Here is a 72089-nt window from a genome sequence, read left to right on the forward strand (position 1 = left end):
CCTGTACAATAAACATGTACAATACAATAAACATGTACAATCACCATATTCACATTCACACCTGTACAATCACCATCATTCACATCAAAAGCAAGCTGAAATAGAAAATTTAATCAAACCAAAAGACAATATTTTATATAAATAAAAATAAAGTACTAATTGTCCATTACAATCAAGAGTAATATAAATAAATATAAAAATACAATAAAAATAAAATAACATCAATCTGCAGGCGGATGGTCGTCGTTGTCTCCACGTGACGTGTCGCTATCTCGACGGGTGCCTGATATGCCAGGAGCCTACAAAAAACATATCAAAAGCATGATTTGCATATCTATAAATAAAATATATAAATCATTAAATTAATACAAAAATATATATTTAATATTATGTGTTTACCTGAGATGAACCATACATCTCTAATAAAGATGTAAGGCGATCAATCTGTCCCCTCATTGTGATAACCTGGCCCAATTGGGCCCAAAACCAGTTCAACGCCCACAAGAAAAAAAAAAAAAAAGAGCAGGGAGGAAGACTCCCGATCGGAGTCTTCCTCTTCCCCGATTCCGATCAAGAATCGGAGTCCTAGGGCCATTAAAAGACCCAAGGACAAGCTCTATAAGAATCCTTCCCCTCTCCTCTATGGGTAGACCCTGCAGCCATCGTTGATTGCCGGAGATTTCTCTCCGATTTTTCCGTTGAAGCCGCGGCCTCCTATTCTTGTGCTCGTCGGAAATCAGAGGCCGAAGACGCCGCCGGAGCTCAGGTAAGGCTCCAACCTTTCTTCCTCTCCTTCTTCCGTTTCCCCTCTGGCCCCAAACATCATTGTCAGTCGCCGACTTTGCCGGAAATCGAGAAGAAAATGATGCCCTGTTTTTCCTCTGTTCAGCCGAGCCATCTTCCTCCCTTTTCCGGCCACCAGCGCCGCCGTCCATGGCGCCGCACCCCTAAGTTTGGACCCCCACCCCTCTACCTATCTTCCCCGAAGGTCTTGGCCGCCGGTGATCGGCCAATGACCGGAGAAATCCGTGGAAAGGAGGCAGTCCCTTGTTTTTCATTTTTTTTCTAAATCTCCCGCCGGCCGAGCCTCACCGCCGGCGTTCTGTTGCTCCCTGCTGTCGGCCGCCGCTGTCGGACCACCGATCGTGCCGCTGCAGCCCGCCGGACCACGGGCAATGCCCTCTGATCCCCTCCCGTTCGGCCAAAGAAGAGGAAAGAAGGAAGAAAAGAAGAAGAAGAAGAAAAAGAAAAAGAAAAGAAAAAGGAAAAAGAAAAAGAAAAGAAAAGGAAAAGAAAAAGGAAAAAGAAAAAGAAAAGAAAAGAAAATACAAAATAGAAAAAAAAAATAATAAGAAAAGAGAAAAATTTCCTCTCTCCCCTCTTTCCCTCTCTTCTCTCTCTTTCTCTCTCTATTTTCTCTCTCTAAAAAGAAAAGAAAAAGAAAAAGAAAAAGAAAAAGAAATATATATATATATATATAATAATAATAATAATAATAATAATAATAATAATAATAATAATAATAATAAAATACATGTGAGAGAAAGTTTTTCTCATCTCTCTCTTAAGTCTTTCTCTCTCTAGAATTAGACTTTCTCTCTCTACCTTCTCTCTACATTTTCTCTCTCTAAATTTTCTTCTTATTTTCTCTCTCTAGACCTTTCTCTCTCATTATGGATTTCGTCTCTCTAGGGTCATTCTCTCTCTGATTTCATCACAGACCCTAGGATAAACTTGAGATGAAAATATGATGATCTGAGACTGCTCCGAAATTCGTGCAGTAGATTAGATCCTGATCCGATCCTTCTTCGAAATTGATAATATCAATCATGGTTAATCTATATTAAGTCACTTTGATATGACCTCTGATGATCTCAATCATGATTGCCACTTTTAAAGGATACGAAGATTCTCTCTCCACTTTCTCTCTCTATTTTCTCTCTAATGACCAACTTTCTTTCTCTAAGAAGGTCTATGAATCCTGTATCAAGTCATGCCTTCATCTTTTAGAAGCTTATATTGACTCTAACAAGATGATCTGAAGTTGCTTTGATATCCGTGCTGTATGTCAACCTCATCTGATCGTATCAAAGATCTTTCAAATTTATTATTAAAGAATCCTATTGATTGATCTTGACTTTAATTCGATCTGTGCTTCACGATTTCTTGATCAAGTCACTTAAATCTGACCCTCAGATCAGAGACCCTGAATTGCCCTGGTATCTGGATGGACCGATGATGTATTGCATTTTTATAGTAATTATTATTATTAGTTTTTAATGATTTTGATAAAATTGGTATAATAATTAACTAAATAAATATAAGAACCTGATATGTTTTATGTCAATTGCAGGTAATTGAGCCAGGTCACACCTAATTGGGCTTAACCATGTTTTAAAGGTCAAATTAAGTGAAATTGGTTGAGTCCGATTCAGCAGGGTTTGTCATCCGGAGTCATCAGATCTTGCATCAAAATCAGAGTCCATCTCAAAGCAGAATAACCAAATCAAGATATCAATGGACCCCACACCTTATCTTTTTGGCATCATCATCCAGAAAAGAAACTAGAGGTGCAGGAAATAAATCAAGCAGTTAATCTCTCCCATCTAGTCAACCAATCTAAATTCTAGATATTTTGGTGTGAGGACCCCTAAAAGGTAAGCTACAGGACTCCAAATTGAGCAAGATTAGATCCTACAGAATTTTGAGAGAAGCAAGAAAGGAACATAATTTACAGAATTGAATTTGGATTCCAAATGAGGTGGCTACAATAGGTTGAAGTTGGTAACAATGTTGGACACAACAAGAAATACCCGATACACCCAGATTCTTCTTAGTGTTTCTTGGCACAAAGATCTGATATGGCAACCAATTTTGGGTGGCAAAGAGCTATCTTGGAAATAATTAAATAGAAGAAAATTAGAGTCCAAACTAATTCTGCATGAGGAGCAAACTGAGAAAGAATTGAAACCAATTCTTGAAAAACTTGATTTGGGCAGCCGAAACCTTACTTTATTTTGCAGATTTTGTGGACCCAGAAAGGAAGAAATTTTTCTCCTCTAATTAACCATGCCTCCTTTCCTTCTTTTACTATGGAAATCATAATAAAATCAGAAAATTTGGGCAGCATAAGGAGTAGATGGCTGGTGGTTGCTTAAAGCCTATCCAAAGGAGGAGAGATTCTATACTAAATAAAAAGAATGATATATAGAATAAAATCATGAGAAAAATACCACCTTAACCCTAGCCCTAGCCCTATTTAAGGATCCTAAAACACCAGCAGGAGGGAGGAGAATCATCTTTGAAAGCTAGAAATCAAGCAAGGAGAGTTTGGAGTATCTGGAAGATTTGAAGAGAAGATTCATTCGGCTCTGCAATTCCTTCAGAGTTTTTTCTTTCTCTTGTTTACTTTGAATTTATTTTCTAGAACTCATTGTTAGGATGATTTTGGAGTTTTATTCAAGTAAACTTGAGTTTGATTTTGTTATGATGAAAAGCTAAATTTCTAGCTAGGGTACCTGATGTAGCTTGAATTAAATTTCAATTCCAGAATCTTGTATTAATTTTCTTTGTTAATGCAATTGTTTGTTATTTGCGCTTAATGCTTTTAAGTATTATTATCTTTGGTACTTGATTGATTTCGATTTATAATTGGTACTGGGAAGGAAGATTATAAATTGGAGTTAATAACAAACATCATAGGAATAATAATTGGAGCGGGAGCAGAAGATTTGACCTGTGGGATCTTGAAAATAATCACTGTGCTTGTTGAACTAATTGAAATCTATTTTACTATTGGAAGATAGATTATAGGTTTTAATTAGTATATTTAATAAGACTCGGGAGAGATTATTAAATAATTTAGGATTATTTATCCTTGCATTAATAATTAAATTTAGATTATTAATCGAATAGCTGGAATTGATAATTGGTCCAAGTGAAATCAGATATACCCTAGTGCTTTATCAATCGAATTTTGATTCAGCTTTCATTGAGTTCTTTAGAGTTAATTTTATTTTCATTATCATTCAGTTTCGATCGTTTAGATATTAGTAAAATTAGCGTTCATTTTTGGTAATTAAACTCAGTCCTCGTGGAACGATCTCTTATTTATCATTATATTACTTGAGCGATTTCGTGCACTTGCGAAATAGGCTATCAAGTTTTTGGCGCCGTTGCCGGGGACTGGTGCTTTAATATCAAGAATAGTTGATTTTACTAGTAATCTAGATATTTTATTTCTTAGATATTTAAAAAAAAAAAAATCACTGACATTTCATAACGCTTAACTAATATAGTATAACCAAAAATATAAAAAAAAAAAAATCAAACTTGATTGGACATCTTGTTTCTTTGCATTGCATCTCCATAATTAACTTTAAGGGCACTTAACCCATTAATCAGATAAGGTGGGGATTTGATCACCCTTCCTTAGCCCAAAAACCACATCCTTCATTCTGCATAACCTAGACCTTAATCTAAAATCAATTAAACGTTGGCCCTAGGATATTCGAGCTCAATAGGACAAGAAAGCCCTAAAGTTAGACCGGGTTCGAATTGATTAATTGCTCGGTGTCTAAGGCAAGTGGTTTAAGAAGGTGGTTTTCAATTGGTTCCGTTGTCTGACCTGGCCAACTCAGTTGGTGTCTAAGGAAAGCAACAAGCAGGGGACCTCCCACATCTTACACTTACCTGGCCGAGACAGTTAGTCAGTTTTGGGCTTGGAGTGCTTGAAGGCGATCTTGGAACAGTTAGGAGCTGTCTAGATCTAGGTTAACCTTAGGATAGAAAGTCCATTTTGTGCTAACTTGTTTGCCATTAAAATTTAAACCTAATTAAAACACTCTTCTCTTTCATCTCTAGATTTAGGACTCCTTAGGACTCATTTCTAGCACTCTTTTCTCTCTCTTTCCTCTTCTCTCTTCTTAAAAAAAAAAAAAAAAAAAAAAAAAGATAATAATCTTTCAAAATTATAACTTGGAAAAGAGAATTGGGTCGACTGGTGAGAATTGAATCAAATCCCATTTCAAGTCAAGAAATTGAACGCACTTGTAAACAAAATATTAAAGCAGTCAGAGAAGGGAAGAAATCTGAGGCAAAAGTAGATCCAAAAATGGCTGAAGATCCAAGGAGAGAAGTAATCCTAGTAGGGAATAATGAGGTTGCTAGAGAGGCAAACCCCAGGGCACTGCGGGATTATGCCATGCCTATCGTGAATGGAGCTTCATCTAGCATCACAAGACCACCTGTGCAAGCAAACAACTTTGAGATCAAGCCTGCTTTGATCCAAATGATCCAGACAGCAGTTCAGTTTGGAGGATTGCCCAATGATGACCCTAATGCGCATATTGCAAACTTCTTGGAGATATGTGATACCCTTAAGCATAATGGAGTGTCAGATGATGCAATTCGGTTAAGATTGTTCCCATTTTCACTTAGAGACAAGGCTAAAGCATGGTTACAGTCTCTTCCTGCTGGCTCGATCACCACTTGGAATGACTTAGCACAAAAATTTTTGGCAAAATTCTTTCCACCTGCTAAGACTGCCAAGTTGAGGACTGACATCCAAACTTTTGTGCAATTGATATGGAGACCTTATATGAAGCCTGGGAAAGGTTCAAGGATCTACTTAGGAGGTGTCCACACCACGGACTGCCTAAATGGTTGGTTGTGCAAACCTTCTACAATGGGCTGAACAACCATACCAGAATTAATATTGATGCTGCTGCTGGAGGTTCATTGATGGGGAAGTCGCTTGATGAGGCCTATGATCTTTTGGAGGAAATGGCCAACAACAATTATCAATGGCCCAATGAGAGAAATATGGCGAGGAGACCTGCTGGGGTTCATGAGATAGACGCTATTACTGCACTCAATGCAAAAGTAGACACTCTTTTCAAAAAATTAGATCATTTGTCTATTAATGCTGTCAATACTTGTGTGCAGACCTGTGAGATGTGTACTGGGCAACATGCTACTCGAGATTGCCCGATTGACAGCTCATTCATGCCTCCAGTACAAGAACAAGTGCAATATGTGGCAAACCAAGGAAGGCAACAGAACAATCCATACTCAAACACCTACACGCCTGCCTGGAAGAACCATCCAAATTTTTCCTGGGGAAATCAACAGCAACAACAAAATTATCAGAATAGAGGACCACCTGGTTTTCCACAGCAAGAAAAGAAGTCTAATCTGGAAGAATTGGTTGCAACACTCACTAAGGCCACTACTGATTTCATGGGTGAGACTAAGGCAAACTTTCAAAACCAGCAAGCTGCCATTAAAAACTTGGAAATACAAATGGGACAGTTGGCCAATATGGTAGCTAACAGAACTCAAGGGTCATTGCCTAGCAATACTGAAACGAACCCGAAGGAGCATGTGAAGACAATTACCTTGAGGAGTGGAAAACAACTAGGGGAACAACAAGGGAAAGAGCCTGTTAAAGAACAAGTAAAGGAACAAACTCAAGAAGAGACTATGGTCAAAGAGAAGCTAAAAGAGAAAAAGGAAGAGCCAGTAAAGCCCTACAATCCACCAGTTCCTTTTCCTCAAAGGCTCAAGCAAAGTAAGGATGACAAGAACTTTCTGAAGTTTTTGGAGGTCTTCAAGAAACTACACATAAATATTCCATTTGCAGAGGCATTAGCTCAGATGCCTAGCTATGCCAAATTCTTGAAGGACATCCTTTCCAAAAAGAGAAGGCTAGAGGACCATGAGACAGTCATGCTCACCGAAGAGTGCAGTGCAATCATTCAGAACAAGTTGCCATCAAAATTAAAGGATCCAGGGAGTTTTACAATTCCATGCAATATTGGCAATATCGAATTTACTAAAGCATTGTGCGATTTAGGTGCTAGCATTAACTTAATGCCTTTATCTGTTTTCAGGAAGCTTGGGCTAGGGGATGTGAAACCGACCAGTGTCTCATTACAACTAGCTGATCGATCGGTGACATATCCTAAAGGCATAGTGGAGGATGTATTAGTCAAGGTGGACAAATTTATCTTCCCAGTGGATTTCATTGTCTTGGATATGGAGGAAGATAGAGAGGTTCCTTTGATATTGGGACGTCCATTCCTTGCAACTGGCAAGGCACTTATAGATGTCCATGAGGGTAAGCTTACTTTAAGAGTGGGACAAGAAGAGGTAATTTTTAACGTGCTTAATTCATCTAAATATCCTCTTGAGAATGATGAATGTTTTAGATTAGATGTGATTAATAAATTTGTTAGTGAAATAATTGACAATTCTGAATATGACTTGATTGATGGTGTTAAAAATAAACAGCATGTTGATGTATTAAATGATATTGAGAAAATACAGGATTCAGTAGAGGCTAAGCCAAACCCCAAGCTTGAGCTTAAGCAGCTCCCTTCTCACTTAAGATATGCATTTTGGGAGACTCATCTATTTTTCCTGTCATTATATCTGCTCATTTATCTACTGAACAAGAGAAAAAATTATTGCATGTGTTGAAAAAGCATAAGAGAGCATTAGGCTGGTCTATTGATGATATTAAGGGAATTAGTCCCAGTATATGCATGCATAAAATTTTAATGGAAGAAAACTACAAACCTTCAATTGAGCATCAACGTAGGTTAAATCCTAATATGAAGGAAGTAGTTAGAGCTGAAGTAATGAAGTTACTTGATGCAGGAATTATCTACCCTATTTCTGATAGTAGTTGGATGAGTCCTGTTCAAGTAGTTCCTAAGAAAGGGGGGATGACTATTATTACAAATAATAAAAATGAGCTGATACCCACTAGAACAGTCACTGGTTGGCGTGTGTGTATTGATTATAGGAAGTTAAACAAAGCCACACGAAAGGACCATTTTCCTTTGCCTTTTATTGATCAAATGCTTGAGAGATTGTCCGGATATCCCTTCTACTATTTTTTAGATGGTTATTTAGGATATTTTCAAATTCCTATTGTACCTGAGGATCAAGAAAAAACTACATTTACTTGTCCATATGGAACATTTGCATATAGGAGAATGCCATTTGGGTTATGTAATGCACCTGCAACTTTTCAAAGATGTATGATGTCTATATTCTCTGATATGGTTGAAAAATTCATTGAAATCTTTATGGATGATTTTTTAGTTTTTGGTCCTTCTTTTGATATGTGTTTGACTAACCTCTCCCAAGTTCTACAGCGTTGTAAAGAAACTAATCTTGTGTTGAACTGGGAGAAATGTCATTTTATGGTGCAGGAAGGAGTAGTTTTAGGTCATAAGATTTCATCTAGAGGGATAGAAGTAGACAAAGCAAAGGTGGAGGTCATTGAAAAATTACCACCACCAACATCTGTTAAAGGAGTGAGGAGTTTCTTAGGGCATGCTGGCTTCTATAGAAGATTTATAAAAGACTTCTCTAAAATTACCAAACCTCTTTGTAATTTATTGATCAAGGATGCGCCTTTTAAAATTACTGATGAGTGTTTGATTGCTTTTAACAGATTAAAGAGAGAATTAATCTCAGCTCCTATCATCACTGCACCTGACTGGAATCTACCATTTGAACTCATGTGTGATGCAAGCGACTATGCTATAGGAGCAGTCTTGGGACAAAGAAAGGAGAATAGACTTCATGTGGTGTACTATGCGAGTCGAACACTGAATAATGCATAGTTGAACTATGCCACCACAGAAAAAGAGTTGCTCGCCATTGTTTTTGCTTTTGATAAATTTAGGCCATATCTTATAGGAGCAAAAACAATAGTTTATACTGATCACTCAGAATTAAATATTTACTTGAAAAGAAGGATGCGAAACCGAGACTAATTCGTTGGGTGCTCTTATTGCAGGAATTTGACTTGGAGATTAGGGATAAGAAAGGAGCAGAAAATCTTGTAGCAGATCACTTGTCTCGGTTAGAGTTAAGTAAAGAAATTGAGAACACTGAGGTACCCATTAATGAGTCATTCCCTGATGAACAATTATTTGCATTACTCACATCTAGTACACCCTGGTATGCTGATATTGTTAATTTTAAGGCATGTGATATTATTCCTTCGGAATTTAATTACCAGCAAAAAAAGAAATTTTTACATGATGCAAAATATTATTTTTGGGAGGATCCATATTTATATAAGTATTGTCCAGATCAGCTTATTAGGAAATGTGTGCCTGATGATGAAATTAAAAATATTTTAAAATACTGCCATTCATTAGAGTGTGGAGGCCATTTTGGACCCAACAAAACAGCTGCTAAAGTATTACAGTGTGGTTTTTATTGGCCTAACCTGTTTAAAGATGCTATTGCTTTTGTTTCTTCTTGTGACCGATGTCAAAGAACTGGAAATATTTCTTTTAGACAGGAAATGCCACTAACCAATATCCTTGAAGTAGAACTGTTCGATGTGTGGGGATTAGATTTTATGGGGCCTTTTCCACCTTCTCATTCAAATCAATACATCCTGGTGGCGGTGGATTATGTATCCAAATGGATTGAGGCAGTAGCACTTCCCTCTAATGATGCCAAGAGTGTGCTCAAGTTCTTAAAGAAATACATATTCACACACTTTGGTATTCCAAGAGCTATCATCACGGATGGAGGTAAGCATTTTTGTAATCGTTATTTGGATTCTCTATTGATAAAATATGGTGTTACTCATCGTGTAGGAACACCATATCATCCTCAAACAAGTGGACAAGTAGAGATCTCCAACCGTGAAATTAAAAGAATATTGGAGACTACTGTCAACTCATCAAGAAAGGACTGGTCCCTAAAATTAGATGATGCGTTATGGGCATATAGAACAGCATTCAAAACGCCAATTGGGATGTCCCCGTATCGTCTAGTTTATGGAAAAGCATGCCATTTACCTGTGGAGCTAGAGCATCGAGCTTACTGGGCAACTAGGTTGCTAAATTTCAATATGGAAGCTGCTGGGGAGAAAAGGTTATTACAGCTTAATGAACTTGATGAGTTCCGCCTCCATGCATATGAAAATGCAAGAATTTACAAGGAGAGAACGAAAAGATGGCATGACAAACATATTGTGAGGCGTGAATTCCAACCAAGACAAAAGGTGTTGCTGTATAACTCTCGCCTAAAGCTATTTCCAGGCAAGCTCCGGTCTAGGTGGTCAGGTCCATTTGAGATTATACAAGTTTTTCCACATGGAGCTGTTGAGCTGAAGAGTGGTGATAGGACCTTCAAAGTCAATGGGCAAAGGTTGAAGGAATACATAGATGGAGGATTTGAGCAACCAAAAACCTCCATAGCACTGATATAATGCATTGGGATAGTCAAGCTAACACTATAAACTAGCGCTTCTTGGGAGGCAACCCAAGCAAAAATTTTTTTTTATTTTTTGAGTCAATTTTAATCCTCACTATATTTTCAAGGTTTGAATGGACGTTGTTCACTTTTTGTAGGCACATTGAAGAAGACAAGAGATATGAAATGACTGAGGACGAGTTGCAAACTCACACAAGCGCATAGGCACGCTACAAAGGGGAGTACCCCTAACCTTTAAGAATGTCTTGCTATAATATGTATTGTGATGATGATCTTGTCATTGAGCACAATGTCAAATTCAGATTTGGGGGTGCATTTGCATGAGCATTTCGTGTTAATAATATAGGATTGCCATTATGTTTGCATCTTTATCTTTATTTTTTTAATAAAATTTAAAAAAAAAAAAAATGGAATGTTGATTCATTGATCACTTGTAAGGATATAGAGGGGGACAATTTTACTTTTGTGTTAGTGTTTGGCTATCTTAGCTTTAAATTTGGAAGTCAAATTCAGGGATTGACTGTTTTATACTTGTAAATACTTAAATAAAATCTCGTATAGGAGATAGTTACTTTGCTTCGCCAATCCTATTTGTGAGCTTTGTTGCAATAAAATGTAGACAATTTACTTGGGAGAAATGATATAGGCATTCCTTTGGCATATCCTTTTTGACCCCTTGTATTTTTTTTTCATCCTATCTCATATCTACTGTTCATATTTTTTGAGAATAAATTGATTATAATGGTTAGAGCATACTGAATTTTTAGTTTTCCTTCCCTTCAAAAAAAAAAAAAAAAAAAAAAAAAAAAAAAGAAAAAGAAGAAGAAGAAGAAGAAGAAGAAGAAGAAGAAAAAAAAAAAAGCACAATCTACTCCGCTATTTCAAGTTGCCTAGTAACTAGGAGCATTCATGAGCCCCATGTTTGCTTTTACGTCAAACAGTGATTTGAATTATGAGTATGCAAAGCACTTTGAGTATATGACTTGCTGAGTAACCGGGTGCCTTCATCACCAATGTCGGTATTCGCGTAAAAAGGCAAATGATGACTTAAGGAAGAGTGCCAAAGTGTATAGGCTGTTCTAAAAGTATAAAATAAAACAAATAAAGGAAGGGATGTAAAGCATAAGTAATTGAGTATGCTCTGATTTATTGTGGTTAATTTATTTTCACTTATGTGACCATAACCATCATTCTTGTTGCTTGCTTTCCATTTTTTTTTTTTTTTTACCCGAAAAAGTCCTATTGATCTCTTGAGTACGTTGTTTGCACTATTGGAGATGGGCTGATAGGATTTTGCATTCAGGATTAGATGTTTGAACCGAATTATTTTATTAAAATCTAAAGGAAGCAGAGTAGCTATTGATTGTGCGTAATTTTGTTTGAGTATGAATGAGTTTGGAATAGTTAGCTTGTGGGTTTGCCTTTCGATTTTGGGTTGAGGTGGTTAAGCCATGGCATTTGGGTATTACTCCTTTGTGTCTAGATGGATTTTGAGTATATTAATGTTAAATAAAATTTTTAGCATTAATTTTTTGAGATTCTTCATTTTTGATTTGGACTTTTCTTTTGCTTGGGGACAACCAAAAACTTAAGTTTGGGGGTATTTGATGTATTGCATTTTTATAGTAATTATTATTATTAGTTTTTAATGATTTTGATAAAATTGGTATAATAATTAACTAAATAAATATAAGAACCTGATATGTTTTATGTCAATTGCAGGTAATTGAGCCAGGTCACACCTAATTGGGCTTAACCATGTTTTAAAGGTCAAATTAAGTGAAATTGGTTGAGTCCGATTCAGCAGGGTTTGTCATCCGGAGTCATCAGATCTTGCATCAAAATCAGAGTCCATCTCAAAGTAGAATAACCAAATCAAGATATCAATGGACCCCACACCTTATCATTTTTGGCATCATCATCCAGAAAAGAAACTAGAGGTGCAGGAAATAAATCAAGCAGTTAATCTCTCCCATCTAGTCAACCAATCTAAATTCTAGATATTTTGGTGTGAGGACCCCTAAAAGGTAAGCTACAGGACTCCAAATTGAGCAAGATTAGATCCTACAGAATTTTGAGAGAAGCAAGAAAGGAACATAATTTACAGAATTGAATTTGGATTCCAAATGAGGTGGCTACAATAGGTTGAAGTTGGTAACAATGTTGGACACAACAAGAAATACCCGATACACCCAGATTCTTCTTAGTGTTTCTTGGCACAAAGATCTGATATGGCAACCAATTTTGGGTGGCAAAGAGCTATCTTGGAAATAATTAAATAAAAGAAAATTAGAGTTCAAACTAATTCTGCATGAGGAGCAAACTGAGAAAGAATTGAAACCAATTCTTGAAAAACTTGATTTGGGCAGCCGAAACCTTACTTTATTTTGCAGATTTTGTGGACCCAGAAAGGAAGAAATTTTTCTCCTCTAATTAACCATGCCTCCTTTCCTTATTTTACTATGAAAATCATAATAAAATCAGAAAATTTGGGCAGCATAAGGAGTAGATGGCTGGTGGTTGCTTAAAGCCTATCCAAAGGAGGAGAGATTCTATACTAAATAAAAAGAATGATATATAGAATAAAATCATGAGAAAAATACCACCTTAACCCTAGCCCTAGCCCTATTTAAGGATCCTAAAACACCAGCAGGAGGGGGGAGAATCATCTTTGAAAGCTAGAAATCAAGCAAGGAGAGTTTGGAGTATCTGGAAGATTTGAAGAGAAGATTCATTCGGCTCTGCAATTCCTTCAGAGTTTTTTCTTTCTCTTATTTATTTTGAATTTATTTTCTAGAACTCATTGTTAGGATGATTTTGGAGTTTTATTCAAGTAAACTTGAGTTTGATTTTGTTATGATGAAAAGCTAAATTTCTAGCTAGGGTACCTGATGTAGCTTGAATTTAATTTCAATTCCAGAATCTTGTATTAATTTTCTTTGTTAATGCAATTGTTTGTTATTTGCGCTTAATGCTTTTAAGTATTATTATCTTTGGTACTTGATTGATTTCGATTTATAATTGATACTGGGAAGGAAGATTATAAATTGGAGTTAATAACAAACATCATAGGAATAATAATTGGAGCGGGAGCAGAAGATTTGACCTGTGGGATCTTGGAAATAATCACTGTGCTTGTTGAACTAATTGAAATCTATTTTACTATTGGAAGATAGATTATAGATTTTAATTAGTATATTTAATAAGACTCGGGAGAGATTATTAAATAATTTAGGATTATTTATCCTTGCATTAATAATTAAATTTGGATTATTAATCAGAATAGCTGGAATTGATAATTGGTCCAAGTGAAATCAGATATACCCTAGTGCTTTATCAATCAAATTTTGATTCAGCTTTCATTGAGTTCTTTAGAGTTAATTTTATTTTCCATTATCATTCAGTTTCGATCGTTTAGATATTAGTAAAATTAGCGTTCATTTTTTATAATTAAACTCAGTCCTCGTGGGAACGATCTCTTATTTATCATTATATTACTTGAGCGATTTCGTGCACTTGCGAAATAGGCTATCAACCGACACATCCGGACAACAATTCTCTTTCCTTATGATTTAATCTTATTATATTTATGGAATAGAAATTGATGATAATTTGATATTTTAAATAGGATTAGCGGATTCTTCTAACAAAGTCTGAAGATCTAAGATGAACGAAGTAAGTAGATTTTAAGCTCCTTATTTATTTTGAAATGATCATGCTTTTATGTAAAGAATTGCTATTGATAAAATCATAATTTTTCATAAAATAAGGATCGGCATATGTGATATGAAAAAGCATGTTTTATTATGAGCATTGATTTTATGAATATGTCTTATGAAAATAGCATGATTATGAAGTATGAATTTCATTATTTTTCCATCTATGTATATGTATGTTTTAAGAAAAAGATATAAAGATTTCAAAGGCTCTCAGATGGCTATGAATGAATCCCTTCGGAAAGGTCGACATTCGGAGCTAGCATCCACACGAAACATGGCCCTGCCAGCGGGTATAAAGTTGGCACAAGAATTAAGAACTCTGTCGATTAAGAAACATGGCCCTGTCACGGGTATAATAGTGACCTTAGCACGAATATCTGTGAGCAATATTTTGAAACATGACATGAATACATGATGAAAATGATTTATGATTCATGATTGTGAAATATACATGATTTATGCATGCATGATGAGTTTATAACTTGTTTTGTTATATGCTCTATGAAATACTTTATTTTGTATTATCTGTTATTTTCTAAATATTGCATTATCATGAAAAACTTCTGCTTGATCCAATAAGGAAGTGCAAGTTCTACTTACTGGGCTAGTGTAGCTCATATTCCTTTTGTTTTCTTTTTGAACAGAGAAATAAGGTTAGGATCGGCAAAAAGAATCCAAGCTTGAAGATCGGCATAGCAAGTTAAAAAATTTGGCAACAGAAGTTTAATTTATTTTATAATTATGGATTTGTAATTATTTATGAATGTTGAGATTCAGGTTAGTACTTGCTTTGGATTTAGATGCTCTGAATCAATATTGGTTCGATTATTTGATGAATAATAGAATTGAATCTTTTTATTTGACGGATTTTAGATGATTATGATGAATTGGCTTCGTGTTATCGTGGGTTCCATCCCTCGGTAGCATGGCCGTGTTATGTCCCGGATTTGGGGCGTGACATTTTATGGTATCAGAGCTTAGGTTATAATCATTGGGGATTATGATATAAATGATATAAATGATTAGGATATGATAGAATAATATCAGAGCTTAGGTTTAAGATCATTGAGATTATAAAGTGATATCAAAATTTTATGTATGATCAATAGGATGTGATCGAGTGGAAGTATAATGGATAATATCAGAGCTTAAGATTATGATCATTAAGGACGTGATAGAATGATATAAAGTTTAGGTTATGATCACTAGAGAATATGACTTAAGTGGTATTTGAGCTTAAGATTATCATTATTCGAGATTGTGACTTTAATGATATGTGAACTTGAGGCTAAGATCATGAGGAACATGATAGATATAAAAGAAATGATTCAATAATTTGATTTCGAATCAATAGGTATTATGATGAAATTTATGCATAAGTGGCATATGATGTCTATAATAGAATTGACGAGTTATATCTTAGATTTCAATTAGCAAGGTTGATCTGAGTACGAGAAGTGCTGACCTTAGAATGAAGTGGGAGGTATTGATATATTATGTTAGGTATATTTGATGATATTGGAATGCTAAATCTATATGGATAAAGAACATGATAACTTTGCTGATTTTGATTTCTTTGCAAAGAAAAGTTGGTTTGGAAGTTGTCTAAATGATTGTAAGGTAACTCGAAGGTTAACTCAAATTAATTCTAGACATATTGGATTCTTGAGGAGTGATGAAGCTTATGTAATAAGTTCAAACATAGAAGGTGGATGAAGAGTTAATTTTGATGTGTTATGTCTAAGAGATAGTAATAACAAAGAAACCTTAAATTTTACCCTTAATTGTATATGAAATCTGAAAGTTGAATCTATCTTTGGTTGATTTAATATACGAAGATATCTTTTATTTTTGATAGACTTAGATAATTTGGTAAGTTGAGATCAGAGTGCGCAGCAAAAGCGTGGTGGTCTGAATTGATTAGAAATATTAATCCTTTAAAGCAAAAGATATTATGAAATACGTTAGTTGTAAATAAGAAGGGATTTTACTGATAATAAATGGATGCTAGAAAAAAAAAAATTTTTTTCTTCTTCGAATTATTGATCGAAAAGAGCAAGTTCTAAGACGGCGTATCATTCCGTATGTAAAGATTCATTGGAGTAATCATAAAGAGAAAGAGGCCACATGGGAGCTTGAAGATGATATGAAGACGAGATATCCACACTTATGTGAAAATGAAGGTATGTTAAATTTCGAGGACGAAATTTTTTTTTTTAGGAGGGTAGAATGTGATAACCTGGTCCAATTGGGCCCAAAACCAGTTCAAAGCCCACAAGAAAAAAAAAAAAAAAAAAAAAAAGAGCAGGGAGGAAGACTCCCGATCGGAGTCTTCCTCTTCCCCGATTCCGATCAAGAATCGGAGTCCTAGGGCCATTAAAAGACCCAAGGACAAGCTCTATAAGAATCCTTCCTCTCTCCTCTATGGGTAGACCCTGCAGCCATCGTTGATTGCCAGAGATTTCTCTCCGATTTTCCCGTTGAAGCCGCGGCCTCCTATTCTTGTGCTCGCCGGAAATCAGAGGCCGAAGACGCCGCCGGAGCTCAGGTAAGGCTCCAACCTTTCTTCCTCTCCTTCTTCCGTTTCCCCTCTGGCCCCAAACATCATTGTCGGTCGCCGACTTTGCCAGAAATTGAGAAGAAAATGATGCCCTGTTTTTCCTCTGTTCAGTCGAGCCATCTTCCTCCCTTTTCCGGCCACCAGCGCCGCCGTCCATGGCGCCGCACCCCTAAGTTTGGACCCCCACCCCTCTACCTATCTTCCCCGAAGGTCTTGGCCGCCGGTGATCGGCCAATGACCGGAGAAATCCGTGGAAAGGAGGCAGTCCCTTATTTTTCATTTTTTTTCTAAATCTCCCGCCGGCCGAGCCTCACCGCCGGCGTTCTGTTGCTCCCTGCTGTCGGCCGCCGCTGTCGGACCACCGATCGTGCCGCTGCAGCCCGCCGGACCACGGGCAACGCCCTCTGATCCCCTCCCGTTCGGCCAAAGAAGAGGAAAGAAGGAAGAAAAGAAGAAGAAGAAGAAAAAGAAAAAGAAAAGAAAAAGGAAAAAGAAAAAGAAAAGAAAAGGAAAAGAAAAAGGAAAAAGAAAAAGAAAAGAAAAGAAAATACAAAATAGAAAAAAAAATAATAAGAAAAGAGAAAAATTTCCTCTCTCCCCTCTTTCCCTCTCTTCTCTCTCTTTCTCTCTCTATTTTCTCTCTCTAAAAAGAAAAGAAAAAGAAAAAGAAAAAGAAATATATATATATATATAATAATAATAATAATAATAATAATAATAATAATAATAATAATAATAAAAATACATGTGAGAGAAAGTTTTTCTCATCTCTCTCTTAAGTCTTTCTCTCTCTAGAATTAGACTTTCTCTCTCTACCTTCTCTCTACATTTTCTCTCTCTAGATTTTCTTCTTATTTTCTCTCTCTAGACCTTTCTCTCTCATTATGGATTTCGTCTCTCTAGGGTCATTCTCTCTCTGATTTCATCACAGACCCTAGGATAAACTTGAGATGAAAATATGATGATCTGAGACTGCTCCGAAATTCATGCAGTAGATTAGATCCTGATCCGATCCTTCTTCGAAATTGATAATATCAATCATGGTTAATCTATATTAAGTCACTTTGATATGACCTCTGATGATCTCAATCATGATTGCCACTTTTAAAGGATACGAAGATTCTCTCTCCACTTTCTCTCTCTATTTTCTCTCTAATGACCAACTTTCTTTCTCTAAGAAGGTCTATGAATCCTGTATCAAGTCATGCCTTCATCTTTTAGAAGCTTATATTGACTCTAACAAGATGATCTGAAGTTGCTTTGATATCCGTGCTGTATGTCAACCTCATCTGATCGTATCAAAGATCTTTCAAATTTATTATTAAAGAATCCTATTGATTGATCTTGACTTTAATTCGATCTGTGCTTCACGATTTCTTGATCAAGTCACTTAAATCTGACCCTCAGATCAGAGACCCTGAATTGCCCTGGTATCTGGATGGACCGACACATCCGGACAACAATCCTCTTTCCTTATGATTTAATCTTATTATATTTATGGAATAGAAATTGATGATAATTTGATATTTTAAATAGGATTAGTGGATTCTTCTAACAAAGTCTGAAGATCTAAGATGAACGAGGTAAGTAGATTTTAAGCTCCTTATTTATTTTGAAATGATCATGCTTTTATGTAAAGAATTGCTATTGATAAAATCATAATTTTTCATAAAATAAGGATCGGCATATGTGATATGAAAAAGCATGTTTTATTATGAGCATTGATTTTATGAATATGTCTTATGAAAATAGCATGATTATGAAGTATGAATTTCATTGTTTTTCCATCTATGTATATGTATGTTTTAAGAAAAAGATATAAAGATTTCAAAGGCTCTCAGATGGCTATGAATGAATCCCTTCGGGAAGGTCGACATTCGGAGCTAGCATCCACACGAAACATGGCCCTGCCAGCGGGTATAAAGTTGGCACAAGAATTAAGAACTCTGTCGATTAAGAAACATGGCCCTGTCACGGGTATAATAGTGACCTTAGCACGAATATCTGTGAGCAATGTTTTGAAACATGACATGAATACATGATGAAAATGATTTATGATTCATGATTGTGAAATATACATGATTTATGCATGCATGATGAGTTTATAACTTGTTTTGTTATATGCTCTATGAAATACTTTATTTTGTATTATCTGTTATTTTCTAAATATTGCATTATCATGAAAAACTTCTGCTTGATCCAATAAGGAAGTGCAAGTTCTACTTACTGGGCTAGTGTAGCTCATATTCCTTTTGTTTTCTTTTTGAACAGAGAAATAAGGTTAGGATCGGCAAAAAGAATCCAAGCTTGAAGATCGGCATAGCAAGTTAAAAAATTTGGCAACAGAAGTTTAATTTATTTTATAATTATGGATTTGTAGTTATTTATGAATGTTGAGATTCAGGTTAGTACTTGCTTTGGATTTAGATGCTCTGAATCAATATTGGTTCGATTATTTGATGAATAATAGAATTGAATCTTTTTATTTGACGGATTTTAGATGATTATGATGAATTGGCTTCGTGTTATCGTGGGTTCCATCCCTCGGTAGCATGGCCGTGTTATGTCCCGAATTTGGGGCGTGACACTCATGGCCTGCATCTCGGCACGGCTCTGTCGCATCTCCTCCATCTCAGCGGCACGACTCTGTCTAATCTCCTGTATCTCCGCCTCGAGTCTGCGAACGCGTGAATCCTGAGCATCTGCTGCAGCATGCTGCGTATATCTACTAACCTCAGATAACTGAGTGGGGGTGACTCCTACTCCATAACCCCTCACTCGGCCGTAGCGCTCTGGTCCCATCAACTCTGTGAATACCTCGGCCTCGATACGGCTCTGCTGTGTAGATGCTGCGGACTCGTCGTCACGCTCCGCAATGAGAGATGTAGCCCTCTCCTATATTTTTTTTGAAAACAAGAGTTATACATTAATAGCTAACAAAATTAAATTTAAATCATTGTAAAAAATATAATATTAATAATGCCGTACATATAAATCTCTCGACTCATCTCGAACAAAAGTACCATCCTGATGAGTATGAGTCATCCGGTAAAACTCCACTTGTCCGGGTTCCCTCCTATGCTCATCCTCCTACACAAATAATTTCAATTTTAAGCAAACAGTTATGATAATTTAAAAAAATATATGAGTATCATGATACAGACATGGTCCACGATACATAATGATATTAGTTATATAAATATTTGAACATAAAAATTAAAAGTTAATTATGAAAGTTTAAGGAACATACAAACTCCTGTCGGAGTCGTGCATAACTCTTCGACCCCGATGTATGAGGAACAGACTGAGCTGCTCGTGCAGCTCTACCAATAGCAGAATAAGTCTGTAAAATAAAGTAAAGAACTTGTTATATATATAATATATAATAAAAATCAATATTTTTATAAAATATTTAGGAAAAAAAGATAATAAACAGATAATATACCTGTGCCCTCTCGGAGAACCAATAATGAATCAACTCCATCCACTGATGAGGGGGTACATCAGGAGGACAATTCCTAGCAACCTCTTCCTCTGTCATACCCTGTCTCATATAGTCCTTCTTCAATTGTGCTCTATATTCTTTCCATTTGCGGTTGAGAGACTTCATTACAAAATCATGAGTGGATGGAGGGAGAACAAACTTGCTCTATAAAAAAAAAGTTAAATGAAATAAATTATATAAATGATTAACAATTTATATACAGTATGAACATCAATTCATTACCTCTATAACTCGGAGGAGCTCAACTTTGTACGTTGGAAGCATGTCATTCCATTTTGCATAGCCCAACGGACATAGCTGAGGCCTCCGAGCAACAGTCCCCAAAAATGTTTCTATGCAATGCAATTTTTTTTTTAAAATTAATTCATAATTAACATTGCCTGGCATTAAATTCACAACCATCACAAAAACACCCATGAAAATCTACTTAGCATGCATTTGAAAATCTAGCCATTTCTGTGATAAAAAGTTGCAACTAATACTACAATTTAATGAGAGATTATCAACCAACTTGAATATTTCACAATGATATAGAAAACTATGCACCATGTGCTCATAATCTCCATATAACAGAAAAGATATTTAACTTTTCAATCACAACAAAATGAAGTCTAATCTGATAAATGAAAAGCTTGATATCTCGCTAGCATTAGGCTAAGAGCCACAAGGAAAAAAAAAACAAGTGTCATTTGATTGGACTGATCAGTAGTATGTGAACATTAGACCATACAAATCAAACAAAGCCACTTTCAACCATAAATACATGTCAAATAAGGACATACAAACTAGATTTGGGTAGTCACATCCTTTGTAGTTTACCTTAGATATTATTAGAATTTTTTGGTACAAACCTTGAATACCGTTTGATCACTCATATTTTATTGTATTATGATATTCCTCGCATAACCTAATAGAAACTACTATTTATACTTTTCACAAAAGGGAACCTAGTGTTATTTATTAAATAACAAGTTTTATTTGCATTCTAGCGTGCCACTGCAGCAAACATTTTGCAGCTCATAGGTTTTCTATGATTCCAACACAGCGGTGATACTATTGTCATTGTGAAATCAGACTTGATGATGTGGCTTTTCCATTGGTCAAAGTCTAACCAGTCCTAGCCTAACAAATCATCTTTGCACGCGATTTTTCATATCAAAATGAAACTAATCCGGAACAAAAGCATGCAAATCCCCTCTCATCAATGGATCTTACTCCTCTCATATATGTAGGGTACGTCAAAACGAAACTAATCTAAAAATAAATGAGGTAGATTTTTGATAAATAACGGTTTCTTCCCTCATATAACCAAATAGGGAATTAAGGATGATCAAGCTGAAAAAGTTAGAAAGAAATATTTTCTACTCATTTCTAGGGGTCTGATCCTTGACATCCCAAACAAAGCCAGATTCATAATTCCACACATATGTCTCTAACTTTCCAACAAGTTCCTTAGCTGATGGGACTGAGATGATGAGGTTGCGAGCAGCTTGGGTTACAAATCCTTGATCAGTGGCTTTGTCGAAAAGTGACAGCAATGAATCATAAAAGCCATCAACATTTAAAAGGCCAACTGGTTTCTTATGGATCCCAAGTTGAGCCCACGTAAGAACCTCTAGCAACTCTTCAAACGTTCCATATCCACCAGGCAAAGCGATAAAAGCATCTGCCATCTGAGCCATCTTATGTTTCCTTTCATGCATGTGGGTCACCACTTCAATCTTTCCTAATTTGATCTATGTATTATGATCTATGTATTCATGGATTTGAAGCATGTGTTTCGAACTTATGATGATTTTGAAAAAGGTTTTTTTTATTCTTTGGATGGCTTGTTTGTTGCTAATTTTGTTATAGATAAAATGCATGAATTTACAGAAACACACATGCACATGCAACACTACTTTATTTTTTTATTTAAAAATCTAAAAAATTTGTTGAAAAATTATAAAACATCCTCATAATTTTTTACGATTTTTATGTGCATCCTAAAATATTTATAACGTCTTATATCTACAATTGTTTATTTGATGAATCCTTCGTAGTAACCATCTCGTCTCAGTTCCTAACGCTTCATTTCAATGCCAACGAACTTGTTGTAATAATTTTCAATAAGAGAAATTTTGTTTGAAAAAAATCAGTTAAAAATAGCATTCTTTTCTGGTCTTGTACATGGAGCACCAATAAACTGATGCTGAAATTTGCTATGGCCTATGAGATCCTCAATGGAGCCCTTTGACCTACAGTTCTAGAACATAAGAAGGAGCTGGTGAAAGATTAGAGTTCATACTTATATAAATTTCAGATTCTCCTCCTCTTTCTCTTCTATTTTCTCCTCTTTTCTTCCTTCTGTTTCTCAATGGTCTCTCCTCTTTTCATTCTCTCCTCTTCTCTCTTTGAACTAGATTAAAATTAGATCAGGAAGCCCCCATTCAATAAGAAAAAAATAATAATAACTCTCTTTTAACTAGATTGAAACTGGACTAAGAAGCCCCATTCTACCTGATCTCCTTCCCATTCTCACCAAAACTCAGTAACTTTCTTCTCATCTAAAATTATCTCATGTGACTATCATATGGTCGTGAATTTTAAAAGAGCCGGATGGCTCAGCTTGGGATCTAATTGAAAAATTAAAATTTTTTTATAAGCAAATATAAATTACAAAAAATTAAAAAGATGCCATTATAATTTATCCTAATTACAAAGGAGGAAAGAAAGCAAAAATGTGCTTGCATGCAATGTTGTTCATAAAATTTTTAACAAAATCATGTGGATAAATAGTAATTTTGTTTTATGTTGTTTCTTACATAAACAACAGAGTGGATGAGAAATTTGTCCTTAGCAACACTACTGTTGCTGCTGCAGAAATTGTCCCTTGGAGGAGGTAAAACACTTCCCGAACGTCGTTCAAAATTATGCAAAGCAATTCCAGAATTTTGTGGAAGTTTACTGGTTTAAGAACAGGAACAGCCACAAAGTTCAGAGAACAACATTATCAACACAAAAAATTGATCTTTCATGCTAAGAATTTTACAAAAACAAACATTATTTGTTAAACTACGAATAGCAATTACTATTGTAACAGAATCAAGTATCGTGAGAAAAACTGTCATGAGAGTATCAAAAGAAATTTGGAGACTCCTCTCGTCGGTGCCCAAACCCCCCTTAATGGCCCCCAACCCCCTTTTCCTCCTTCCCCACCTGATCCCTCTGGCATCTTGCGGCCCCGAGCCCACGTCCCTCCATGCCTGCGGCCACCCCGACCCCATCGGCCCAGATGCCACTGGCCTGACCCTACGGCCTTGAGCCCATGTCCCTCTACACTCCGGCGAGAAGAGGGATCGCCGGAGACCTTGGGAGGAGAACCGGTTCCGCGCCACCGCAGCCCACCTCCCCCCACGATCCGCGGCTTCTCTGCGCCACCATGCCCCGTCGGAGCCACCGCCCACCTACCCCCCGACAGCCCACCCCCTCCTATGGCCCGCGATTTCTCCACGGCACCAACCCCCCACCTACTCGCCCCCCCTCACATTACCAAGAACTCAAAAGCTTTTGAAAGACGAAGAGAAAAAGGGAGGAGAAGGACCAACCTCGGAGGACGGCGGCGGAGAGGTACTCGAGGACGGCGGCGAGGAAGACCGGAGCGCACCGGTGGCAGAGATGGGGTCGGCGCGCGGAGGAGAAGATGAAAAGGGGCGGCGCGGTAGATAGATTAGGGCACGGGATGAGGGTGGTATTAAACGAACCTAACGACGTTTTTTAGCGTCGTTAAAATGCGTCGGTATTTTATTTATTTAACGGTGCTTTTGCTAAAAGCGTCGGCATTGACACGCACATAGTTTACGACGCTTTTAAGCGTCGTTAAAGAACGACGCTTTTTAAAAGCGTCGGCAGGTCAGCGCAACCTGCCGACGCTTTCAAAAGCGTCGGCACGAAAAAGTCGTTAATGGTCTCTTTTTTTGTAGTGAATTCAAATTATGCACGTAAACTGAAAATTTGATGGTGGCCTCGGATTTGAACAATGAACTCCCTTGGCACAAAGTTGTGCAGCCAACCAATAACTAAGGAAAAACACTAAACCATCTCATTCATGTATTTGAGAAACATAGTGAAGCACTGGAAATACTTCCCTAATGGTGTAATAGGTCTTGTAATTTTAGGTCCGAAGTATTGAAGAGTCTGAGATAGCGATTATATTTTGCCCCTAGCTGGTTCAGCTAACTGAGTCGTGATCTCACTTATGATCACTTATGATCCGGGCAACTTTTGGATCAGCTAATTATGGCAGCCTCTCTCACACAAAGAAAGTAGAACACAGGTAACGTGGAGGGGGAGGAAAATACACAGAGAGAGAAGGAAAAGGTTGCAAGAGGTTGGATGAGGAAATGGATGGATTAAAGAATAGTGGGGTTGGGTGAGCCTGATCTAAGGGCCCAGATTTGGTGGACATCAGCCTTTTATGCCTCATTCCAAGCCAGGTCATTAGAAAATATATTAATGGCCTCAGTGGTACTTTGGACAAGCCACGTTCGGTTCAGGCCGAGAACAACGGCCCATGGCACTTAGTTATTGAATCATGAGTTTTTTATTCAAGGAAAATTTATGTTATCTGGAGTGTGTGTCAGTAGATTGAGTTCAGCTAAACTCTGTTCAAACAAACAAACGTTATCTGTTGTTGTCGTACAATGAATTTAGTTATTATCTGATTTCCATTTTTTAAGATCCACCGAATCCAAATACAATTTGAAACAGCAGTTCCATACAAAACAGTGGATGCAACAATAACAGGATTTCAGGTCGGATTTCAATTGGCTGCAAGATGTCCACAGCTTGTTTTAGACCTATGGTAATACCCAGCCCAATCGGATCTAACACACTTGATCCCAACCCCCACAAGCATAGATCTTAAAGCATAAAAAAATAAAAAAAAATAAATTGGACTCCCTATGGGAGTCCCCTTTCCTGTGACTTTTTGGAGGAGATCGAAGTCCAGGAGGACTCTAATACCTCCTTCTGCTCTCTTTAAAGAGAAGCCAACCCTCTTTTTCAAACCTCATAAACTTCGGTTGCTGCTCATCGTCGGTGAGAAGCCACTTTTCTATTCGTCGAGTTATGGGATTTCACCCCAAAAGTTATCGGAGAAACAGGTGTAAAGCTGGCCCTTGCTGATTTACCCTCTTTCCTATCTTCTATAACTATTTGGATCATGGATTCCGACCGGCTATTGTCGGATCTCTCTTGAAACAAATGAATTTCAATTTCCCCCTTGTTCCATCTCTTTTTCTTTGGTTTTCCGACGCCGGTGGTCACCGCCGACCACCGGCCTGAGTTTTCTAAGCCACATCGTAGCAGCCCAACTGCCGTCGGTCAAAGCTGCACCAGCTGCAGCCTCCAATCCAAGGAACAAGCGGGACTGAAGGTCTCCTGTTTTGTGTAAAAGCCACGGGAAGAAAGAAACTGGAAGAAGAAAGAAAAGAAAAAAAAAAGAGAAAAAAAAAAGAAAAAAAGAGAGAGAGTTTATCTCTCTTGCTTCCTTGATGTCTAATCTTGAGTCTCTCTCTAGAATACGATTTTTCTCTCTCTAAAAAGATTTAATTTCTCTCTCTAAAAATTATCTCTCTCTACATTATTTTTCTTCTAGGACTTCTTACATCTTTGAAAAGATTGATGTCTAATTTTAATGATCCTAATGAAAAGTTTTGATCTGTGATCGTCGGACAGTGTACCGGCACCCATCTTGTCTAGACCAGATATCTTTAGATTTTATCATCCATGATTCTATTGAATTATTCATGTGGTAATTTCAGCATGATTTGATTAAATTATCTTGATCTAATCAATCGAATTTATCAAACCATATCGCCTGATTAGTTCAGATTTATCTTCATAGTTTCTCTCTCCTCTGACTTTATCTCTCCATTAGATTCATGTACCTAATAAAAGATTTTCGATCCTAACACTTCGAATATGATTTGACCCAGATAAATAGACTCTAAGCCATTTGTCTCCTAATCTACTCTTGATCAATGAGATTAGGATGATCGGACCAATTTGGACCGTTGGATGTGATTAAAATCAATCTATCTTTTTGGATTATTCGTACCCTTTCTAATTATTAAACTTAATCCTGTATAGGATTGTAGATATCTGATCATGGGATACCGCAATATGAACTATGAATCAAAGATTTTGAAAAAAAATTATGAGATTATATGGATTTGTTGGAATGCGTACTAGATAAATAATACTTTACTTTTTTATATTTATTGATAAATTATAATATATTTTTCTGATGTGATTTGTGAAATGATGCATAAATTGGATGAATGATATTTTGTTATGGAAAATATTTTATTTTGAAATGTTATGATGAAGCATGTTTAAACATATTGATTTCGTTATACATTATATTGATTGATTTTAATATCACATGATTATATGTTTTCTTATCAAACTAGAATAAGAAATATGATTTATGAAGAGTTTTGATACAAAAATGATATGAATTGACAACCTGACTATATAAAGGACCCCACCAATAGAGGCAAATACATTGGCACTTGATTTGTCTTGAGGATTTATGTCGTCAGTAAGATCAGCGACAAACTATCAGCGAGACCAACGGTTCCGAAGGACTTTATTGTTAGATGATTCATAACTCATCGTAAAATGATACGTGGTGTTATTATCCTACCACAGAAAAAATGTGATCATAGCTCATTGTTAATGAAAAGAACTTAAGAATGAAAGAAATTAAAATTTTAAAAGAAACTTGAATTTTTAAAAAGAATTGAATTTGTCATGAGCTATATTGCATAATTAAAATTGATTTCGAATTGATGAACTCTATATGCTTATTTTTTATAAATAATTATTTATTTTATTATTTGATGAAATCTACTTAATGTGATCATTGCTTATTGGGCTATCTAGCTTATTACCTTCTATTTTATTATTTTTATATATGTTGAGAAATTAAGATGATACAAGATATGAATGGAAGAGTGACTAGAAGCAGAACCTCTATATTTTTATTTTAGATTGAAAGTTTATTGAATTTGATGTAAGGCCTATTGAACATTGTTGAATTTATTGAGATATTAAAGTTAGAATTTAGATTGTTATATTTTTTATTTAAATTATTAACTAATTATTTCGCTGTTATTTTATGATAGCATGATAAGATGCCTTGCATGCTTGTGGAGAGAGTTCTTTATGAGTATGCGATGGTTACCATAACCTTTGACTTGCAATCTCAGATCAGGAGCGTGATAATTAAAGTGATATTAGAGCATAAGTGGATAAATTATGAAACATAGAATCAGACGTAGAATAAGTGTAGGTAAATAGACATTAGAGACATCGGGGTATAGATATGTAATGATTGTAGTATAAGTTGTATTCATGATTTCGACTAACCCTTATGATTATGAATGAAAGAATTGCTTAAGAATAAGTATTCAGAGGATTTGATATGTGATGAATAATCTATTGATCATGGCATGATTAGTTAGATTTTGAAAAAAAAAGTTGTAAAATGATTGATCATGAAATTTTATTGTGTGTTATGATTATTAATTTGATCATCAGTGGTTTAAGTGAATTGTAAGCTCAAGTTTGGTATGGAACTAATACCACGATATTGCTCCTAGCCTTGAAGTTGGTTATTTAGTGGCAAGATAAATATTATTCTCTAAAAGTTATTTGATATTTGGACTAAGAAATTTTTTTATGATATCTGATTGGAATACTCCTTGAGGTTTATACTAGAATGAGGATCATATATGAAACTTTCATATAAAAACAAAAATACAGTTAGAGACATTGCAAAGAGATTTATTTTTTATTGAAGAAATTGATTATGAGATCATGGAGTATTTTATCTTGATGAAATCATTAATAATTTTAGTTATTATTTTTGGATCCATATGGTATATCTTATTTATGTCTATTAGAGACTATATAATGTGTATGAAACTTCAATTCAAATTTGGATTTATAAGATGATCGAGGGATCTTCAACCATTGTTGTTGAGATTGCTAACAAAATTTTTGATTATTATTTTTGGAGGATCATGAGATATGTGAAACTATAATTTAAAATTTTTGGGATTATGAATTGACCTAGAGTTTATTTGTCTTTGTTGTTGAGGTTCTTGATAAAATCTAGTATTGATTGGAGATTTGATTTAAAAAGGTTTGTATGATTGTTATGGAAGAATTTTGATAGATGTCAAAAATCTTGATGGAAGAAATTTAGAAAAGATGATGATTCGATATTACTTATATATTTTAATTTAAATCCTAATTTGGTGGAGCATCGAAGGATTTTTTTTGCTGATTTTACTTACAGGATATTGATGGTCTAAATAAATTGATGAGAGAATTAATATTTAATTTATATGAAATTATAGTAGATCTATATGATGGTTTTGAATATACCCAATAACTTAACGACTGATTTAGATGGCTATGCTTAATATGTATTGAGAATAAGACCTAAAAGTTCTTTGACCTACTTGGAAGTAAATTTGGATCTTTTCAATAAACAATGGTATATTTTGATCAAAAGCCGTTTCATGAATTTGAGAAATTTTGATGGTTTAGATCAAAATGTGCGGTAGAAGCATGGTAATCTAAATTAATCTGAGCATGTCAGCAACATTGATTCTTTGAGTCAAAAAAAAAAAAGATTTATGAAAGCTGATATGATTCGATATTCCTTGTAGAAAGAATTTATTAATAATAAAAAGAATGATATTTTTGATTCTGAATTATTTCGGATGTCGGCATATGATTTTCACAAGGTATCCTATATACTATGTTACGAAAATTTTGGCATCCTAAGTCTTGATGAGTGGACTTTTGATTCTTGATTTTGGATTTAAAATATTTAGAGATAGATTTTCTTTATTCTAAAATTAAATCTTATGCTTTTCCATTTGTTAGAAAGAATTTGAGCTTGTTTATCGATCTTTGATTTTGATCTTAGATGTTCACCTATGGAGAGTATAGAAAAATATCTATGATCTTATGATAAATTGATTAAATCTAGCTAGTTAAAGATTTTGACAAGAAACTTGATATCTTTATCTAGAATTGAGAGACTAATTTGGATGACCAAAAATAGTGATCTTGATTCTAATCAACATTGGTGGTATATTGATCTTTTTTTATGAAATAATTTAATAATAAAATTGTATCAAAAATTAAAATATTAAAAAATTTGAGGATGAGATTAGAATGGTGAATCTTTAACTTTTGAAAGTATGAATAAGAAAAAATATTTTTGAATCTCGACTGATTTGGATATCACCGTGTGACTCACATTAGTATGTTTTCCTATCTTGTGATGAGTTGATTTATTAAAAGTAGTTGATATTTTGATAAAAGAAAAATGAAATTCTTATTTAAAATTAAGATGTTGATTTTCTTCCATTTATAAGAGATGGATTCGATTACGATCATCCATAAGAAGAGTCAAGTCATGAGATATTGAACTTTATTCTTATAAGAAATGAGATCATGATTATAAAACTGTAAAAGTTCGAAAATCTTTGATAAAAAAAAAATTCTAAATGAAATTTCTTTTAGAAGAAAAGAATATAATATCCAACCCAATCGGACCAAACCCACTTGATCTCAATCCCCACAAGCATAAATCTCAAAGCATAAAAAAATAGAAAAAAAAGAAAGAAAGGAAAACGAATTGGACTCCCTATGGGAGTCCACTTTCCCATGACTTCCTGGAGGAGATCGAAGCCAAGGACTTTAATACCTCCTTCAGCTCTCTTTAAAGAGAGGCTAACCCTCCCCTTCAAACCCTATGAACTCCGATCGCTGTTCATCGTCGAAAAGAAGTCGCTTTCCTTTTCGTCGAGTTGTAGGATTTCACCCCAAAAGTCGTCAGAGAAACAGATACAAAGCTGGCCCTTGCTGATTTACCCTCTTTCCTATCTTCTATAACTATTTGGATCATGGATTCCGACCGGCTATTGTCGGATTCCTCTTGAAACAAATAAATTTTAATTTTCCCCTTGTTCCACCTCTTTTTCTTTGATTTTCCGACATTGATGGTCACCGCCGACCACCGGCTTGAGTTCTCTAGGCCACACCATAACAGCCCAGCTGCCGTTGGTCAAAGCCACACCAGCTGCAGCCTGCGATCCAGGGAACAAGCAGGATCGAAGGTTCCCTGTTTTGTGTAAAAGTCACGGGAAGAAAGAAACAGGAAGAAGAAAGAAGAAAAAAAAAGAAAAAAAGAAAAAAGAAAAAGAAAAGAAAAGAAAAGAAGAGAGAGAGTTTCTCTCTTTTCCTTCCTTGATCTCTAATCTTGAGTCTCTCTCTAGAATCTGATTTTTTTCTCTCTAGGAAGATTTGATTTCTCTCTCTAGAAATTGTCTCTTTCTACATTATTTTTCTCTTAGGACTTCCTACATCTTTGAAAAGATTGATGATGAATTTAAATGATCTTAATGAAGGATTTTGATCCGTAATCATCAGACAGTGTACCGGCACCTATTTTGATCAGACCAGATATCTTTAGATTTTATCACCCATGATTCTATTGAATTATCTATGTAGTAATTTAAGCATGATTTGATTAAATTATCTTGATCTGATCGATCGGATTTGTCGAACCATATCGTCTGATTAGTTCAGATTTATCTTCATAGTTTCTCTCTTGTCTGACTTTTTCTTTCTATTGCATTCGTGTACCTAATGAAAGATTTTCGATCCTAACATTTCGAATACGATTTGACCTAGATAAATAGACTCTAAACCATCTATCTCCTAGTCTAATCTTGATCGATGAGGTTAGGATGATCAGACCAATCTGGACCGTTGGATGTGACTACCATCAATCTATCTTTTTGAATTATTCGTATCCTTTCTAATTATTGAATTTAATCCTGTATAGCATTGTGGATATCTAATTATAGGATACTGTGATATGAACCATGAATCAAAAATTTTGAAAAAAATTTATGAGATTATGTGGATTTGTTGGAATGCATATTAGATAAGTAATGCTTTATTTTTTTAGATTTATCGATAAATTATAATATATTTTTCTGACATGATTTATAAAATGATGCATGAATTGGATGAATGATATATTTGTTATAAAAAATATCTTATTTTAAAATATTATGATAAAGCATGATTGAACATATTGATTTCATTATGCATTATATTGATTGATTTCAATACCACATGATTATTTGTTTTCTTATCGAACTAGAATAAGAAATATGATTTATGATAAGTTTGGATATAAGAATAATATAAATTGACAATCTGGCTATGTAAAGGACTCCGCCAATGGAGGCCAATATATTGACAATTGATTTGTCCTGAGAGTTTATGTCGTCAGCGAGATCAGTGATATATCGTCAGCGAGATCAGCGACAAACCGCCAGCAAGACCAGCGGTTCTGAAGTATTTTGCTATCAGATGATTTACAGCTCACCGCAAGATAATACACGGTGTTATGATCTTGTTATAGAAAAAATGTGATCATAGCTCATAGTTGATGAAAAGAACTTAAGAATGAAAGAAATTAAAATATTGAAAGAAACTCAAATTTTGAAAAAAATTAAATTTGTCATGACCTAAATTGCATAATTGAAATTGATTTCGAATTGATGAACTCTATATGTTTATTTTTTATAAATAATTATTTATTTTATTACTCGATAAAATCTACTTAAAGTGATCATTACTTACTAAGCTGTCTAACTCGTTACCTCCTATTTTATTATTTTTACAGATGTTGAAAAATTAAGATGATACAAGATATAAATGAAAGAGCGATTAGAAGTCGAATCTCCATACTTTTATTTTAGATTGAAAGTTTTATTGAATTTGATGTAAAGCATATTGAACATTGTTGAATTTATTGAGATATTAAAGTTAAAATTTAGATTGTTATATTTTCGATTTAAATTATTGACTAATTATTCTGCTGTTATTTTATGATAGCATAATAAGATGCCTTGCATGCTTGTGGAAAGAGTTCCTTATAAGTATACGATGGTTATCATGACCTCTAACTTGCAATCTCGGATCGGAGACGTAACACCTATGCTTGAGTTTTCTTTTCACCTTTACCTGCATTCCAAAGTCCAATGAACTCATGCGATTTGTGACAATCAAATATTTTACTAAGATGTTATGTTGTTTATCAAGTATTCAATCCACCATTATCAGAAACTATATTTGATACTAGAATACAAACTGAAGAAATAGCTAATCTGGCCAAACTAACCGGAAGGAGCAGTCACCTCCATTGGCCATTGGCGCCCTTAAGTTGCTGCTTTGCCATAGATATGCCTAGAATTCAAAAGGGGCCATGTTTCTACTTTGCTTTGTTACAACTTATTAATAAAAATGTGCATTATTATATATACAAGCATATTTCACACTAATGCCACATGTGGGTCTTTGTTAAGTTTGGCATCTGGGTTTTCATGCTATCAACCTAGACTTGGCCCAAATCAATATCCCTAATCCTTACATAATTTGAAGCTAACTCAGTAATTTTATTGAAACACTCATTCTCGGTGAATGAAATTTTGTATATAGGATAAATAGTCTTGCCAAATTTACAAGATGAGCAAAGTAGGAAACAGGTTCCAAATTGCCTAAGAAGTGGGATGACGAGAATTTGCCACCCTAGGAACCTGCAATGTCCCGAACCCTGCATGGCAGTATCACCAGATGATGCTTGTGAATGCAACCCAAGAAGACAACCAGCGCAGAGAGAAAAGGTAGGCAATTTGGTGGATGATGACACTACCGGAGAGGTGGAGTTCTCCAAGGCGATATTCTCAGCAATGAAGTCCTCTCCTTCGGCAATGGTACCCCCACATCCAGGGTCCCCATGTCGATCACACGAGATGACTAAGAGGGGTGAGTGAGATCTGAAGAGCAAATAACGAAATAGAGATAATAAATGGAAAGACCTAGAACTGGTAATGGTTGATGCAGGTGGCCGTGTTGCCCCATTTTTTTGGGTCCTTGTTCTCTGTTTCATCGATTACGGGAGTACCCTGTGTAAGAATTTTGTGACCTCGGCAGGATGCAAGAATGCAAGTAATGCTGAAGGGTCCAAACCTGGCACCAAATGTTTTCTCTGCACTACTATCATGCCTAGCATCACGTAATTGGTGCAATTCATAAGACCATTGTTCTGCCACACCATATGAGAGCGGTGCAGGGAAATTATTCCCTAAAAGGGTTGGGCCATAACATTTTCTAATGGTCAAACTATATCTTGAAACATTCACTTACCCATCTTCAAAGAACTACCTGTGCTTCAGATAGCGCAATTTTTTTCCAATAGTATCAAGAGAAATAAATTTTGTGATCATTTTATGAAATAAAAAAAATGCTGCAATCATTCTCCTGCTACACACTTCATTTAAAGGTGGCAAGACAAGCATCCGTCTGCATGACAAGATGCAACCAACCTAGTCGAGTGACTTGACTTTGCTGCTTGTAGCTTGCAAGCAAAATATGTACAGGCCTCCTTGATAGGGTTTCATGTAGAACGAATCTGATAATAACGATACCCTTGTAGAAGTGTTCTTTCTGAAACATGATTTTAATGAAAAGATTATCAACAACAATGTTAATGATACTAACAAATTTCCATGGATTCAAACGAAAAAGCCTTACCATTTCCAGCCATCCAGCAGCAACATATGCAATGCCCCATGGTTCAACTTGAAAGCTGCTGCAAGTCTATCAACCAACCTGTGATGCCCTTAAAAGGCTGATTTTTCCTTCAAAGATTCATAGGGGACTCCATTTACAGGCATCAATTCTGACATCCCCTCCATTTTCTTCTGCGACCTGAGAATACCACATTATTCTGAGTCAGCTCACCAAACGCCTTTGTGAGCTTATCACCTCTGCATTTATAGTGCTTACCAACAATCCGTAGGCATGGTTTTCGTGAGCTTTGAGCTTTGTGGCTTCCTAACTGTGGCTGTTGGTCACCTCTGGTGAGTTTTGCAACCGAGGGCACACCGCAGCTGCTTTCCCAACAATTTGCCAGTGGAGAAGAAGACAGCTTTTCAACAGCTTATGGCAGCGGCTATGCTTCTGCCCAGCTGCTGCAGCCCGGTGTTTTCCTGGCCCCCTTCTCCTTCATGGTGTGCCTAATCTCCGCAGCGTCTGCCGGTCGACCAGCAGCAGCATAAATGCTGCTAAGCAGAATGTAGTACCCACCTTCATTTGGCTTCAGCTCCATCAGCTTCTCCACGGCCCGTTCCCCCATCTCCACATCCCCATGGATCCTGCAGGCACCCAGCAATGCTCCCCAGACCATGTCGTTGCTCGGAATTGGCATGGTTTCAATCAGACGATATGCCTCCTTTAGCAGCCCTGCCCGGCCCAGCAAGTCCACCATGCATCCGTAGTGCTCCACCCCGGCCTCCACCCCGGCGTAATCCCCCCGCCTCAGTGCCTCGAACACCCTGCGCCCCTCCTCCACCCGGCCCTTGTGAGCGCATGCACTCAGCACTGACAGGACCGTGACACCGTCAGGCCTCACCCCTTCGCCACACTCCACCATTTGATTGAACAGTGCGGAGGCACTGTCGGCGTCCCCGTGGGCAGTGTAGGCCGAGATCATGGAATTCCAGGAGATCAGGCTCTTCGTAGTCGTTTCGTCGAACAGCTGGCGCGCCTTGTGGAGGCAGCCGCACTTCGAGAACATGTCAACGAGGGCGTTCCGGAGGGACACCATCCACCCGAACCCGCGCTCCTCGATGTAGAAGTGGACGCGCTCGCCGGCCTCCAGGTCCCCGAGGGCCGCGCAGGCCGAGATCACGCCGATCATGGTCACCTCGTCGGGAGCCACAGGCATTGCCCGGAAGAGCTCCAGCGCGTCCCGGGGCCGCCGCGCCTGCGTGTACCCGGAGATCATGGCCGTCCAGGAGACCACGTCGCGGCGCGGCATCGAGTCGAACACGCGCCGCGCCGCGTCGGGGTCGCGCGCCCGGAGGTGGGTGGTGAGGAGGCCGGACCAGGAGACGACATCCGGGGCGGGCATCTCGTCGAAGACCTGGCGGGACGCGGCGGGGGCGGCGCGGGAGGCGTAGAGGTGGACGAGGGCGTTGTGGACGTGGACGTGGGCCGGGTGGGAGCCGAGGCACCCGAATTTGATTGCCTGGCCGTGGATTTCGTCGGCGGCGGCGGAGGAGGAGGATCGGCAGCGGGCGCGGGCTTTGAGGAGGAAGGTGAAGGAGAAGGGGTCGGGGGGGACAGAAAGGCGGCGCATGAAGATGAAGAGGGAGAGGGAGAGGGAGGGGGAGCGGGAGTTGGCGTAGCCGCGGATGAGGGTGTTGTAGAAGAAGGCGCCGGCGGTGAGGTGGCGGAGGTGGTTGGAGAAGAGGAGGGAAGCGTAGTGGAGATTGCCGGAGGGGGAGACAGCGGCGAATAGGAGGAGTTTGGCGAGGATGAGATGGGTGGTGGCGGTGGGGAGGTGGTGGAAGTGGCGAATCAGGCGGGCGTGGATGCGCTTCAGGTGAGGCATGCAGGTGATGGTGTCGGCTAGGAAGAGGAGAGCGGTTGAGATGGCGGCATTCTGGTCGCCGCCTGCGCTCATTGTCTGTGATGGTGGAAGTGGCCGCCTGCGCTCACTGCACTTCCGGCTTGCTTGGACCGTTGGACGAGACCATGCCAGCAATAGTCGCATTCTCCCCGCACGCCTTAACGATCCAGTTCAAATTTAGTTTTTTTTTTTTTTTCTTTCTTTCTTTCTTTCTTTTCTGATAATTTAGCCCAAATTTAACTTCTTGACAATTTAGCATGAATTTAGTTTGCTGACACATCTCATGCACATATTTGGTGATGGATGTTTCTGTAGTAAATCTTACTAATATTAGTAACATAATATATAAAATTCTATTAAAGATTGCTATTGGTAGTATAGTTTTATAAGTCCGGCCTCTAAAAATAGAGTTTTTGTTGATAAAGCTTTCGACAAAATGTATTTTGTTATTTGGTAACTGTATTTTAAAATATCATAAAATTTATATAATTATTTTATAATTAATTAAAAATTTTTTGAAATATATAAAAAACAACAAAATATATTACATAATATTGTATAGTATAGTATGATTATTGAGTGAAGATGGATGATTAGCATTTTAATTATTTAGATAAATTATAGAAATAGTCTTTCAATTTTAATTCGAATTCATTTATATCTTCTGTACTTTAAAAAGTATTATATTAGTCTTTTTAGTTATTTAAATATTTCAATATGATTCTGTTATTTATTTATTAACAAATGGTGTTAGTTTGCTATTTCGAAAATATTTTTTTCTCGTATAAGAGGAGAAAAAGATGGGGTCATTGATAATAAAGGATGAGAAGGAATAAAAAGAGAGAGAAGAAGAGGTCATTAATAATGAAAAAATGGAGATGGAGGGAGCTATCATGGAAGAGGAGGATGGGGTTGCAAAGGTTGGCATGGAGGGGTATGGCAATGTTGAAGGCCCTATGAATGGGATTGGAGGAGGATGAAGAGGAGAAGACTTGAGAAGGAAAGAGAGAAGAGATCACCAACGAGGAAAGGACGAAACTATAGAGAGTCACCGTGGAGGATGTTGCTCATATTCTTTATACTTCTCCGATCTACAAAGCATATTGTGTCTTTCCCATGAATATACAAAATTTGTACATATCTATAGCATTGTATCTATTCTTAGCAATAGTTGATGATGATTGGACCTATATCTCATTAGATAAAAGTGAGATTAAGAATGTCATTGGATTTTAGGGGCAGGAAAAAAATTATAAAAGGGAAGGAAACCATATAGATATGTGAGCAGGGAGCTTTGAATGACATTCCAATGGACATTGTTGAACTCTTGGCTGAAAATCAACATGAAAGAGGGCTAATGAATGTAAAGGCTGCTATTGTTGGTATACATCATCTATTGGAAAGGATTGAAGTCATGGAGGTGATCATGTTTTGAATGTCATTGAAGGCTATAGAGACAAGATACTGCAATATACAAACTATAAAGGATGTCATTAAGAGTCTTATCTTTGTTATACTAATCAATGTAAATTGATTGACTTACAACCTAGAGGTAAAAGTAGTCAGCCTACAATGCCTCAATTGACAGTTCAACACTGTCATCAATTTTAGCATCAAGAAATTTCTTGCAAACCTTATTGTCTGCTTCCAAGAGTTGGTGTTTTTGGGTCTTTATTGCAAAAGAAAACCATAAGCCCTTCGGAGAATTCTGGAACTCGATTTGATTTCAAAATCGGATATTCCATCAAAATGACATATCTTGAAGCTAACAGAAGAGATACTCCTGAACTTTCATGCTCGAAAAATTAGAGTTCCAAATGCCCAGAGCCCTATCAAAATCTACCACATACCCAAGTTCTGAGAATTCTCATTCAAACATTTCGAGTTCTGTTGGATTTGCTGCAGCACCCATTGATACCAGAGCTGGCTACTTGGAGTTTCTAAGTCTCTCTTTTTATGCTATTTAAACTATCTTTATACTACATAGACTTTTGCAAATGGTATGTTCTCTATATACTACAACAGAAATTTGCTCTATATTCAATTGTGGATTTACTAACTCACAAAATAAGATAACCATACCAATCCATCTAATCTCTTTTCTTCCTCTTTTTTTTTTCTCTATTTTCTTACTCCATTTGCTCTGTTTTTGGAAGAACGTGATGAAGATGGAGGTGAAGAAGAGGCAGAAAGAAGAAAAGTTTGATGTGAGCATGGGGGTATATGTTTCTTCTCTTTGTCCTCCCCTTTACTTCTTTCCGATATAATAAAAAAATAGAAGAACTTGATTGAGATGCATCTATAGTCTTCTTCTCCTTTCACACTCCTCCTTTTCTTTCTTACTTGATTTGAGATTTTTTTTTCTTTTTTCTATTTGATTTAGGGTTTATTTGATGTCAAAGATAGTTTGGATATTTTATAAAATAATGATACCATGTGATGGTGACGTGATACCATTTTGTTAATGAAATAGACAGCAAAACTATGCTAGAATATTTTGATAACTAGATTGATTAGTTTGATGCTTTCTAAAATAGTACAAGTGAGATTGAGTTAAAGTTGAGAAGGTATCCCTGTAATTTATCTTAACCATTTTGACTTGGACTAGACATTTTAACAAAATTAAAAAGAAATAACACATACAATGCATTTGCCAATTCAAATTTAAGAGCATGGACTAACAGTTGAAAGTGAGAAGGGAGAGAGAAGTTGGACAAAAGGAAAGAAAGGATGCCAGGATTGCAGTTGAAACTTGAGACATTAAGACTCCCAAACAGAGAAATTATAGTGCAAATATGGGTGTATACAAGTTGTTAGGAGTAAGGTTCTCATGTTTGTCCGAGGCTTTCATAACATACAAATTTGCAAAGATAGCTCAAAGTTCTGATCGACCTAGCAAAATTTTTTTTATGCTTGAATGCATCACGTTAGAAAAGATGGATTAACAAACAGTAGGGGAGGAAGCTATTCAATAAAAGGGCGGCAAGCCACGACGTAATAGAAGATGGAGGAACAAAATAATTAGGGCGAGTATGGAAGACAATTGCACCAACAAAGAATGTTGTTTTAAGGAGGAAGTTGGATAGGCATTAGTGCCAATTCATGGCTCAGTTGAGAATAACAATAACAGCAGCCAATTGCACGAAGAAACACATGATTTTTCTGCTCGTCGCAACTTTTTTTTGTTCATTTTGAAAAATGTCCTCTGATCACTATTGGATACAATCAAAACCAAGGAATTGAACAAGGCACGTGATACGCTGTGTCATGCACATTCCATGCAATCACAAAAGAAGATATTGTAGTTGGAGTCGAAGGAGCTAAGCTAGAGGTGAACCCAAACAGCAAAAACGGTCCCACGGTCTGCTCATCTGCAGTCATAACAAAAATCAGGTGCTCTATTGCTTACAAGCTTAGATGCATGCAGCACATGCTATAATGGGGCGTATCTCCTTGCATTTCCTGGAATTAATTGGAATACATGGACGGGCTGAGTGACATCAGTGAAAGTAGATCAGATGTTAATGAGAAACGTGTCGAACTTTAAGCCAGCACTCGGCAGGTTTAGTGATCAAAGGGCCCGGTTCCATATCTTTTTAGGACTACAAACAATAAGTCAAATACACGCAGTTCTCCAGCCTACTTTTAAAAAATCAAAAAAAAAAAAAAAAAAATCCTTCGGAAGCCCCTCCCACACCCAATACTACAATGACAAACAGGCACATACTGAGATCAAAAAAGGATTAAAGCAGCTTCTTTCTCTCAAAAAAGGTCTTTAGATGCCATAACTGCAAGCCTGCCACCGATAGACATACAAGAAGTGAAAGGAAACTTAGCCATGCCATCCTAGAATTGGTCGTTCTGTTCATGTCTTGCATTTCTTCCTCCCTGAAACATTATCAGGAAAAAATATTCAATGCAAGTGCTATGACGTAACAGATTGAAAACTGCTGACAAGAGGTAACCTTTTGAATTAAAAAAAAAAAAAAAAAGTAACAAGAACCGCTCATCATAGACCACCCTTCTCTTAGAGGCAAAATAAGAGGGAAGGATGGTTTAGAGTGGATTCATAAAATTCCAACTGAACATCCTGGTTTAAATCTGGACGGTCTGCCTCAGTTGGTATCTGTCGTGCATAGACTTGATAATAGCCAGGAGGCTTTTTAACCCATCTGCTTCAGCTGGCTTAGTGAAATTTTCACTCTGATAGAGAACCTTTTCTTCAAATCGTTAATGAAAATTGAAACAGATGTTTAAATATCAGATGTATTACCGTTCACGAAGATAGAACATTTCATCATGGATCGACTTAACAGTATCCCCCAGTTTCTTCAACTCCAGCTCCATAAGCTACAACATAAATCATAATACATATGTATCAGTGCAAACTTCAATTCTAGCTTGAGACAGTGAATTTATGGATTAGGTCCCCCCCTTGCATGATAGAGAAATAGTTTCAGGAAATATGAACTATAAATCAGCAAGCATACTCACATGACCAGCAGTTTTATATCTTGTAAAGCATCTTCTAGGTAAAGTCAAACAGAAAGAACTCGTAAATGAAACACCATGTTCTGAAAGAAAGTATTCATTGTTCAAGAAGCTTTAAGAATTCACTTTCTTGAATAAACAAGTTTGTAAATCCGAGGGTTAAAAAAAATTCACCCATATAAAATGCATGACAATATATTCAGGTTGTTCATATTATGTAAAACATGCAGGACCAACATGTCAATAGATACAGAATATTTCAACAAATAAAAAAAAAAAGTTTCCATGGTCCAGCCTTTACAGTAAGGAACATAAGAAAAGATGGAACTGTATGGTGAGTTTGAAAACCATATGGCATCTAGAATCATGAATTCAACAAGATCATTTTTGTGTGCTTCCTGGTGAAGGATTGAGAAAAATATCCAACTTCATAAAACTTCCCTTTCATAAAATCAATTAAACAAACTCATTGTCATCATCATCAATTAATCCTTCATCCATCAACAATGTGGTTGCCATGGAGCACAACTCTTAGAAAGGTAAAACAAAAGTATTGAGTAGATTTCAACATGTCTTTTGTCTACATCTATGCTACTACAAAAAGGGAACTATCCATTTTCTTGGACTCTCCAACTCTTTAACTTGAAGTTTTCTGCTCTTCCAATTTTGCCCTCTTCTCTTCTTTTGGATGATGAAGAATAATAAGCATGCTCATTTTCTTTAATCTACTCTCTTAAGAGAATTAAACTAAAAGTTTATTAATTGAATCATAAAGCAAGCCCACCATTTGGTGTGTCAAATCTTGATCATGCACTCCAAATTGAAGTACCACATCATGGATCTTGGTATAGGCATGATATCTCTCCTTACACTTTTCTTTGTAGTATACAAACTCAATAAATAAACTAACTTAGAAAGAAACATAAAGTGGGCCTCCTATATATAACCCAAATAAAACTCACATGGTAGTGACCTTGGAAATGAACTTTTCAGTTTTATCCAACTAACCATTTAATGGAAACAACCACACTTCTGGATCTACCAGCAGCAACAATAGAGGATCACCAGCAGCAACGATAGAGGACTCAGGGTCTTCAACCCACCTATGAATAGATCAAATACAAGTTCTAGTTTACTTTATGTCATTAGTTTAATGGTTGCAACCATTGTATTATTAATATTCTACTTTAGTTTTCATTCTCTTGATATTTTGCTCTGTTGAACAAAAAATAAGTAATAACCCAAGGGCATAATTTGCAAACATAAGCTATTATTCAAGGGATTTTGCAAAAGGTCAAACTACTCCATGATAAATAGCACAACATCCCCTCCCAACCCACTGCCCAAAAAAAAGGGCAAAAAGAGAACAAGCCTTCAAAAAAGGTCGCTGCTGCGAGTGATAAGGCTCTTAAGTTTATTTACAGAATACATACGTGAAGAATAGTTAAAATATGAGGCCTACCCATGAGTGAACAATTTCCTAAATCTCCCCTTCCTTTCCCTTTTTTCTCTTTATGAGTCTCTTTTCTCTGCACTTTGCACCCATGAAGCAACGGACTTAGTGATCACCAGAGTAGCAGCCCAGCTCCTCCATAAGGACTGGATGGAATATGAAAATAGATCTGCACAGCAGATTAGAACTGCTGCTGTAGTTAGCCAACCATCCACTCTTTTTCCCCTTCCCTTTTGAAACCCACAGGAGTCCACAAAAAGGCACACCAACCAGCTAGCTTCACAGCCCATAAAACAGTTGAATTTCTTTATCGTATGGCTGCTCTGAATCCACAACAGCCACATCAGGGCGAACAACTCCACCGTGCAAACAGTCCCAACCAGTGTTATTAAAGGCGCGCCTGAGGTGTGCTAGGCGCAAGGGCCGTCGCCTTTGTACCCCCTAGGCGAGGCGACAAGGCTTAGGTGCACGCCTCTGCATTGTAGAGGTGCAATGAGGTGCTCAAGAGGCACAAGATTTCAGTAAGTATTAATTTTTAGTTTCTAAGAAATAGGAAAGATCGGTTATAGTACATAGAAAAGGTCAATTATAGTAAATAGGGATTGGAAAGGCATCATTGAAAGTCAAACGGACTTCAAAAACCTACATAAGGCTCTTGGAATCGCCTAAAAGAATCAGAATGCAGAAGCTAAAGCGTCTCTATCAAACTCCATCTCATCTCATCGCCAAAGAAGCACCTCCATCTCATCTCATCGCCTAACACCATGTAAGTCATCTCCTCCAATCCTCCTCTTCTTCTTTTTCTTCTTCTTTTTTTTTCCTTCTTCTTCTGACATGCTTTGTTATGCTCTATTTTTTGGCCAAAAAATAGAGCATAATAGAGCACATTAGTCTGCTCTCTAACCTTTTATTCTTCTTGTTATTCTTCTTCTCCTTATTCTTTTTCTTCTTATACTATTCTCCATTCTGTTACAGTGAAAACAACATTAAACAGTGAAAACAGCATTAAACATTCTCCTGTTTTGCATCCAGAAAACAGAACATGTAAGTCTGTCCCTTCTAAGCTCTTCTTCTTCTTCTCCTCCTCCTTAAACTATTCTCTGTTCTTCTATATAGAAAACAGAGCACATTCATTCTTGTACAACTATATATTAACTGTATATCATACAGTGTACACTATAGTATATTGATAGTATGAAATTTTTTTTTTTCCAAATTATAAAGGATTCTTATGATAGTCAATAAAAGAAGGATCCTGCATGGAAGTATGTTCACTTAGCAGACCCTACGGGAAATGTAAAAATGATTTGATTTATAACTTCTGCAGGAAAACTACTAAAGGAGGTACTTACAGAGCCAAGCAACAAATTATAGGAGGGTATAGAAATACCAAGCAACGCCAAAAATGTCCAAAGTCATGTTCGTAATGAAATTAAAGAGTACATGTTAAAGAAGGAAGAGGAAAAGAAACAGTATCATGTATTACCAGATTTTGATACAGTAGAGGATTATGGAGATGATGAAGTTGAAGAAGTCAAAATTCAAGTGGTTGGTTCACATGGAAAGGCAAAAAGCCTATTGGAAGTGGAAATTCCCAATTCCACATGGTTCTAAAGCCAAAGAAACTAAGACAAAAGGGTCCTATAGATCTATACTTCACTCCTAATGTAGAGACAGTTGTTAAAAATAGGAAGGAAGGTAAATTTATGCAAGCAACTATTAATCAGCTTTGCCAAAAGGAATTGAGCGAAAAGCTTGCACAAAAATTGCTAGGTGGATGTATGATACTGGGATACCTTTTAATGCAGTCAATGCGCCAAGTTTTGTTGTGGCAATTAAAGCAATTGGACAATATTGGAGAGGAACAAGAAGAAAATGATGAAGCTCGTTTGCTTGATGATGATGAGGAGGATTAGCCAATTATGAATTTAGAAAGCACTTATTTGATTGCTTTTGGGCTAGAGCTGGTTTTTACATGCTGGATTTCTTGCTTATAGCTAGATTTTTTTTTAGTTTTTACTTTTTAACAACAGGATGCTGGTTTTACTTATTGAAATTCTTGCCTATAACTAGTTCTCTGTTTTTCTATTTTTTGCGCCTGACTTCTCTCAGGCGCATGCCTGCGCCTTGCGCCTAGGCTTCAGGGACTCCTAGCGCCTAGGTGCGCCTAGGGCCTTTAACAACACTGGTCCCAACTAACCCTTCTAAGCCTCATCACACACTCTTTGAAGTCCCCTAAAAATGAAAAACAAGGGAGCCCTTCTTTAATACCCATTTAGAGTGGGTGGCCCCTCTCTTAAAAGCAATGGTCAGATCTAGCATGTAATTACTGGCCCAAACTTACATAGCTCACCTGTTGATCACATGATGCAGGTGATGACTTTCTTGGCGTAGGTGCCAAGTGTCCAAGTGCCTCCAAGAATTTTGCACTTTGACCTTCAAAATTTTCATATCTTCAAATATACATTTATAAAATTTATAAAAATAAAAAATATACATATCTTCAAATAAGCTCATGTCTAGCATAAGTTGCCAAGTCAAAAGCACTTCTAACTAAAGAAAATTTACATTCATGCTATAGTAATTTAAAGCAAGGATCATCAACTTGGAATTGGATCTTATGCGGGCCTATTGACGGTACGAGTTGGTATGCCCCCATACCGGACCGAACCAATATGGAAACAAGGGATGAACTGAAGAAGAAAAGAGAGAGAAAGAGAGGGTGAGAAGGAGGGAGAGGGAGGGAAGGAAAGCAAGGCCGACGATGGCTACTGAAGGACTATGAGGCCATCAGAGAGCTGCCAAGGTTAAGGCCTTCCAGGCTCTACAGTCCTCTATGAGAGAAAATGCGAGAAGAGACAGAGGTTGCCAGGCTATTTTGGATCCTTGGCGGCCACCCGATGGCCTCCTTGCCACCTTCCGCTACCTCCTCTTCTCTCCCTTTCTCTCTTTCTATCTCTATCTCTCTCTTCTTGCATCTCGTGAAGGATCGGAAGCTCCAGAGACCTCGACGGCCCTTCTGTAGCCTCGATGGGCCACCATCAGTCATTGTCAACCTTTCCTTCCCTCCTCTCCTCTCTCTCTTCCTCTCTCCCTCGCTTTGTCTTTGCCGGCATTCCGAATCAAATATCCGAACCTCACCAATTAGCTATCGATACGGTTCGACATGCTCCGAACTACTCGATTTTGGACAATTCAGCAAACCCTGATTTTTTTTTTTTTTGAATGAAAGGGAGGCAGAAATAGCCACCCGGCCTTTATTGAAGTTTAGAAAAAAAAAAGCAAACCCTGATTTAAAGAGAAAAAGAAAAGTTAGGTGGGGCATCAAAGACTCTAGACATTTTACAGTTATACTATTGAGTGGTAAGATAGTTGAGAATTCCGGTGTCATCAATTACAATGTGGCACTTTTTGACAAGACAATCATCCTACCCCCCACCCCCCCAAAACAGAAAAAAATGCCAACTTTCAATACTTTTTGCTGGTATAAGAACTTTGTTTTCAAAGTGTCATGGAATATTGTGTTGCATAAAGTTATGCCCAAATGTCCAAAAGGGTCTAGACTTAGAAAAGATGACTTCTAACCACTAACTCATTGGATACTATCTAACAAAGAGAGAGGAGAAGATTTCTTTTATGAACAACTAGACACTAACAGGAATACAGCAGCTAAATCAGAACACGAAAGCGACATCTATGGATCAAAATTTTAAAAGCCCATTTCTCTCTCAACCAGACCTCATCAGAATTCCTAGAGTGCTTTCTTCATCACTTTTTAAGATTTTTTTTAATCCTTCTCCTGACATAACTTCCATCAGTATTGCATCTTACAAGTCATAGAAGAATTTGTACATGTAAATAGGTACAAAAGATGGGAGAGTAATACAGGACTTACTCCAACAAAAGGGTTCATATGACTACTTGTGTGGTCTGAAAAAATGCCAACACAGGATGACGTAACCAGTAGCATACTGTTCTAGCACGAAACTAGCATCTGTATGGAGAAATAGCTGTATCAGTATGTATCGATCATACTGGTCTGTACCAGTGCATATCTACAGTAGCGTACCATTCGTACTGATCCATACCAATGGTTTTTCAATTTTCTGAAATTTGGTTCAGATGGGGAAAAAAAGGTACAAGGCTCAATATTGGTATTTAAATCCTTCAATACTAGTATTATTTATTTACCAATCATGGGACACCAAATCTACACCAGCAGCATAGGGTGATCAAGGAAAAGAAATTTTAGATAGGTATTCTTAATGCAGAATCTCTATCTAATGATGCTTTATCACGGATGCTACTAAATTTTGCAAATGTGATGTTTTATGAGTTCCACTGTCACTAACCCCATTAATTATCCCACATACCCTCATGTCATTTCAAACATATAGCAATCAGAACAAGTGTTGAAACAACTCATCTACCTAATATATTGTAGCTACTTAATGAACCTCTATAATGCAAGTTTGAGAGTACAAGAAAAATCTCTATCTCCTTTGTGTTTGAATCATGCAACGAACACTATTCGTTCTTTAATTTTGGAAAAATTAGAACAACACCCCTTTAACTTTTCATGATTTGCACTGAGACCCCAAAAGTTCTATTTTTTCAATTAGACACTACAAGTTAGGTTTTGATTGCAATATGGCCCAACCGTCCATCTTTGTGAGGATTCATGAACACGTGATTGTCATGTGAGGTAAGTTTAGACACAAAATTTCAACAATACCCTTGTCAACTAGATTAGAAGAGGATTTAGATTTCTGTAGAAATGAAAATCTGGGGGTACGTTACTCATTTCAAACTTGCAATTAACAACGTTGAGCTCGGGTTGACATTGGAGCCACATTGCAACCCATTCATAACTTTTGGGGTCTAATTGAAAAAATTGAAACATTTGGGATGTAAGTACAAATCATGAAAAGTTGCAGAGGTATTTACATAATTTTTCCTTACTTTTTATGAGAGCAATGAAAATGTTTATTGTAATATCAGAAAGGAGAAAATACAAGAAGACAATTCCTTAATGAAGAGGCTAATAAAGGCAGAGAAAGGGAGAAAAAACATTGAAATGAAAAGAAAAAAAACATACAAGGGAGTCCAAAATAGACCCCTTGCCCTTGAAAACAATAGACATCCTTTCTTGTAAGATTGATGATGCATTTAGAAAGAAGCTCTTGCCTCTTTCCTTCCAAATCATAAACATAACCCTAACCATCTAGCCTTTTCCCAACTATTGCAGGTCAATTTTATAGATCCTCATGCACATCATGCCAGCTTCTTTGCTCCTGGCACAATTAATTATAGCACACCAACAATAATGTGGCAGCAGAATTGTGCTTATACAAACATTAAAACAGCTTTAATGAACTAGAGGAGCAAAATCCGTGATTTGTAGCTTCTTGAAGTCCATTTAAGAAGTTATCGTTTTTTAGGCTTTCTTCATATTTTTGGAGGAAAAAACAAAAAATAAAAAATCCTAGTATCTAAACAACCCTTCAACAGTAAAACAAGATCCAGCACTTACAGAGTTTGTGAGGTTAGCCAAGAAGGATAGGACTGACAGAAAAACTAACAAAGCATTAATGCCCCACAGGAAACAGCTAAACTCCAATTTTGTTAGATAACCGCTAAGATAGCACTAAGTATATCCAAAAGAACATGCACGGGTAAATGTAATTCATATAAACCCGGGCCAACAAGACCGCCGAAACATCAAATTGATTGCTTACATCAAGCTGGCCCTTCTTGGCGACATTCGTCCAGTCCTTGGCGGCGACGCCGGTCCTCCAGTCGAACTCGAGCGTCACCGTGGTGGCCGGCTTGTGGTTGGGCGTCCAGAAGCAGGCCAGGTAGTCCCCTGCCTCGTTCGCGGTGAAAGCAAAATTCCCCAGCTCCACGCTCTCCGCATAGTGGATGTTGTTCCCGTAGGGCGACGTAACCTGAACAAATCCCGAATAAAAAAATAGAACAATTAGATCAGATTAGATTAGAGGAGGATCTGTGATTGAGAAGAGAAGGGGCTAGGGTTATTATACCCGGACGGTGACGCGGTGGGAATCGGGGAGGGGGCCGGAGTCGGCGGGGTTGACGACCGCGTACTTGCCGACCGCCATGGCGTGGAGCTTGATGTCCTCGGAGATGCACTTGGTCTGGCCCGATTGGAGGTCGAAGCGGAGGGATCGGGCCGGCAAGGCCAAGAGAGAGGCCACCGCCAGGGCCAGCACGAAGCGGAGACCTGCGGATCCTCCTATTCTTCTTCCTGGCCCCATATTGTCTTAATTCCCAAAAAGGAAAATTATAAAAAGAATTTAGACGCCTTCTTTTCCTCTTCTCTGCTCGGTGTTCGGATCGGGAGACGGTGGACCGGCAGGCGGAGAACGGAGAGGAAAGCAAAATGGCCTGGGAGCTGTGAGCTCCGCAAGTCGGCGGAAAAGAAGCACGCAAGGGGCGTCGGTTCCTGCCACGTGGACCTCGAGATATGCTTCCGACGCCGGGTGGGCTGGGTTAACCAGATCTGGCCTGAACCAAGCTGTGTTTGGTTTGGTTTTGTTAAGGTCCATTTGGTTGGGATACAGCAGGTTACGGGATAATCTAATAATTTTTAAAAATTATTTATTTAAAAAATTAATTATAAAAAAATTAATTTTTATTATATTTAATTAAATATAAATTATTTTAAAAAATAATATTGAAAAAAATTATTTTTTCATTAGAAATAAATTTATACAGAAATATGATCAAATTTATAAATATATTTTTTAATATAAAATAATTTTTTAATATTGAGACAGTATTGTCATCTCTAATTAATTTTTATATAATAACTATAATCATATAATTTTTTATATAATATCATCTCTATTTTATTTTTTTTATAAAAATTTTTAATTAAATAAATTTAGAAAGATATCACAATAAATTTACTGATTACATATGCAAATTTATTAGGTATATTTTTATCAAATATAGATTACCACCACTTAAAAATTTATTAATTACTAATTCTTTCTGATATTTATTTTATCTTCTCTCTCTAAAAAATAAATATAGGATCTACTAATTTTTTTTATAATTTCTCTCTTCCATATGAAAATTATTTTTCTATGCCAAAGTACCTCCAACAAAACGGATCTTTTGGAGTCATTTGGTTAGGAGTCATTTGGCGTAAGAAAATAATTTCTGTATCAGACTATCATATTTGGTATGAAAAAGGGAAGAAAGAGATAGTAAAAAAATTGATGGGCCCATCCTTATTTTTCGAAGAGAGAAGGTAAAATAAATATCATGGTGAGGTTAGTATTTGATAAATTTCTAAGTGACGGTAATCCATAGTTAATAAAAATATCTTTCATAAAATTGTATATATAATTATTGAATTTGTTCTGATATCTTTTCAAATTCATTCAATAAAAAATTTTTATAAAAAAATTAAGATAAAAATGATATAACGTAAAAGACTATGCTATTATAATCGTTATATAAAAATTAATTAGAGATAATAATATTATTTTAATATTAAAAAAATATTTTATATTTAAAAATATATTTATAAATTTTATTTTACTCCTACGTAGATTTATCTTCAACCAAACACAATAATTTTTTTCAATATCATTTTTTATAATAATTTTTTTACTAATCAAATATAATAAAAATTATTTTTTTATAATTATTTTTTAAATAAATAATTTTTAAAAATTATTAAATTATTCTGTAATCCAACGTACCTTAACCAAATGGACCTTTTAAGTGATTGGAGTTCGGTTGACATGGGGGTGAAGGCGTAGATAACCCGACCAAAATCCACAGACTTGGCATCTCTAGCTTAAGGCAGCACTCATGGAAAAGCAAGTTGATGTAGACGTCCTGCATGGAATTATGGAGTTAGGTTCGGATTAGATCAAGTTGGAGAGATCCAAAGTTAGGTCCGTGCCATCACGTTAGATTGGCTTCGGAAACCTCCTAGCCCATACTAGGAACCATTTAGGTTATTTGTGTCTAAATCTTAATCCAAAATTCCAAATCCCGTCCATCCAAAGATCAGATTAGGTCCAGGTCTGTGTTCTGGTAGTAGATGTGTCATGAGATCGATCAAGTCTACGAGTCATACCCGGATATGCCAAGACTTGTATATTGTTCAACAATTAATTTGGGCTAAATATAAACCTGGTCCAAGTCATGATCATTAAAAAAAGCACTAATGATATAGTTTCAAAATATAATTAGCTTTTGAGAGAAGAGTTTGCCGCTGCTGCTTCACCAGCATATGAGTATTATATCGAAAAACTCGAAGGGAAAAACACTAATCTCATGAGAATGTCAGCAAATAGACCGATCTATAGGCTACATGTATATTTTGGATCAAATAGCTAGATTTCCTTATAATTTTCAGACCATAGAGTTGGTTGATCAGTCCAAATATGAAACAACATGTATGAAAGCATGTGTACTGTACTCTTTTCTAGTTCGTCCATCCCTATGCGTATTGCTCCATGGTTAGACTGGTCTACCAGTTGAGCGGTGGATCTGGTCAACCAATAATTACTCACAGGTTTCAGGTATCCAAACTTAATGCATTTGTATTCCAGCTTATGTGCAATTACTCCATCTGAATTCTTTGGACCTGGTAATTGGGAAAGCTCGTTCTAGATGCAGTCATTCACTTCCTTGATGTATGTGAGAGCAAGCCATTGAATATCCTGCCCCAAATCATCAGATTTATGACCTAGCTCCCGCTACGTGGCAAGGGGGGATTGATGCAACTCTCCAAATCATTTGCTAAACGAGTGCGGATTCTCTGTAATACTTATGATGCATCACACAGTGCGGTATATAATACGCACCATCCATCACACGATAGACAACTGCACATGGCTATGCATGGAGTGCATCGCATAGTCCGCACCTGCTCGCGACTGTCCGTCGTGCGGTCATGCGGTGCATTGCATCATACAGTGCACAACAGAGAATCTGCATTCTTCTTAAACTAAGTAAATAAAAGTAATTTATATCATCCTAGGATTTTAAGATTGGATTGAACCTAAGTTTCCTTGATGAATGGCTAAACAACTTCTCTTCCACCGGCATCAAATGATATCTAACCATATGTAGATATATCCGGTAAACAATTCATCCGGGCTTCCAAAACAGGCCCTAACCCACCTTATTCCTGAAATAAAGTAGCTATCTTAAAGTAAACAGCATGACTTTATATTTAGTAAAGTATTTATTCCAGATTTAATTATCTTAGAAATAATTTAAAGAATGGATAAAGTAGAAAAAACTATCTACTTGAGTTTAAACTTAAAAGTAGTTATCTACTTTAGTTTCAAGTAAAAGAAGCTATCCATTTGAAACATAACGTAAAAGTAACTATCCAAATGGAGGTGAAATGACTTAATTATCTTTGCAGTTATAAAACAACACTATACTATTATAAAGTAATACTATACTATGATAAAATTATACTACACTATAATAAAACAACACTGTATTGTTGTAAAGTAATATTACAATAAAAAAATATTACACTATGATAATGTAATACTACCTTATTGTAAGAGAATACTACACTAATATAATACAATAAAGCAACACTGCTATTGCTCCTTGATTCAGTCGAGATCGAAGAGAAGGCAGCTGAGCCTCGCACAGGAATGTCGGCACTGGAGTGATTTGCAAAACAAGTCCAAATCGAAAGATTTTGCTTCGACGAGGATCCTCCGACGCTCGAGTCAGATTCAGAGAATAATAGAAGCAGCAACGAGTTCTTTAAGAGGGATTGATTGGCTTATCTTGATCCTCAGAGCTTTGGTTGCTTATATAGAAGATTGTTGAATAATTGGTCGAATAGCTGTGAGATAGTACGATCTCGAGATTACAGGACCATTGAACATGTCATTACGGACGAGATATTTCAGTCTTCAATCGCTCCCACGAGATTAGGAGAGTTGGTTACGCCTGAGTCTATCCACTGGGGGTAGTAGCTATTGTGCACATTATGAAGCGAGTTGGCTGTGATAACAGGGACAGCCCATGCACCAAGGCATGGGCCTGTCGAGGCAACGGAGTGCGCTGGACAGATCATACGATAGACCAGATGCAAGCTACTTTGCACTGTATATGGCTTTGTTTTTAAGTCAGTAGTTTTGATGATAGCTTGAAGATCTGAGATGTCCTATAGTTGGCATGCTGATCCGAGGTACTCATGGTAACCACCGTAACACTACTCCCTACTTCTGAATCTAAGAATCAAGTAAAAAGAATATTCTGAAAGTTGTACCTCGGATCTAGAGATGCATGCTTTCATGCCTTCATGAATGTTTAGCATTTAAAGTTGTTAACATCATCTTGATGCGATCGTTGTAAATGATCGCGATCGATGGGACCCCATAACTGATGATTTTTTTTAAAATTTAATCTTAGGCGGCCGCCCTTTGTCTTTATTTTTGCCTCTTTTTTAAATCAGGCTCCTGGATGTTTAGTCAGAGAAAAATAATCGCAAGATTTTTCTACTCCAAATCTTTATCGCAACCATTAGAGGCAAGATGAGCGTAGAACTCATGAGAAAGCTTGAACTAGCGTTGGTTCGAAAGAAACAGGCCAAGGCCCCGACCATCGATCCTTCAGCTCTAGTGAGTGGCCATGCCCAAGTTCGGCCACCAGATTGACTCCTGCAGTAATGAGGGATGAAAATCCCCCCTCAGTTGTTGAACTGTCACTTGCTTCATTGGAGGATGTGGTGAAAACCCCATCGGGAGGGGTTTCGGCAAGAGAGGAGATGCCGACGGAGAGGGTGCAAACGGCAGGAACAACTAGTAGCCCCATAGAAGTTTCAGCTGCGGCGACACAAGCGGAGGACGCGGTCAATCATCCTGAGGGGGCTCCAGCAAGGGTGATAGAAATCGATGATTCTTCAGAGCTAGCTTCTTTAGGCGAGCATTTTCCCCCCATCGTTATGCAAGTGGATCCCTTACAATCGGTGCCTCCTATCCTTTTTATGGTAGAAGACCCCCAAGCTGCTACTAGACTTCTGAAAGACTTTCTTCCTTCATTCGAGGGAAAATATTTGGATGGACAAGGAGCACAATGGCAGATGTTGGGTGCCCTTAGATCTCTCATCCAGGTGGGAAGTCTTTGGGCATCTTCTTTTAGCCCCCTACAACCTACGATATTTTGATGTTTATTTATAAAATTTTGCATATGTGGGGTATTACCTAGTAGCTTCGTCGGTTTCACCCCTGGTGCTTCGGCATTGGAGCTTACATATGCGAGGGGGGAAATAGACTTGTTGAGGTATCAGTTGGAGCAGGCAGAGAACAAAAATGGTGAGCTGGTGAAGGAGCTCAGCTCTTCTGAGGAGGCCCTCCAAGAAGCCCAGGAGATGATCAACCATCAGGATGATGAGCTGAGGAGGGCTGAAAGGAGAATTGAGGACCTCAGGAGGCAAAGGTCCAGGATCGAAAGAGATTGGTGCCATGCCTGTGATGACCTGGAGCACTTGAGGAGGACATTTGGAGGGAAGAGAAGTCGAGATTATACTCCCTCTGAGGCCCATGCTTCCTATAGAAGTCGCAACAGGAGTTCACCTAAGAGGGTTAGGACTTCAAGCAGGGCAAGCCGCAGAAAGAGGATGCCTTGGAGGAGTGAGAGTTTTGCCTTCAAGGGAATCCAAGTGACTCCGAAGCCGATCGCACCTCAAGCTAACCTTCAAGAGACTTTATCAACAGTGAAGCACTTGAAGGAGAAGCTAAAGGAGGAGGAAAAGAATAATTGCTACCTCTGGCGTGAGCTCAGAGATCAGGAGCTCCTAACCAAGAATGTCGAGAGAGGAAAAAGGTGCCTGATGAAAAAAGGGGCTGGAATTATAAACCAAGCTTACAAAATGGTATTTTCGCGGGCTTTGAGAGATGTAAAGCAATGGCCGGACATATCTCCCTGCGGACGTTATCGAGCTCCTTCAGGCCGATTGTATAGATGAGAGATTGTTAGCCATAGCGACGATAGCGTGGAGAAATTTGCAAGGGCAGCATGCTACTCCATTGAACCAAATAAGATCCATGCTGCTGTCCAGATTGAAGAAGCTACCGACGTTGAGGAAGATTATTTTGAAGCAAACCATCCTGACGGTGCTTCAATGTAATATTTTTTTTTATCCAAGTGATGTAATCAAATTCTACGTAAAAATGAATGAAGTTCACTCTTCACTATTAAGGTTCATTGTGTGCTTGACTTGTTGTGAGCAGTGTTGATTGAATCACAAGCTAAGCAAAATACGATCCGAGCCACAATCTGGATTATGGCCTGAGATAAATGGCATACAAAAAGTCTTCATCACTCATCGTGAGGGCTTTTGAAAAGACTGAAATTTTAATCACCCACACATAGCAAGTGCCGCTGCATGTCTCCCACATCTTTTTGAAGTGGTGCGGAGCATGATTTGCCTACCGTTGGCATTAACTACCAAATTGGCGGCAGGAGCTGTAGTCGCCATGTGTTAGGTGTTTATTCAAATTTCGTCAATCCACGTCTGGAGTAATTAATGCTCTGAAAAGAAATATCATTAGGGTGTCACCTTGATCTCAAGTCTATTTAAGGTCCAGGTGGCACAGGCCTTTAGGGTTTTTGACTATCCATTTTTTGTCCTTGCAAATTTTCTTCTCCTTCCCTCTTTGCTTCCGAGAATTTTCTTTCATGAGGGGAATGGCCTCCAGAGACCCTAATTTTGCACCATTGTGGTTTCGATCAGAGCTAGCCGAGAGGGACATAATACTGCTATATGAGCAGTTTTAGATTCCCCCGTCGTTCCAGTTGGAGGTTCTGGAGCCAAACAATTAGGTCTACCAACCACCTCCAGATCGGATGAGTCTCTACAAGGAGCACTTTTGGATCGGGTTGCGGCTTCCTTTGCATCCCTTCTTCATAGCTCTCTTCCAATGCTTCGAGATGTTATCGTGCTCGGTGGTCCCAAATTCGTGGCAGTATATCTATGGCTTCATTGCAGTATATATGCTGGCGGGGATTGATCCTAGCATCGTGCTCTTCCATTCCCTCTTCAACCTCAAAAGGCATCCAAAGTCCCGGGGCTGGTGGTATGTGATGCTGCAGAGGAAGAAGAATATCTGTCCACTATCTTTTTCGGGGATCTCCACCATTATTCATGGTTGGAAACCCCAATTTCTCTTCATCTCTCAAACGTCCGACGAGGATTGGGGGTTCATCACTTGGGAGAAACCTTAAGAGGCCGCACTAAAAGAGCCTTCAATAAATGAACACCTGAGGTAGGAGTTGGCAATCGTGCATGGCTTCCAGATCCCGAAATTGAAGGAGTTGCTATCGGCCTAGATGCTATTCAATATCAGTATCAGCTAGGTTATCCCTTAAGGTGCGTATCGCTCGCCTTCAGGATCTTATATTTTTTTGATTTTCATCATGCTTTTATCGACAACTTACTTGCCCTAGTTGCAGAGGTAGTCACAGAGAAGGATGCAGGCTCATCGGAGAAATCAGATAAGAAGGCCTATCGAACAAAGACAGTTGAGTCTACGAGTGGTCAGAGCACCCGCATTAGGATCGAAAGTCCCCCTAGTGCCACTGGCTTTTGGATCAAGAGGTCCTAAACCTCCTCACGCCAGTGACCTCAGAATGGTAAGGGTTGCCTCGACCTCCCTGACCTTCGATGGAGATTGAAGGAGCCAAATGAGTCGGGCCTCTGAAGACATAGTTCTGAGCTTGCCGCTCCTCCTGCCATTGAATTTCCTCGAGGAGGCTGGGACTTCTGGGGCTGCACCTGGGGTCTCTGGAACTGCACCGATCGGTTTGAGGCTTGAGGCCTCGACCTTGAGGGACTATAAGCTGACGAATGAGCTTTTCTCTGGGATGCTCCTTCCGATCAATGCAAACGAATTACTGGATGTATCGTGGAAGGAGGTGAGGACAGCAGCTGCACGTGGAGTGTATCATCCAGGTAAGTTAGGGCTCCTACAATTTTATTCATTTTGCATATATGCTTATGGTGCTTACTGATAGCAACTACCTCTTACCAGTTTTCTCATTATTTAAATGGGTACATTGAGAGTTGCCGCAACCTATCGACTGAGGCAAAAGATACCAGCTTGAGGTCGAGATGCTCAAGATTGCCAAGGACAAGGTGGTAAGGGAGGCTGGAGAGGCCTTCCTAAGAGCGAACGCCATCGAGAGAGGAGCCAAAGATGCTGAGGCAGTGTTAAGAGGGGCCGTCGAGAAAAACTCCCGACTGTTAGGGAGGATAAATGGACTTGAGACTCAGCTCGAGAGGAGTGTAGCCGTAGTTGAAGAGAACTCTCGACTATAAGGACTAATAAAGGAGCTTGAAGCTCAGTTAGGGGTAGCCAAAAAGAAGATAGCAGAAGGCGTCTCTAAGGCCATTGTAGACTTTCGAGCATCAGTAAAGTATCAAGATCCGAAAGTTGAGTTTGCTACTGATGTTTACGATCTTGGAAGATAGTCGATCCAGGATAGAGTCGTTGCTAAATATCCAAAATTAAATTTGAACTTTTTAGATGAAATATGGGACCCTACTGCAACTGACGAGTCTATGATAGGTGCCTTAGCTTAGGATGCTGCCTCTTAGACTTTTTGTTTGTTACTTCTTCTTTCTGTACTTGGACCTTCAAGGTCATTGTAAAAACCCCTGTTGTAAATATTTTATAGAGGATGAATGAACAAAATTCGCTCTTCTTCTTACTTCCTGCTTTTCAGTTGTGATTATACACTATTATGCAGTATATGAGCTGACTTAGGACATCAAGTTTTGCAGTAAACTAAGTTTCAATTGTAGGAAATAGGAACGTTCCAAGCAGAGGGACTTTAACAGTGATTTCAAGCTATGGCTAGCCAGAGGTAATTGCCCTCATTTACCAATCAGAGGCAACCACTAGCTTATACTAATCCAAGGTAATAGCTATCGCATGCCGATTGAAGCAATGGTTTAACTTACACCGATCCATGATAGTTATCCAGGCGACGTCTTTATTCTACCCTTTGCAATGCTAGCGGTCATGGGAATGACGACTGTTGACTCTTCCACTAGGATGATGCCTAGGAAAGGATGTGGGGCCAGTAGGTATATGCCACATAGCTGTGTTCTAATTTTTGAAGCATCGTCAGAATTTATTTTTGATGGTGGAAAGATACATCATTTATTAATTGGTGGACAGCTGTATCCCCTCAAGCCATCGATTAGCAGTTGGTGTAGGCTTTGGTGCTTATAAATAGAGGCCAACAGATGGTGAAACCCAATCTCTTATCTTTCTCCTTCACAGAAACTTCTCTCCTCTGTCGTGATGGCATCACCCTTGCGTCCCCCTTTGCATCCTCCTTTGCCGGTGGTGAAGGTCAGAGTGAAGGAGAGGTGGGCCTTTATACGAGAGGCTTAGAGAAGAGCAAGAGCCAGAGGTGCTGGTCCATCTTCCTCTCATCGGGTGCCTTTCGCCTCACGATCTCCACCAAGGCTCAGGGGTCATCACCCCCTCAATTTGAGCAGATTCCTTCGACGTTTAGGCCCACTGCATTCAGGAGTACTAGAACTCTATGGAGTTTAAGAGGGAGGCCATCGACATTATCGCTAACGAATTTATTGATGGTTTCGAAAACTACAAGGTCTGCCTACTACGGATGATGCCATATTTGGAGCTTCAATCCTTCCAGCTCAAAAATAGTAACGAGGAGGCTTCCTCGTTGGATGAGGATTGAGCTTCCTCATCCTTAAGCTAGGGACTGAGAAGAGCATCCACTATCCGATCGTTGCCATCGTCCATGATGATGAGAGCTTTGAATCAAGTTCGCTGACTGGCAGGGATCTGCTTTTGGACTGGCATGACCTTCATGGCTTTCTTCCAGCTTCCCCATCTTTGAGCTGGGGATCGAGGAGAGCATCCACTATTCAATTGTTGCCATCGTCCACGACGATGAGAGCTGTGATCTGGGTTCGCTGACCGATGGGGATCTTCTTCTGGACTGATGTGACCTTCATGGCTTTCTTCTATTTTGTTGCGCTTTCTTCCACTTTTTCTTTCTCTCTCTCTTTTTTTGTAAGGTGGCGCTTAGGTTTCCATCCTTCATGTAAATATTTTTTTTGTAAGGTAGCGCTGAGGATGTCATCCTTCTTCTTGCATAAAATTTTTTTGTAAGGTGGTGCTGAGGATGTCATCCTTCTGCTTATAAATATCAAAATAAATAAAAAATCATCTTTTGTAAGCTTGCATATTTTAAGCTAACACGTAGAGGCTAATCTTAATCTAAGGCACTTAAACTTATTTCGATCTGGGTCAATCTAGACCTTAAAAATTTAAACAAACTTGTTTCAATTTAAGACAAAATTATCCTGAACAAACTTTGTTGAAGGTGGTTCTGGATAAAATTTTCAATCTGGGTCAATACAGACCTTAGGAATTTAAACGAACTTATTCTGATTCAAGACAAAATTATCCTAAACGAACTTTGTTGAAGGTGGTTCTAGCCAGAAGGCTGTTGGTTCTACTCGATAAGTGACATCTTGGCCCTACTTTGCAAATAGCAACTTGGCTCTGCCCCGCAGATAGCAGCTCGGCTCTACCCTATGGGCGGCAACCTGACTCTCCCCTGTGGTGAAGAGGCAGCATATACTCGGCTCATCTTGTGAGCGGAGTAGCATGTATACTTTCTCATTTTTATGCGAAGGCAGTGTGTGCACTTCTCATTTTCACGCGAGAGGCAGCATGTGCCCATAGGCAGCATATGCACTTCTTATTTTTATGTGAGAGGCAACGTGTGCAATTTTTGTCTTCACACAAGAAGCTATGTGTGCCTATAGGTAGCATGTGCACTTCTCATTTTTATGCGAGAGGCAGCATGTGCCCGTAGGCAGTGTGTGCACTTCTCATTTTTATGTGAGAGGTAGTGCGTGCCCATAGATAGTATGTGTACTTCTTGTCTTCATACGAAAAGTAGCGTGTGCTCGTAGGTACTTCTCATCTTCATATGAGAGGCAGTATGTGCCCGTAGGCAGCATGTGCACTTTTCATTTTTATGTGAGAGGTAGCGTGTGCCCGTAGGTAGCGTGTGCACTTTTCATCTTCACGTGAGAGGCAGCATGTGTCCATAGGCAACTTGTGCACTTCTCATGATCACAGATTGAGGGTCTTATAAGTTAGCCCATCGGAGGTCCCTTGGGATTGCCCTCCGCTTCTTGCACGACTTGGACTCTAATGTGGACCTGTAAGTTAGCCCTGCCTCCAAGTTACCGAAGACTGATCATTGATCATCGAGGGTCCTTATGGTTAGCCCTCATTTGTTAGACATAGTTTCGATTAGAGAAATTTTCACTGTAAAAGAAGTGTAGGCCATTCATGATGCTTAAGCAAGTAGGGATTAGTAAATCTGAGTATTTATATTGATATATAATGACATAATATTACAACATCACTGATGATATATTAGTAAGTTGGCCGAGTTCTATGGTCTAGGGAGTGGAGTCCCATCGAGTTGCTTGAGCCGATAGGTCCCTGGACGTACTACCTCGTCCACCTGATAAGGACTCTTCTAGTTGGGTGATAGCTTTCCCTATTTAGTGGGTTGTGAACTTCGGCTCGTCGTAATACTAGGTCATCAATTCAGAATTCTTTGATTCTGACTTGAATGTTATAGTACCTGGTCACTCTCGATGATAAGCAGCCATTCTGACAGCGGCATGCTCCCTACTTTCTTCAATCAAGTCAAGATTGGCTCAGAGTCATACAGAGTTGATATCTTCATTATATTCCTCGACTTTAAGGGAGGGGAGCCTAAATTTCATAGGGATGACTGTTTCAATCCTAAATGCAAGGTTGCAAGGAGTCTCATCCGTTGAGAGTCTCTGAGTGGTTCGATAGGCCCATAGCACATAATGAAGCTCATCTATTCAGGACCCTTCAGTTTGGTCTATTATGGCCTTCAAGCCTTGAAGGAGAGTTATATTGGTCATCTCCATCTCTCTATTCATTTGTGGGTGGCCAAGCAAGGTAAAGTGGTGCTCTATTCTATATTCTCTATAGAATTCATGAAGCCGAACATCACTAAACTGCCTGCCATTATTTGTGATCAATGAAAAAAATATGTCCTACAAGCTAATTGAAATCTGTATTTTGATAGATTTTTTTTGTAATCTTTCAAACTCATGTAACTGACACTTTATAAATAAATAAAAGATATTTATTTTTTATCATACGCTGTATCTTACATTTGTAATGATTTTGATGAATCCCATACAATAGGACAATGGTTTTAGGGTTATGATGAGATCATACCTATGAGACCTAAAATCTTAAAATCTTGATTTAGAATATTCTTAGTCATAGGAGCATTGAGTAGGAAATCAATATTTTGGATAGACTAGTACATCCCATGTATGCTTGATGGTAAGAGTGGCTTATCTCATAAGCTATTTGTATGAGATACTAATATAAGGATGTGGGTGCTCATTAGAGAATAAATTTATTAAACTGATCCATCTTAAAGAACATCTTATGGAATCTATTTATCCGTCAAAAGTTATTTTCTTATAGTAAGAGTTGTGCATGTAGTTCTTTGACCTGAGACTACCATAGAATCTTATATATATGAATCCATATTTTGGTTCATACTCATTCATAACTTAGTCATATATGAAGTGCTCTGGATATGGTGGATTGTACATGAAAGTTGTGAGTAGGTCAATATAGAATCGATCACTCCTAGTAAGAGGAGATCACATCCTACTTGCTCTAATCATATAATGATTCAAAGAGAATTTGATCAAAGCAGAATGAGAATTAGAAAAAAATTTTAATATTTTATTAATTGAATCATCATCATCGGATTGAGAGAGATATGAATGTGAAATTAGATTTGACATGATTCCATATCCATAATCATATTCAGGATGTAGTATGATCGTAGGATTGAATTGCATGGTAACTTATCACTGAAGGATATTTTTGATATTTTATCAAAATTTTATATCTTTCAGATAGATATGATATCTTACTAGATATCAATCTTATCTTATAAATTTGATCAAATTAAAGAGTTTAATTCGATCATTAATTAGAAAGAATTTTAATTGCTAAAATTAGATTAGCTCGATTAGATCTAAATCGATTAGATTAAATTCTAATCAAATCAGGTCAACTTGCATCTGGACCTACTGCTGGCTAGATATAGAATCCAATGGATCATACACAAGGAGAATTGATCAAGGATCAAATTGGATTAGATCATGTTTGCAATATGAACATGCTAACACATGTTGCAAATTCAAACTCCTTGTTTCGAATCGGATTCGAAATTGATTTCGGATTAGGCTAATTAAATCTAATTAAACTCATTCTTGATTTAGGTTTGATTTGTGTTGACACTTGACTGGTTGAGCTAAGGTGTTGGTGCCACATACCAAGCATTCCACATGCCAGAGATTCTCTTATCGGTGTGTGGAGATTTATTATGTGCGTTAAGGCCATATGGCGCCTCTTAAGAAGGGGTGCTCCATCCATGTATTTTTTCGATAGTTTCCCAATGAAGAAATATTTTTCATTATCAATAAAGACACAATGTATATTAAAATCAATAATGTTTGCTGTTACAACCACCACATCATTGTGCAGAGTAAGTACACCTTCAGCATCTCACTCGATGAAGATAATGGCATCCTCATCCTCATCTTCAAGCCTTGGCCTCTTCATCTCTGGTGGCTCCATCGACCCAGATGACCCTTCGATTATCGTATGAATTTCTCCTCGGATGGGGTGGTCCTCCACTATCGCCTGTCTCCTTGCTTCCCATCTTCCTTGCTGCACTAGTACCGACTATGGCTGAGACACAGGGAATGGTTGCTAACGCAAAGGGGGCAGTTGCTGAGCTCTTGAAGGTCGATGTTGAGATGTTGCCCTTCGAACGAAATGGTTCAGTCTCCCCTACCTAATGAGCCTCTCTATCTCGTTCCGAAGCTGCAGACAATCTTCAGTATCGTGACCATGGTCATGATGATAGAGGCAATACTTATTTGGGTCACAGTGGTGCTCTGGCTTCATCCATATCTGTGGAGGCTGAGGCAGCACGGTCCAAACCTCCATCAACATCTCCCCCCTGAAAATAGTTAAGGACGTGTAATTATTATAATGTTCGGGGGGTGAGGGCCGTCGATCCCTTCTCTAAGGACTTCGAGATCGATGATTTCGACCTTCGTTCCTCTATCTCTGGAATGGAGATCGGGAGTGCTAGCAGTTTCTCTCCTCCTGTCTTGAAGAGCGCTCCTTATTATGCCTTACCGCAATAAAACTGATAGGGGTTTTCTCTGCATAAGCCTCCTCCGTGTGGGCATATTTCTCCACACGGGCAAGCATGTCCGAAAAGTCTTGAAAATAAGTTTTAGTCAATGACTTTTTCAAGTTGTTCTTCAGTAGGCCATCCATCATCCGGCCAATGCGGTCGATTGGTCCAGATCATAGACTTCTAAGGTTGCCACGTTGAAACTATTGACATGGGCATGGATCGACTCACCGTTCTTCTGCTTGATGGTGTAGAGGTAGTCGGACCACTTCTGCTGCCATCGGCTGCTGACAAAGTGACTGATGGAGGACCGATATAGATCCTCGAAGGAGTGGATGGAAGTCTGCTTCAAACTGGGGTATCACTGTCAAGCCACCCCTTTGAGAGTCGGAGAGAATACTCGATAGAGGATCGCATTAGATTCTCTCTAGAGGAGCATTGTCATCTTGAAGATTTTGAAGTGATCGATGGGATCAGCGGTCCCATCATAGACCTTTAGTTAAGGCAGCTTGAAGTGCCAAGAGAGTGGCTCCTACACTATCTTTGGGATAAAGGGTGGCTCACTATTAAACCCCTCGTAGGGTTGCATTGAGGAGTGGTTATTGTTGAGTGTATTGTCAATCTTTTTTTCTATCTATTTGTCGAGCATCTGGAACCGCCTTTTGATATCGAGGTCTCAGACGGTGCAGGCCTCAGAATGCTAAGGAGAATAGTGATCGGGGGTTGAATCATGCCTCGATCGTGGACTCGAAGATCTTCGTCTGGCCGGTTGCGGGGCCCTGGAATGGCTCTGATGAGTGTATCTCCTCTTCGAGCTTTGAGGAGGCATACACGGCTCTAACTGTGGGGACGACTGAGGAGCCGAGTGTGGAACCAGATTTGGTGGGGGCACCACCGCGGGAAGCACCGATGGTGCCATCAAGAAGGCCACCGATTGCATCGCTGAAGGGGGTGTAGGGGTAGCTTGAGTAGGCTGCGGCATCATTCGGAGAGGTGCTAGAATAGTCTGGACCGTCTGAATGGCAATCGTTAAGTTTTGGACCTGCTGGAAGAGAAGGCTAAATTGATCTGCCATGACTAGCACTGGTTGGATTGGCAGGGGAGTCTCAATCATCGGTTACTGCATCTGGTTGTTGGCTTGACTCTCCATCCGATGAGAAGCAGCGACGTTGGAGAGCCGAGATGATGCTTGCTTAGGTGGCATGATGAAGATTGGCCCTTTCTCTAGCCGTTGCTGCTCGATTCGGTCAAGGTCAGAGAGAAGGCGGCTGAGCCTCGCACAGAGATGTTGGCATCGGAGTGACCTACAAAACAAGTCCAAACCAAAGATTTTCATTCCGATGAAGATCCTCCGACACTCAAGTTAGATTCAAAGAATAATAAGAGCAACAATGAGTTCTCTAAGAGGGATTGATTGGCTTACCTTGGTCCTTGGGACTTTGGTTGCTTATATAGAAGGCTGTCGAATAACTAATTGAATAGCTATAAGATCCTATGATCTTGAGATTGTAGGATTGTTGAACATGTCATTACGGACGAGATATTTCAACCCTCAATCGCTCCCGCAAGATTAAGAGAGTCGGTTACGCCCAAGTCTATCCACTCGGGGTGGATAGCTGTCGTACACATCATGAAGCGAGTCGGCTGTGATAACAGGAACAGCCCATGCGATAAGACATTGGCCTGTCGAGGCAGCGGAGTGTGCCAGATAGACCATATGATAGACCAGATGCAAGCTGCTTTATACTGTGTATGGCTCTGCTCTTAAGTCACCGATTTCGATGATAGCTTGAAGATCTGAGATGTCCCATAGTTGGCACGCTGATCCGAGGTACTTATGGTAACCACCGTAACAGCTGTATTATTATAAAAGAATAGTATACTAATATAATATAATATTATCTTATTGTAAAGGAATACCACATCAATATAATACAATAAAGCAACACTGCATTATTATAAAGCAATACTACATTAGTATAATGTAATGCTACCTTATTGTAAAGGAATATTATACTATGATAATATAATACTGTTGTCTTTTAAAGAATCTAAGGGTATAAGGGTCATTTCAATCAAAATGAATAGCTACTTTTAATTTATATTTCAAATAGATAGCTACTTTTACTTAAACTCAAATGGGTAGGTACTTTTAAGTTGAAAGTATAGCTGGGATTTACATCTAGAGTAACTTATTTTGCAACCAAAATAGCCTAAGGCTTTATTAATCTGGTTCCAGGTTATTTATTTTAGGTGCTTAAGTATTGATGTAAAGTAATTCTCCATATCAGGTGGCAATTGATTTTGCTTGATATGGTAACAGAGATGGAAGATGGTCCCTGGGAACTCTCCGAAGTTATGGATGTTGATACAACGACAAGTTCTATCAGAAGAGCTTTCCTTGTTTACGACTCCAAGTATGCGTTAAAGACTTCCTCTTTCCTTCGTAATTGCATTATGGGCCAAAAGTGGAAGGACGTGTGCAACTGGTGTTTCTCTTCTCAATCATCCTCTCATCCCCAACTTTTCAATGGATATATACCAGGAAGAGCCAATGATGAACTATAATGATACCATTATATATCATCTCAGATCCATTTGCAAAAAAATGATCGTGATTTAAATGGCTCTCCATAATCCACGAAATTGTTTTCTAAAAGTTGATAGAGAGCCTTGGCCTCAAATAATCCACTGTCTTGGATGTGTTTGCAATGGCTATAGGGAATTTTTCCCATCATGACAAGGAAATGGTGCTTAGCCAGTGATGCATCTTATGCAAGGGGAATCCATTCTCGCAGTGCAGTTGCGAAGCAACTTAAGAAAAAGAAAAAAGAATTTTCAGCTGCATTCAGCTCAAATCCAATAAGATTTTTTTAATATATATATATATATATATATATATATATATATATATATATATATATATATATATATATAGAGAGAGAGAGAGAGAGAGATTTGACTACATTCAAGTGGATCTCTATCCAGATGTGGTCAAGTGTAAATTGGTCAACTATGATTGCATATTAATGATTTTATTGCTGCAAGGCTCTGGAGGATTAATGGCGAGGTCGGTCTTAAATCGAGTTGGAGAGCTGTTAAGAGTCAAGTCGATGTAGACCATGAGTGAACCTGCAAAAGAAGTCATAGAACCGGTGGAGTACCTTCTGATTTAGGATCCTCCGATGCTTAAGTCAGTTGGAGCCTTGAGAACAGGTAGTAGAAAATGAAAAAGTAGAAAGCAAGAAGTAGGAGTTTGAGATGGAGAGAATTCTAATTCCCTTCAATAAAAAAAATTTAGTAGAGTCTGGGCTTTATAGTTTCTTACTTACCTCTTGGAGAATATCTTATCGTCCTTTATATAGAGGGAGCTTGCTTAGACTTTAAGAAAAATCTACTAAACTGTTGTAAGTTTGTTAGGTCGTTACGAGTTTGTTATAACAGAATGACTAGCTGTGTAGAGATCGTGGGATGGTTGTCCGTACGATGATAAACTAGAGTGTAGCTGGAAGACAGCTAATATCGAGTTGGATAATAACTATCGAATAACCGTCTGTACTTTTGGAGCACATCGATGAATAACTGAATTGAGTATCACATCTCCTTTAGTATTAATAACCATATGTTGCTCCTTGAATTGATTTTGATGATTACAAAGCATTTGAGGGGATTACTAATGATTTTGGCTTGGAAAAAGATTTATTGTGTTTTAGGGGCAAAAACGTAATTTTATCAAGACTGATTCGGAAGCCTCAAGAGCAAGAATAAAAGATGTGCAATCTATTAGAGGTGATTTCAATATTTTTGAAAGTATATTTTGTAAGAAAATCAAGTTTATATTTTTGAGTCGACCCCATGAGTCGACTCATGGCTAGAAGGGCTGAACGACACGCAAAATTTGTTGGCTGGCACACTTTGTGAGTCGACCCCTTGGCATGAGTCGATCCTATGAGTCGACCTCTGCTGCTCTGCAGGCCAAATTTATAGAACAGTCATTTTTTGCTCTTTTCCACAGAGGTCGATCCCATGAGTCGACCCATGAGCATGAGTCGACCCTATGAGTTGACCCCTATGACGAAAAATTTCCGCAGCGGCTAGTTTTTAACCCGTTTCAATTGCATTTAATGCTTATTTAATGTGCTCTAACGGCTCTATTTCAGTCCAGATTACTCTCCACCATTATTTGAAGTTATATAAAGGGACTTAAAGGAGGAAATCAAAATATAAGAAAGTAATTTGAAAAAGGATCTTCAAGCATTCATTTCAACCCTAAGCAAGAGCCCACCAAAAAGAGTTTAAGAAGCTTTTAATTCAAGTTTACCAACTCCTCAAGTGCTTATTCAAGTCTCCAACCACCTTGAGAAAATCTGAAAGAGCTTCCTTCTAATTGTGTAAAGTGTATTTAAAACTTTATTCGCTCATTAAAGGAGCTTCATCTGTATTTCTGTGCAATTAATTGTAATACTCCTTTTTGAGTTATTATTTTTATTTTGGAAGGATTCCAAAACATAGAAAGATTGATCCAAACCTTAAATCGGATTGTATTAGGTTGGCTTATACCCAGGAAATAAGTGTACTAGCTTGGGATAGCTAGAGTCGGAGGTTCCGACGAGTGTATTCAGATTGAATACAGTTTAGTGGATTTGAATTCTCAAGTAGGAGCTTAGAGAGTGGATGTAGGTGCAAGGTTGGCACCAAACCACTATAAATCTTTTTATTTGTGTTGTGCTTACTTGCTCTCCTTTTAAATTTCTGTATCCTCTTGCATTCTTGCATCCAACTTCTATACCTTGCATAAATTTTACTCTCCATACTTATCTTGCTCATTGTTAAATAATCTTCATAGTTGTAAGTTAAGTTTAAATTTTTAAAAATCCAATTCTCCCCTCTTGGGTTGCATAGCTAGGCAACAAGTAGTATCAGAGCCCGGTGCTCTAGCCCTACTTTGATTTAACCATCAAAAAGCTAAAGTTCAATGGCAACTTAAGTTGACACTTCTCTAGTCGAGAGGCAGTCCACAAATAGACCTTCACTTTTCAATAGGTCAAACTATACCTATTGGAAAGCTCGGATGAAAATCTTTATTCAAGCTCTTGACTATGATATGTGGAGTATCATAGTAAATGGACCACACACACCCACTAAAATAATTGATGGTGTGGAATCAACCAAATCCGAAAAAGAATGGGATGAGGTTGATAAGAAAATGGCTCAACTAAATGCTAAAGCCATGAATGTTTTGTATTGTGCTCTAGATGCTAATGAATTCGATTGTATTTCAACATGTATATCTACTAAGAAAATATGGGATAGATTAGAAGTAACTCATGAAGGAACTAATCAAGTGAAGAAATCCAAAATTAACATGCTAGTACATAAATATGAACTTTTTAAAATGGAGCATGATGAATCTATAACTAAAATATTTACTCATTTTACTGATATTATAAATGGTCTAAAAAGTCTTGGTAAGTCCTATTCTAACAGTGATCTCGTGAGAAAGATTCTTAGGTCCTTACCAAGAACTTGAGAAGCCAAAGTGACCGCTATCCAAGAAGCCAAGGATCTGAACATCCTACCCTTGGAAGAGCTTCTAGGATCACTGATGACACATGAGCTGAGTATGAAACAACATCAAGAAGAAGAAGTCAAAAAGAAGAGGACAATCATCCTCAAATCCATGGCTCAACTTGATGAAGAAACTGATGATATGAAAAATGAAGAGCAGGATGATGAAATGGCTCTCATTACTAGAAGGTTTAAGAAGTTTTTGAGGAAAAAGAAACAAGGAATGAGGAAGAGGCCACCCACAAAAGGAGAACATAGCAAAGAAAAGGATAAAGACCAACCCCTTATTTGCTACAAATGCAAGAAATCGGGACACTTTAAGTCTGAATGTCCACAACTAAAGAAGGGTCCTAAGAAGTACAAGAAGAAGGCCACGATGGCTACTTGAAGTGGAAGTGATGAGTCAAGCTCCGAAGAAGAAGACTCAAATGAACAAGCGAACCTGTGCCTTATGGCACATGAAAATGAGGTAAATTCTGCAACTCCTATTAACTTTATCTTTGAAGAACTTCATGAATCTTTTTATGATTTAATTGATGAACTAAAGAAGCTAGGGGTAAAGAACAAAGAGTTAAAATCAAAGAATCAATCATTACTAAAACAAAATGAGAGCATTTCAAATGAAAAATCTATCCTGTTTTAAGAAAATCTGAATTTAAAGAATGAAATTACCAAGCTAAAACTAATAGTTGAAAAATTCACCTTAAGTTCTAATAAACTTAATATGATTCTTGAAAATCAAAAGGCTGTTTATGATAAGGCTGGTCTTGGTTACAACCCCTTAAAGAAACAAAAGTTTCTAAAAAATATCTATGTAAACTCTTCAAACAATAAGTTCTCAAACATTACTTGCTTCAAATATGGTAGAATAGGTCACAAGTCATACACTTGTCTCTCTAACAAATCTATAAATTCTAATGCAAAGAAAATATGGGTTCCAAAAGGAACCATTGTGACTAACCAAAAAGGATCCAAGAAAGCTTGGGTACCGAAAGTAAAAACTTGACTTTTGCTTGCAGGTGTGTCTAGCATCCCAAGGAATAAATCAAAAATGATATCTTAATAGCGGATGCTCGAGACACATGACTGGTGATGAATCCCAATTCATCACACTTGATGCTAAAAATGGAGGGATGGTCACCTTTGGAGACAATGGCAAAGGAAAGATCATCGGTATAGGTAACATTGGTATCACTCCCTCCAAGTATATTGAAAATATCTTATTAGTAAATGGTTTAAAACATAATTTATTAAGCATCAGTCAATTTTATGATAAAGGATACAAAGTTATTTTTGAATCTTCTGTTTACATTGTAACTAGTCCTATTAATGAAGGCATTAAATTTATTGGGTATAGACATGGTAATATTTATATGATAGATTTGAATGATCTATCCAAAATAAACATACAATGTCTAGTATCCTTGAATGTCAAGATTAATGAGACTAGTTAGCTTTGGCATCGTAGGCTTACACATATTAGCATGCATTCACTTTCAAAACTCATTAAGAAGGAATTGATTATTGGTTTACCCAAATTGAACTTTGAAAAGGATAGAATTTGTGATGCATGCCAACTAGGTAAACAAACAAGAATTTCATTCAAATCTAAAAATATTGTTTCAACTTCTAGGCCATTAGAATTGTTGCACATGGATTTATTTGGATCTTCTAGAACTACTAGTTTAGGAGGAAAACGATATGGTTTTGTAATTATTGATGATTTCTCTCGTTTTACATGGGTTTTCTTTTTGGCACACAAGGATGAAACTTTTCAAGTTTTTTCTAAATTTTATCGAAAAGTCACAAATGAGAAAGGTTTTTCAATTCAAAATATTCGAAGTGATCGTGGAACCAAATTTGAAAATCAAGATTTTGAAAAGTTTTGTGATGAAAAAGTAATAGGCCACAACTTTTCGGCACTTAAGACACCCCAACAAAATGGGATAGTAGAAAAAAAAAATAAAACTCTTGAAGAAATAACCCGTACCATACTATGTGAAAGCAACCTTCTAAGATACTTTTGGGTGGAAGCAATTAATACGGCATGTTACATATTAAATCGTGCTTTAATTAGACAAATTTTAAAGAAAACTCCCTACGAGCTTTGGAAAGGAAGAAAATCAAACATTGCATATTTTTATATTTTTGGTTGTCGATATTTTGTGTTAAACAATGGTAAAGAAAGACTAAAAAAATTTGATGCAAAATCTGATGAAGCGATCTTTCTTGGTTACTCCTTTTCTAGTAAAGTCTTTAGTGTTTTCAACAAAAGAACCTTAGTAGTAGAGGAGTCAATACATGTTGTCTTTGATGAAACTAACGATCTTCCTTCCAGGAAGAATGAAGGTTTTGATGATGCAGATCCTCTTATAGAAGGGATAAAGGAGATCACTCTAAAAGATTCAACGATTCAAGATGATGAAGAACATGAAGACAAAGAGGAGGAGGAAGGTGAAGAACAACAAGAACAACCTTAAGGTATAAATAATCTACCCAAGAAATGGAGGTATGATCACAATCACCCCAAGAAACTAATCATTGATGATCCTACACATGGTGTAAGAACTCGTTCTTCACTTAAAAATGTATTCAATCATTTTGCTTTTGTCTCTCATCTTGAACCTAAAACTATAGACGAAGCTGAAAAAGATTATAATTGGATTAATACAATGCAAGAAGAACTTAATCAATTTGAAAGAAATAATGTATGGACTTTAGTATCAAGACCTAAAAATTATTCAATAATTGACACAAAATGGGTATATAGGAATAAATTGGATGAACATGGAAATGTAATAAGAAATAAAGCAAGATTGGTTGCAAAAGGTTATAATCAAGAAGAAAGAATTGATTTTGATGAGACTTTTGTACCTGTTGCTAGATTAGAGGCAATTAGACTTCTACTTACATATACTTGCTTTATGAAATTTAAATTATTTCAAATGGATGTAAAAAGTACTTTTTTAAATGGATATATTGCTGAAGAAGTTTATGTAGAACAACCCCCAGGTTTTGAAAATCATACTTTTCTTAATCATATTTTTAAATTAAATAAAGCTCTATATGGTTTGAAACAAGCACCCAGGGCTTGGTATGAAAGGCTAAGCAAATTTTTACTTAATAATAATTTTTTAAGAGAAAATATAGACACAACTCTTTTCATTAAAAGAAATCAAGATGATATATTAGTTATACAAATATATGTTGATGACATTATCTTTGGATCTACTAATGAAACTCTTTGTCAAGATTTTGCAAAGCTCATGCAAGGGGAGTTCGAGATGAGCATGATGGAAGAACTTACATTCTTTCTCGGACTTCAAATCAAACAAACAAAGAAAGAAATCTCCATCACTCAAAGCAAGTACACAAGAGAATTACTCAAAAGATTTAGAATGAAGAACTCCAAAGCAATTGGCACACCAATGAGCCCATCATGTAAGCTTGACAAGGACGAAGAAGGTAAAAGTGTAGACTTAAAATTTTATAGAGGCATGATTGGTTCTCTATTATATTTAACTGCTAGTAGACCTGATATTATGTTTAGTGTTTGTCTTTGTGCTCGCTTTCAATCAAATCCAAAAGAATCACACTTGAATGCAGTTAAAAGAATCCTTAGATATTTAAATGGTACACAAACTCTAAGATTATGATATTTTAAGGACTCATTAATTGACTTAATAGGATACTCAGATGCCGATTTTGCTGGATATAGATTAGATAGAAAAAGTACTAGTGGAACTTATCAATTTTTAGAGTTAACCTAATCTCTTGGTTTAGCAAGAAATAAAATTCGGTAGCACTGTCTACGGTCGAGGTCGAATACATTACAGTCGAAAGTTGTTGTGCTCAAATCTTGTGGATTAAGCAACAATTCGAAGATTTTGGTATCAAACTTAATGAAACTCCCATAAGATGTGATAACACTAGTGCTATAAATCTCACTAAAAATCCAATTCAACATTCTAGGTCAAAACATATTAAAATCATGCATCATTTCATAAGAGAACATGTCCAAAATAAAGACATAATTCTTGACTTTGTTTGTACTGAAAAATAATTGACTGACATCTTTACCAAGGCCTTAAGTGAAGATAGATTTTATGAAATTAGGAGAGAACTAGAAATCCTTGATCCATCTACTTAAGTATCTCTCTGATTTCAATGTATCACCACCAAATATCTTTTAGCTTAATTCTCATCTTTTCTTTTGAGCTCAAAAGTCCAAAATTATCATTCTCATAATCAATTTTTGGGCAAACATCCTTCTCTTAATGTTTCAATTTTTTTTCAAAATTGTTTCATCATTTTTCTGAATTTCTCTGTGCCATGAGTCGACCCCCAGGGTCGATCCTAGGATAAACTTGTAATAATGACTAAATCCTTCGGGCACTCTCTTTTTATTGAAAATCTCTCCTTGAGCCGATCTAACTCTCCATTTTTTTCCTTCCACCAAACCAAAAGTCTACCTCTCTTCTTTCTCAAATTCAAGTTTTCTCTCAAGATCATTCTCCCACCGTCTTTCACCCTCTAAATCACCCTCTTGGAATCAAGTTCCTCCCCTTCTCCTTCTTCATTTGGAGTGATTCGAGCTTACCCTAGACTCTACCTATCTTCTTCAAATTGGCACATCACTTCTCCAAAATCCTTATCTTTCCACCAAA

General features: G+C 37.6%; 3 protein-coding genes across 4 annotated transcripts; all 3 read right to left on the reverse strand.

Moving 5' to 3' along the window:
• Positions 1-21399: 21399 nt before the first annotated feature.
• On the reverse strand, positions 21400-21720 carry LOC140859336 (cytokinin riboside 5'-monophosphate phosphoribohydrolase LOG-like). The gene has a single exon (XM_073260987.1). The coding sequence runs from the start codon at positions 21718-21720 to the stop codon at positions 21400-21402; it is 321 nt and encodes a 106-aa protein (XP_073117088.1).
• Positions 21721-32578: 10858 nt separating this feature from the next.
• LOC105048829 (pentatricopeptide repeat-containing protein At1g74630) lies at positions 32579-35840 on the reverse strand. 2 transcript variants are annotated; one of them, XM_073261257.1, is made up of 4 exons: positions 33974-35840; positions 33719-33895; positions 32838-33631; positions 32579-32738 (listed from the first exon to the last, which is right to left on the reverse strand). In XM_073261257.1, the coding sequence occupies exon 1, from the start codon at positions 35742-35744 to the stop codon at positions 34140-34142; it is 1605 nt and encodes a 534-aa protein (XP_073117358.1). In that variant the 5' UTR covers positions 35745-35840; the 3' UTR covers positions 32579-32738; positions 32838-33631; positions 33719-33895; positions 33974-34139. The 2 variants fall into 2 exon arrangements, with proteins under 2 accessions (XP_073117358.1, XP_010926590.2); XM_010928288.4 differs by having other exon boundaries at positions 32579-33631.
• A 3281-nt stretch (positions 35841-39121) lies between these two features.
• Positions 39122-47957, reverse strand: LOC105048828 (transmembrane emp24 domain-containing protein p24delta9). The gene is made up of 4 exons (XM_010928287.4): positions 47589-47957; positions 47283-47492; positions 39874-39950; positions 39122-39488 (listed from the first exon to the last, which is right to left on the reverse strand). Exons 1-4 carry the CDS (start codon positions 47820-47822, stop codon positions 39344-39346), a joined length of 666 nt encoding a protein of 221 aa, XP_010926589.1. The 5' UTR covers positions 47823-47957; the 3' UTR covers positions 39122-39343.
• Between the last annotated feature and the right edge of the window lie 24132 nt (positions 47958-72089).

The sequence above is a fragment of the Elaeis guineensis genome, chromosome 7 (assembly GCF_000442705.2).
Source record: "Elaeis guineensis isolate ETL-2024a chromosome 7, EG11, whole genome shotgun sequence".
Taxonomy (NCBI): Eukaryota; Viridiplantae; Streptophyta; class Magnoliopsida; order Arecales; family Arecaceae; genus Elaeis; species Elaeis guineensis.

What these genes read in the sequence shown, in the direction of transcription:
- LOC140859336 (XM_073260987.1), bottom strand. Translation starts at nt 21,720, where the DNA reads ATGGCTCAGATGGCAGATGCTTTTATCGCTTTGCCTGGTGGATATGGA.
- LOC105048829 (XM_073261257.1), bottom strand. Translation starts at nt 35,744, where the DNA reads ATGCGACTATTGCTGGCATGGTCTCGTCCAACGGTCCAAGCAAGCCGG.
- LOC105048828 (XM_010928287.4), bottom strand. Translation starts at nt 47,822, where the DNA reads ATGGGGCCAGGAAGAAGAATAGGAGGATCCGCAGGTCTCCGCTTCGTG. An exon ending in CCCACCGCGTCACCGTCCGG is followed by an intron (nt 47,493 to 47,588) that starts GTATAATAACCC and finishes GGATTTGTTCAG; the next exon opens with GTTACGTCGCCCTACGGGAA. An exon ending in ATGTTCTATCTTCGTGAACG is followed by an intron (nt 39,489 to 39,873) that starts GTAATACATCTG and finishes ATAATGTTTCAG; the next exon opens with GGAGGAAGAAATGCAAGACA.